The sequence below is a fragment of the Melospiza georgiana genome, chromosome 24 (assembly GCF_028018845.1).
Source record: "Melospiza georgiana isolate bMelGeo1 chromosome 24, bMelGeo1.pri, whole genome shotgun sequence".
In the NCBI taxonomy this organism is placed as follows: Eukaryota; Metazoa; Chordata; class Aves; order Passeriformes; family Passerellidae; genus Melospiza; species Melospiza georgiana.
In genome coordinates, this window is record NC_080453.1 from 3,367,761 (window position 1) to 3,439,448 (window position 71,688).

Here is a 71,688-nt window from a genome sequence, read left to right on the forward strand (position 1 = left end):
AACCCAGGGCAGGGGACAATCCTAGGGCAGGGGACAATCCCAGGGCAGGTGTCGAACTCAGGGCAGGTGACAAACTCAGGGCCTGCCTCTGGCTGGGTGTGAACAAAAGGTTCCATTAAAGAGCCGTCTGGGCCCCTCAGCTCACACAAACTCACACCTTGCCCTCAGTGGGGATGGAATCAATTGGATTCAGGTGTCCCCTGGCAATTCCTGGCTGCCCATGGGGATGGGGACAAAGCTGTGGCTTCTCCAGGTCCCCCCAGCCCCTGTGACCCCTCCTGGGATTGGGAGGACACAGCTGAGCCGGCAGGGAGCAGTAGAATTTGGTTTGTTCTGGCTGAGGAGCAGCAGAATTTGGTTTATCCTGTTTATCCTGGCTAAGGAGCAGCAGAATTTGGTTTATTCTGGCTGAGGGGCATTGGAATTTGGTTTATTCTGGCTGAGAAGCAGCAGAATTTGCTTTATTCTGGACCTGGTTAGCATGAGAGATTTGATAGACAAAATGCCCTGGCAAGAGCAAAGAGAACTTTGAGGATCAAATCAAGATTGGAAGAAGATTGCATCAGACTGGGACAGGGGAGAAGGCTGAATCAACTTCTGCAAGCAGGAGATGTTTAAAATGTGTGAGTTTATTTATGTGATGATGAACCCAATCATTGCAGTAAAACATTACCAGTCTTCCTAGAATTTGTATATAAGCAGTTGTATTTCACTGTCACAGATATATTTTATGAAAAATCCTTTCCTTAGGATTTTTTCTCCTGAGAAGCTGAAAGGCCTCAGGAACAAAATGTAAACATTGATTAACTGCTGCTGTGGAATGCAGCAGGTGCATCTGTGATTGATCTCATGTGCTTGTTTCTAGTTAATGGCCAATCACAGTCAGCTGGCTCGGACTCTCTGTCCAAGCCACAAACCCTTGTTATCATTCCTTCCTATTCTATTCTTAGCCAGTCTTCTGATGAAATCCTTTCTTCTATTCTTTTAGTATAGTTTTAATGTAATATATATCATAAAATAATAAATCAGCCTTCTGAAACATGGAGTCAGATCCTCATTTCTTCCCTCATCCTAAGACCCCTGGGAACACGGTCACACTTCACAATAAATTTAGATTCTTTGACCATCTCACCAAGTCCCTGGTGACTCTTTTCATGGCCAATAATTGGTGCCCTGATAACAGACACTAAAATCACATTAAACTGTGTGTGTGTGGTCCACAGAGCACATCCCCAACCCTGCAGAGCCCTCAGGGACCACAAGGAGCAGCATGTGGGAATGGCATCATTTTGTCACCATCAGCACTGGCTCTGGGCATGACTGAGCTCTGTCCTCACCCCCATGTCCCCTGGGATCTGTCCAGAGGGATGAAGGTTCCATCCTCAGGAGCCCACCCCTCCCAGGCAGCTCAGCTCAGGTGTTGGACTCTGGCTGGGTTTTATAGGACAGCCATAAAGGCCATAAAACAAAAGGTTAACATGGCCAAGTTCATAAATCCAGCAGTCTCAGGGATTAGAACATTCCTGTTCATCTTCTCTTTGTGGAAAATTTACATCCAGAGGTTGGGTTTGTCCTTGCAGGAGTCTCTGAGGTGGGAGGAGAAGGGTTGAGTCTTAGCAGTCAGGGTGGCTATAGAAAGCTGAGACAGGCTGGACTGTCAGGGCCTTGAGAACAATTCCTAATTTCTGTGTTACACAGCAGCCTGCAATGGCCCCTCCTGAACCCGGTGCCAGGGCTCTGTCCCCTCAGCAGGACAAAGACCCCTCACCTTACAATGCCACCTTTGAGCTGAGCCTGGGGCAGCAGAGCCCGGCCGGGGTCACCCGGAGCAATCGGGCAGGGTTCAGGTGATCTCAGGCTGTGCAGGAACCTGATCTGGGGCTAAACTGAGCCATTGTCCCCCCAGGCCAGGGCAGCACGCTTCTGCCTGCAGGATTCAGGATTTTGCTGCAGTTTTGGGGCCATTGCTGGTCGTTTGTGCTCCCTGTTCTCCTGACCAGTTCCAGCTGTTTGATAATCATCTTGGTTTGGAAAGCCAGGTGTCTGCTAAGGAAGGCAGGAGCCTCCCCTGAAATGGAAAATGAAACCTCCCTCCAAATTGCTATAAATTTTAAATTAAGGGGTTCTCAGGCAAAAAATATGGGAGCAGGAAATGACAGTTCTTTATTAGGGAAGAAAAGAAAAGGATAAAATAAACAATGCAGTGAACTAAACCAACACTGGCAGAGTCAGAACCCAGCCTGACACCCTGTGGGTCAGGCTGTTGGCAGCAGTGCCATTGGAATTGTGGCTCAGCCCTCCTGCAGTGTCAGGGCTGGTTCTGCTGGAGCAGGGATCCTGGAGAAAGGTGCAGTCTCTGCCTCTGAAGATCCAGGGCCAGAGGCAGCTGCTGTTCCTCTGGGCAATCCAGTGCAGAAGCCGTGCTGGTGTTGCAGAATCTCCAGATTCTATCCGGGTAGGAATGCTTGGCTCCTCCCTCTGGGCTCCCGTCTCCCAATGGGATGCTGTAGTTCTTATCAGCCATGCAGGGACATTCCATAGCTGTTACCAGCAGGAGGAGTGGGTGTGGGAGAGATAAGGCAAACTGCCCATGAACAGGAGACAACTGCCACACAGATGGCAGACAGATACAATTTGCTCAGCAATCCAGGACACTAATAAAATAGTTGTTTGTAGCTATTTTACCAGTTATTAGATCTTTTATTTTTATTAGTTATTAGTTTATCATTATTAACTTTTTTTATTTTATATCTATTTTATTTTTATTAGTAACTAATTAATTTTAATTAGTTATTAGCTATTTTATGAGTTATTTCATGCTATTCTCTCCAGAGCAGAATGCCTGAGTGGTCCCATAACAATGCAAAATTCCCAGCTGGGATTGCAGAACTTCCCTAAATTGAGAAGTTTCCATCCTGCAGGTCCCAGCTCCACATCCAGGACTCCTCCTGGTGCCCATTACGGACAAGGCACCCAAATTCTGAGGAGGAAAAGCTTTTTGACCCCTGGGCAGGTGCCAGCTGCCTCCCTTCCTGCCGTTCCAGGTGTCCCAGGTGTTATCCACCATGTGGGGCTAACCTCCCACCCCCACAACCCTTCAGAATTATGGCAGATTTACACTAAAAGGAAATGCCTATCAAAATTTATCAAGATTATTTGGGAAAAGAAATAATTTATCTCATTTTCCAGGCACGTTGGTGTTGCTCTGCCCTCTCTGCCCACTCCCATTGTTTTTATTTTCTGCCGTCACTGTAAATATTTTATCTGGAGCCCAGATTAGTTCAGTGCCATTTACTGCTGCCCTTCCCATCTCCAGGAGAACAAACCTGCTGGGTTTAATGCCACCTGCAGCCGGTGACGGATGGCTCTGTCCCCTGATCTTGGTGTTTGGTATTTTTATGGGGCTGCCTCCTCTGTTTTCTCTCCATTTACGGCCTCACTAATGCGGGGAAGGAACAGAGCAGGCATATATCACCTGCCAAGGGCAGAGCTGGGTGCAGAGCTGGCCTGGCAGGAGGGATGAGCTCCCAGAGGACATCAGGGACAGCACTGGCACTGCCAGGGGATGGCAGCTGCCCTGGACACCGTGTCGTGTGCCTGGCACTCGGTGGCACTTGGGGTCACTCCACGGGGTTTGACTGTCTCCCCGTGCCCAGATCTCTCCTGACAGCGCTGATGAAGTCAAGGAGGGGACCAAAGCCTGCTTCAAAGGTTTGTTTCAAAAAGTACTGGGCCCAAAGGGCAGCTCTGTCCCCTCAGCCAGGTCTCTGTCCCCTCAGCAGGACAAGGACTCCTCGCCTTACAATGCCACCTTTGAGCTGAGCCTGGGGCAGCAGAGCCCGGCTGGGTTACCCAGAGAAATCGGGCAGGGTTCAGGTGATCTCAGGCTGTGCAGGAACCTGATCTGGGGCTAAACTGAGCCATTGTCCCCCCAGGCCAGGGCAGCACGCTTCTGCCTGCAGGATTCAGGGTTTTGCTGCTCGTTTGTGCTCTCAGTGTGTCACACACGTGCACAGACTCTGTCACTGCTGCACATCGAGATCAGGAGTGATCTCAGCAGCACTGGGAAGGTGCAGAGCTCCTCTCTGAGCTCCTTTATCCTGCACAAGAGCAGAGGGTTTAAAGTCCTGCAGGCTCTCCTTGCCCATCATACCCAGAGTGGGTTTTATGTGAAGAAATCAAAGCTTCAGCTCACACAGTTCTTCTCGTGCTCCAAACAAAGCCAAACATTAACCTGGCTAAAATGGCAGCCAGGTGAGGCACAAAATAGCCTGAGGTGGTTCAGGATATCAGGAGCAGGATGGGCTGGGAGTGATGTCCTCAGGAGTCAGCCCTGAACCAGCAGAGCACAAAGACTTCTGGTTGGAAAGTTAAATGTTCCTGGGAAGGACTGATTTAGAATGAGTGAGGTGGCTGGGCAGATGGGTCAGTAATTTTAGAACTAAAATTGTGATTAAAAGCACTTTGGCACCCAAAGCTGGGAAGCAGCTCTGTGATGGTGATTAATTCACACCACGGGGCTCAGGGGAGTGCAGGGACTGAACTCCTGCTCAATTCTTATCAAGTGAAATGTATCCAGCGTAATCTGATAGGTCCTGAAAGGTTAATGTAAGCTAAATCAATGCTGTCTCCATCCCGATAAGGCGTGGGGAATTGTCCTTGAGTGTGAGTGTGCAGGAGGCTGGGGATGAGGGTAATAAAGGGCTTTCATCTCCTGCTGAGCCCTGCCAAGTCCATTGTGGTGCAGCAGGGGTTGATAAGGGCACTGATTTATCAGCCAGCAGACAGAGCACCGCGTCTGCTCCTGAAACATTCCATCTCCCTGCTTTAGTACTCTCTTAATAAACATTTTAAACACCCAAACACCTTTCAGACAGCCAAAGGAGGGGAATACAAAAGGCTGGAGTGGCACTGGCCTGGTCAAGTTCCCAGGTTTTGAGCTGGGGACTGCCTCAGGGCTGGGGCAGGATCTGGAAATCTCACCTGGTGAGATGCTGTTAAAAACCGGTTCTGCTGGAATAAGGAGCTGCATGGAAGCAGAGTTCTGGTGTGAGTTTAAACTTCCAGCACTTGGTTAAATCCCAGGGATCAAGGAGAGTTCCAAGCTCTCTCAAAGCCGTGGATCACAAGGGGCTGTTTAGCTTCCACTCATCTTTAAAAATACCTCTTGAAATTAATGGCTAAACTTAAAGCCTTGGCTTGATCACACTTCTGGTGAGCTGAGAGGGCTGAGAGCAGGAGAGACAGGGGAGTAAGTTCAAGTCTGCCCTGTCCCCAGTGCAAATAAATAATTGATGGCTCTAATTCACCCTGGTTGTGCACTGCCAGACATCCTCTGTAATATTCATGTCCTGCAACATGGAATATATCAGGATCAGGCTGGAAGCAGGCAGCAGGAGGGCTCAGGATCACACAGGCTCAAATCCCATCTCTGCCAGCCCTCAGGCACAGGATTTTCCTGTGCTGCCTTTCCCAGCCTTGTCCAGCTCCAGCTCCCTCCAGAGCCCAGCCCCAGCAGCTCACAGACACTTTGATGCCACCACGATCTGGTGAGAAGCACAAAACGTGCAGATTTGACAGTTTGTGGCCAATTCAGAGCCGTACAAAGCCCAGCGGGCGCTCAATGCCAGACCAGCCCTCTGCCAGCTTCTGAGGTGGATTTGCCTCCATCCAGGCAGGTGGGGCTTAGAGCTGCACTCAGCACTGACTCAGAGCATTATTGTAACAGTTGATTAATACCTGAGCACTCAGTAAAGAGATAAATTATGATTATGCACACACAGGCACTCTATCCACAGACAGCAGATCCATTTTCCTCCAACGAGCTGCCAATTACTGGGTATTTCTTCATTATGTTTACACAGCCTTTTATAATCAACACTCCAACCGCTTTAGGTATTAAGTGCTTCAAACTATTGATTTGATTAATTCAGCGTCTTCAGACAATCATCCTGCTCTGCTTTTCTTCCCTCCTGACGTGCAGCATCCTCCCTCCATCTGCTGGGACCTTCCCTTGTTTGAGCACACAGATCCAGGAGGGCTCCCAGGTGCCCCAGAGGAGCAGGACTCACCTCCTTCAAACGCTGCAGGAAAAGACCCCTAAAACAAGGAGGGCTGTGGGATCTCAGCACCTCAGGACTGATGTGCAGAGTGACCGAGACCACCCTTGGGGGGCTCGGGAGTCCTGGAATGTTGCCAGAAGTGTCTGGTGGCTGGACTTTGATCCTGCACAGGAGACGACACCTGTATGAGGATGGGAGGATTTCACTGGGGTAAATGGTGAAGGGATAAGTTAATTAGAGTGTGAAACACAGGGTTTAAGATTTCTGTACAGGGGGGTCTAAAGAAGTAAGATGGAGGAATTGGGGCGTGTCCTGTCCTTCTTCTTCTTCTTCTTGGCCTCCATCTTCTGTGGTGATGTTGGCACTTTGGGATTGGTTATTACTAAAGGTGTACTGGTCAATAGGGGTAAAAGGTATTGGGGAAAATTGATAAATATTGTATACGTAATTTTGAGTATAAAGATAGGTGACCGCCCCGGGGGCTCTCAGTGTGCTCATGGCTGGCTGCTGTGCAGACCTCTGTCGGGCCGAGAGAAAATCTTTTAGATAAACAATTAATAAACACCGAGACCGAGAAAACACCTGAAGCCTCTTCTCATCCTTTGAAGTGCGGGCTGTCCAAGGCCATTCCCGGGCCTTTCCAGGTCATTGAAACAGCCGAGAAACCGACAGAGGGCTGAGATGGATGGGATCTTGGGAATTGGGAATTGTTCCCTGGGAGGGTGGGGAGGGGCTGGGATGAAATTCCCAGAGCAGCTGTGGCTGCCCCAGTGCGGAGGTCTATGAGCCCATTGGGAAAGGGGCAGTGGCAATGCCCTGGAGGGATGCACCAGCATCCCCCAGAGTGTGGGAACCCAGAACATCCCTCTGGCTGTTCAGGATGGCCAAGACCCCTGCCAGGGGGCTCAGAGACCCTGGCACAGAGCCCAAAAGACCTGAGGGTTTGATTATGACCTGTGGAGCAAATTACCAACCTCTTATGAAGATCAGCAAGTCACAACAGTTTAAGTCAAATATTAGTGAAGTTATCATGGGGTGGAAAAGTAGATTTTAGGGTTTCTGGTATGGGGGTTCAGGAGGCAAGATGGAGGGATCTGGGTGTGTCCAGCCTTTCTCCCTCTTCTTCTTGGCCTCCATCTTCTGCTGTGATGGTGGCACTTTTGGATTGGTTTAGAGTAGAAGCTCAGTGTCTAACATAGGTGATAGGTATTGGGAAGTTATTGTAAATATTGTACAGGTAGTTTTTAGTATAAAGACATAACACCACCCTGGGGCAGGCAGAGTGCCTGGAACTGTCCTGCTGGATGGACCTCGGCAGGGCAGGAGAAAATTTTTTATAGATAAGGAACAATAAACAACCTTGAGACGGAGAACTGGAGAGCTCTGACTCCTTCTTCAAGTGCTGGGCTGGTAAAAGAGACTTTGGAACTTTTCTCGGGGTCACTCTGATAAGCTAGAGATCCCAACACCAGAGGTCAGGGGGAGACACAAAGCTTCCCCCATGGAGATCTGCAGCTGATTTACCCCAGTTCTGGGTTCCCCATTGGCCCGCTGGCCGTCCCGATCCCTTTTACCCCTATGCTCTTGTTCTAGAATGTTCCCCACTCTGTTTCCCCATTGGTCAATGTAACCCTGCCTGTCCACCCTGGCACTCCCTACTTGGCTCCTGCCCTTTGTACCACCCTGTCGGAAGCCAGGACATCCCTCTGGCTGTCCTGGATGGCTCCAGCCCCTGCCAGGGGGCTCAGAGACCCTGGCACACAGCCCAAGACACACTTGTGACAGTGATTTTGACCCATGGGGTAAATTACCACCTTTATATGAAGAATTAAAGTCAAGAGAGTCTAAGTAGAATAATTGTTTGTCACGGGGTGAAAAGTAGATTTTTGGGGGTTTTTAGAATGGGGGTCAAGACAAATTTGGGTGTACCCTGTCCTTCTTTCTTCTTCTTCCTCCTTCATCCCAGCCTCCATGTTCTGGGTGATGCTGGCACTTTTGGAATGGTTTAAGGTAGGAACTGACTGTCTAACACAGGTGATAGGTATTGGGAAGTTATTGTAAATAATGTACATGTAGTTTTTAGTATAAAAAGATAACACTGCCTCTGAGGGCAGCCGGTGTGCCTGTCTGACCTGCTGGACAGAGCTCAGCAGGCCAGAGAAAGAATGTTATAGATAAGAAATAATAAACAACCTTGAAAACTACACCTGAGGAATCCTGACTCCTTCTTCAACTGCTGGGCTGGGAAAAGAGACTTGTAGGGATCTCAGAGTCACTGTGAGCAGCAGAAATCCTGAGACTGCCCCTGTGCCCTCAGCTGATTTTCCCTGATGCTTTGCTCCACCCCTCTTTAGCATATTTATAGCCTGGACTCTTTACTGTCTGTTGTCTTCTGTCGTGGACCCCTTCAGCTTCAGACCCCAACAAACCCTCACTGGAACCCCACGCAGAAGATTCCCCCGTGTCCCCCCTGGCTGCTGGCTGTGCTGTGCTGAAGTGTGTGATTGTTGTGTTCCTGTCCAAACCTTCTCCCTCCAAGGACGCTGCAGGGAAGGCAGCAGCACTGCCCCCCTCACCTCGCCCCTACACCCCTGGAGCCCTGGCAGTGCCCCAGGCCAGGCTGGACATTGGGGCTGGGAGCACCTGGGACAGTGGGAGGTGTCCCTGGGGTGGAACTGGATGAGCTTTCGTGTCCCTTCTGTCCCAAACCGTTCCAGGATTCCCCGACTGCCTCCACCTCTCCAGGCTGTGCTAACTCGAGTCCTTCCCCAGCACAGGATGAGTTTTTTTATAAATCCATGAGATTCCCTCTGGCAGCTCCATGGAACCAAGGGGATCCGCTGACCTGGAGCCACCTGCAGATTTAACTGCTGGAATAATGTTTGATTATTCCCCCCTTTTTTTATGCCTTGTGGGGCAATGAGGAGCCCTGGGATTTACCCAGAGGAAATGTTGGGTGTTTGGTGCCTTTGGCTCTCCCCCCTGGCTCAGAAGCTGTGGGATTTTGTTGGCTTTAAATGCAAATTAACTGCTTTATTTCCCATCTCATTCCAAGGCCAGATCTCCAGAAATGGGGGCATTTCTGCCTCCAGTTCTCACCGTGCCCTACACAGCTCCCCAGGTGCTTCCCCTCTATCTCATTATTTGATAAATTAATTAACACCAATCTGCTTCTCCCAGCTCTGGCTGCCCCCATGTCAGGAACCCCAATTCCTGTACCCTGTGCTCTTCCCATAATTTCACAGCCCTGGGGTCTGGCTCGGGGACAAGAGGCAGAAGTCCCATCCCAGGTGCTCAGAGTGAGGGATGAAGGGCAGCCAGATCCCAGAGCGTTCTTTAGGACAGAACAGTAAATAACCAAGGCATTGCTCATGCAGGGTGATAGGTTTTTATCAGCACAGAGAGAGCAGCTGAAGGAACAGGGGCACAGGGAGCCAGGGAACAGCTCCCAAAGCCTGGTGACATCCAGTGTCTGCTGAAAAATGAGGCAGGGGAGGAGCAGGGACAGCCCTGGGAGAGATGGATGGTGCAGGTGCTGCTTTACTGCCCCAGCCCTGGGACAGGGATGATGAAAAATCATCCCAGCAAACGGGAGCTCAATTTTGCAGGAATAAATCAACAGCGTGGGGAAGTGCAGAGCAGTGGGAGAGGAGCCCTGCCCAGCTCCTTCCCACCCCCAGCCCCTGGATTTGGGGTGGGGGTACCAGGGGGCCGGGCTGGAACTCCCAGGTCTGATGGGGAGCACACGAGGCTCTGCAGCCCCAGACTTTCCTGTCCCTGAATTTTGGCACCATTTTCCCACCCCTGCCTGTGCCTCTGGTCCCACTCAGACATCCCACCTGTATCCCAAGGGGTTTCCCAACAGATTTTAAAGCACAATTTATCAGAAAGTAGGGGGGAAAGTGCTTTTATTTGCAAAAAGAGGAGGAACAGAAAAATCAGTGCTCTAGCCCTGTTGGACTAAGCTCTTTTCTGACCCAGAGATGGGGCAATTGAGAGGCATTTAAAAAACTTTTATTTTATTTTCAGTCTCATATAAAAAGCAAGACAATGGAAATGCTATAATTCACATCATTACTATTAAAAACTGTTTCTTAATTACAATACAATATATCTTTCATAATTCTATTTCTCTACAATATCTAATCTTTTTTACAAAACCACCTTTTAAAACTTATTTCTAATTCCATTTCTCTCTCAACAATATGTGTCCTATTCTGTAACATTTCTAAATCAACATTTCTTATCTCAAAATTTGCATACAGAAACACACTATATAAACCTTCTGTCAAACTTTAAAATTTTAATTTTCTATAAATGCATTTCCCACACAGCCACTTGGATGAACAATTCCCCCCAAAAATGTTTAAGGAAAAGCAGCCAAAGGAACACTGAGCTGGGGATGCTCCAAACCCTGATGGGAAAGGCCCATCCTGGTGCTCTGAGGAGTCTCTGCCTTATCAGACAGCACAGGGGCTGGGCAGGTGAATCCTGACAGGTACAGGAGAGGTTTCAGCTCCGAGGCTTCCTTTGATAAGAGCTCAGAAATTGTTTTTATCCTTGAGCAGTTTCTGCTGTTGCAGGGAGATAATTCAGCTGCAGCCTCCTCAGGAAGAGCTGCTGAGATGCAACTGAAAGCACCCAAATCCAGGCTACTCCAAAAGCACAGCCTGGAAAATCCAGGCTTAAACTGAGACAAAATCTTCTCCTTGGAAATCGCAGTCCCAGCTAAGCTGGAGCTTTGTGAGTGCTTCTCGTCTTTTACACTGAAAAAATACTGTAGGAAAAAAGGACAGGATGGAAACGCTTTCCAGGGAATGTGTAAAATCCCAGGGTGACAAAATGTGGGATGTGCATAGAGACATGTCGTTCTTCTATGGGTTCTGTAGTCAGACCATAAAAAACCACCAATATATGGTGTTATATAGAACATATTTATAATATTCCTCAAGAACTGTGGGCATAGAACAAGGAGTAATGTGTTCAAATTGAAAGAGGGGAATTTAGGGTGAGAAAAGTGGAAGGAATTGTTCTCTGGGAGGGTGGGCAGGGACTGGGCTGGAATTGCCAGAGCAGCTGTGGCTGCCCCTGGAGCCCTGGCAGTGCCCAAGGCCAGGCTGGACACTGGGGCTTGTGATATTTTATGAAAAATCCCTTTGCCAGGATTGCATCTCCTGGGAAGATGAGAAGCCTCAGCTTCTCCATGTTTTGCTGCTCTGGAATGTGATTTGGAGAATTGTTTACCCAGCATGTGAATTGTTTTTAGTTAATGACCAATACCAGTCCAGCTGTGTCAGACTCTCTGGTCAGTCATGGGTTTTTATTATTCATTCTTTTCTAGCTTTCTGATGTCTCCTTTCTCTTTCTTTAGTACAGTTTTAGTATATAATGTAATGTAATGTAATGTAATGTAATGTAATGTAATGTAATATAATAATAAATCAGCCTTCTGCAAACTTGGAGTCAGATTCCCTCACCTCGTCCTGGGGACCCTCACAACACTGCAAGTAGCTTGGAGCAGCCTGGGACAGTGGGAGGTATCCCTGCCATGGCAGGGGTGGCACTGGATCATTTTTAAGCTCCTCTCAGCCCAAACCACGCCATAATTCTATACTTTCTGCCCCAAAAATGGGAAAATTGAGGTGCAGGGCTGAAGGAATCTGGGATCTGTGCTGTCAGGAGCTGCCTCTCCCCAAAGCAGCACGGAAAACTTTGCAGAGCTCATCTCCAGAGCTCTCCAATGCCACCATCCGTGAATAATAATGGCACAGCATTAAAAAAGAGGCCGGGATTATTCTTTTGAAAGTGTTGCAGCCTCCTTGAAAAATGACTGTTATTTATTTGATCGTCCCCCAAAGATTCCTTTGTCACAGGCTATTGTGTAAATTTGTGTTCAGACAATCCTGAAAATGTTGAATTATTCACTTGATTGGCCTTAATGTCTCCTGCTGAAACACCTCAATATGCTGCGATTATTATCAATATATGGCGGGCTAATAAAAGTGTGGCAAAAATAACTGCAGCTGGAATTTCTGACGAAAAAGGATAATTTCCTAACTGCTCAAACATTAGTAGTTAAGAAAGTTAAGATAAGGGTAATAAAGCCTCGTGCTTCAGGGCTTTGCAAACGGGGTTAGGAAGTAATTATTTTAAATTCTTTTTTCAGTGTTATGTAATTTAACTCTCGTTAATAAAAGACCCAGTTCTGAAAGGCAGTGAAAGATGGAGCTTGGAAGCAGAGGAGATTTAAAATACAGAAACGAGTCCTCAACCTGCTTCAATGCTCTCCAAAAGCACCCTCCAGACACTTATTTGCATTTTCTAACTCTTATAATAAAATATTTTTTCTTCCCCAAATGCTGGTGTGTTGGAACTCTGGCATTTCCCTGCAGTGGAGGAGCATTCCCTCATTTTCCTGACATCCCAAATCCCTTGGCTGGAGGGGCTGAGTTGGATTTATTTGTGGGTTTTAAGCGTCCCTGGTGACTTGGGGCTGTTTGGGGGTTGGGATGAGGCGATGTTCTGTCACCCTGTTCTTCTAAGCCTTCTGATGTTTACATTTTTGCAGTGGAGTTTCTCATGCACTTTTCATGTCAATAATGATTGTTTTGCCTTCCTTTCTGGAGGAGGAGAGAATTGATGGACTGTTGGTTTGACCAGTGTGGTTGGAGAGGTGGCAATTTCATCCTTCAATCCACGGTCACTTTTGGAATTCTATAAATACCGAGGTCTGGAAATAAACTTCCCCTTTTCTGCCTTAGGCATCTCAGCGTGCAAGTGTCGTTCATTTCCTGTTGTATTGTGACAATGTTCAAGGTCCCCGTCCATGATTCCTGCGGCTCTTCCCTGCACCTTGCCAGGGGTTGGAAGCACAGGGAATCTCCCTGATGTGGGGAATTGTCGGTTTCTCAGCTGTTTAGGTGACCTGGGAAGGCCCGGGGTGGCCTTGGACAGCCCACACTTCAAAGGACAAGGAGAGACTTCAGATCTTTTCTCGGTCTCGGTGTTTATTAATTCTTTATCTAAAAGATTTTCTCTTGGCCCGACAGAGGTCTCCACAGCAGCCAGCCATGAGCACACTGAGAGCCCCCGGGGCGGTCACCTATCTTTATACCCGCAGTTAAGTATACAATATTTATCATTTTTCCCCAATACCTTCTACCCTTATTAACCGGTGCACTTCTAGTAATAACCAATCCCAAAGTGCCAACATCACCACAGAAGATGGAGGCCAAGAAGAAGGAGGACAGGACACGCCCCAATTCCTCCATCTTACTTCTTTAGACCCCCCTGTACAGAAATCTTAAACCCTGTGTTTCACACTAATTAACTTATCCCTTCACCATTCACCCCAGTGAAATCCTCCCATCCTCATACAGGTGTTGTCTCCCGTGTAGGATCAAAGTCCAGCCACCAGACACTGCTGGCAACATTCCAGGACCTCCGAGCCCCCCAAGGGTGGTCTCGGTCACTCTGCACATCAGTCCTGAGGTGCTGAGATCCCACAGGGAATGACCCTGAGGTTGTATCCCTGGGCTGGCTGGGCTGGAATCAGCAATGTTGGGGGGGGGTGGGTGGAATTCCTGCACATCCCACAGGGAGAGTCCCTCACTGGGACATCCTGGCACTGCCTGGGACAAAGGGCTGGACAAGCCCTGGGATTCCAGATCCTATTCCCAAAGGCGCTTTCTCCCAGTGCTCCACCAGCTGTGCAAAGCTCCATCATTCCCACACCATCATCCCGTTCCTTCTCCTTATTCCCAGTGCCTGAAGGGGCTCCAGGAGAGCTGCAGAGGGACTGGGGACAAGGATGGAGGGACAGGAGCCAGGGAATGGTTGCCAGTGCCAGAGGGCAGGGCTGGATGGGATCTTGGCAATTGGGAATTGTTCCCTGGCAGGGTGGGCAGGGGCTGGGCTGGAATTGCCAGAGCAGCTGTGGCTGCCCCTGGAGCCCTGGCAGTGCCCAAGGCCAGGCTGGGCATTGGGCTGGCAGCACCTGGCACAGTGGCATGTGTCCCTGCCATGGCAGGGGTGGAATGGAATGGGCTGGGCTGTAAGGTCCTTCCCACCCAAACCATTCTATATCTTCATGATTTTTATCTGCACTTTTGTTCTATCCATGTTTTTTTCCCTCTTTCCTATCCTGCTTTCTGCATCCTGTACCAACAGTCACACTCCAGGGAACAGGTTTACCTAAAACATTTCTCATCTCTCCCTGCCCCTGCCTAGCTGGTGATTCTGCAGATTTATTATCATTTCCGAATTCCCTCCATCCCCACTTTGTCCACAGTCCTTGTCTCCCTCTTAGACAGTTTGTCAGAGCCCTTTGGAACACCCTCACAATTGCAGGTTTCCACGGTCAGTCAGATCCACGTGGCACAGCTGGGAGAGATCCTTCTCTGGCTGCTCCTCCTCCCAGGGGGTGAGACCCAAAACTTCCGTCCCCTTCTCCTTCTCAGGAAAGTTGGGATAAAGATAAGCCAGAGCTTTGCTCTTTTCCCACAGTACAGGAGCATTTCCCTGGGATGTGCTCCCTTCTCAGAGTCACCGGGGTGTTTCTGATGGAAGAACCCTGTATCCTGAATAATTGAGGAATAGCCCAGAAGCTTTCCAGGAGCCGAGTGGAAGAACTGCCTGGGGAAGCCCTACCCCGAGTGATTGCAGGGCTGTAATGACCCCACAGTTGGAGCAGCCTGGCCAGGGTTTGGGGTGGAGCAGCAGCAGCAGGGGATGGAGCAGCTGCTACATCCTCTTCATCCTCTTCATCTCCCTCATCCCCTCATCCCGCTCCCCTTTCCCTGTCCTGCCTCTTGCAGCACCACGGCTCTGGTTAAAGCCACTTCGGTGCATTCCCAGGCAAAAACTCAGCTCAATCCACGTCTGTGAGGAGCCCCACGTGGGCAGGGAACAGGGAATGTGTGCAGGGAATGTGAACAAGGATCACAGAATGTGTGCCAGGAATGTGAGCAGGGAACAGGGAACGTGGGCAGGGAGCAGGGAATGTGAGCAGAGATTGGGGAATATGAGCAGGGAATGTGAGCAGAGAATGTGAGCAGGAAATGTGTGCAGGGATCGGAAGGTGTGCAGGGAACAGGGAATTTGAGCAGGGAATGTGAGTAGGGATCAGGGAATGTGAGCAGGGATCAGGGAATGTGAGTAGGGATCAGGGAATGTGAGCAGGGAATGCAGCAGGGATCAGGGAATGTGAGCAGGGAAGGTTAGCAGGGAATGTGAGCAGGGATCAGGGAATGTGAGCAGGAAATGTGAGTAGGGATCAGGGAATGTGAGTAGGGATCAGGGAATGTGAGCAGGGAAGGTGTGCAGGAAATGTGAGCAGGGATCAGGGAATGTGAGCAGGGATCAGGGAATGTGAGCAGGGAAGGTGTGCAGGGAATGTGAACAGGGATCAGGGATTGTGAGCAGGAAATGTGAGTAGGGATCAGGGAATGTGAGCAGGGAATGTGAGCAGGGATCAGGGAATGTGAGCAGGGAATGCTTGCAGGGAAGGAATGCAAGCAGGAGATCAGGAATTCTGTGCCATTCCTGCCCCTGCAGGTGTGGAACTCCTAACCTCGCTGAGTGTTCCAGCCTCAGCTCCCAGCCCAGGGAGGAGGCCCCAGGTGGAGCTGGATTATCCTGCAGGAGGGAATGTTCATCCCTGGGGTGTCTGCACCTCCTGGCTGGTCCTTCAGCTGGGAGTGTGCCCTGAGAGCCACGGAATTGCTGGGCTTGGAAAAGGCCTCCAGGATCCTCAAATCCAACCTCATCCCAGCCCCACCATGGTCACCACTGGTCCATGGCCCCAAGGACCATCCACAGGTTTTTGAGCACTTCCAGGCATGGGGACTCCCTCCAGCAAGGCCTGACCACCCTTCCAGGCAAGAAATTGTTCCTGAAATCCAATCTGAACTTCCCCTGGCCTGGCCCTACTGGGATTATCTTTTTGTCCAGAGATTGGGAATGAAATTTCCTGTTCCTGCTTCACTTCCCACCCTCAGAGACCTGCCAGGCAAACACCAGCAGCAGGGATCCACCTTTCTTGTGTTAATGAAGATTTTTGGGAGAAACAAAGAATTAAGAAGGTGTGAGGAGGGTGACCTTATTAATTCCTGACTGTTGAATCCATTAAGTTTTAGTATCACCTCTCAGAAGTCCAAGTTTTCTCCTGGGGTGGTGCTGTAGAAAACTGTCAGCAATTCAACAATTTTAAATTGAACAAAACCCAGAATGTGCAGTACTGACACCAAACCCAGCACAAACAGGGCCTGGACAGAGCAGCAAATTCCTGCAAGGATTTAAAACCATCTAGGTCAGTCCTAGTGCCATGAGAAGAGAAAATTCCTCACCTGTACAGGGTGTTCCAGTCAAAGAAATCATTAAGAGCAGAATAATTCTCCTCAGCCCACCCCACAGGGACAGTTATATTTGGTTCTGCCCTTCTTTGCCTGTTTTGCCTCAAATTACAGGAGATGGCTGGGGGGGGATTTCCTTTCCTTTGTTTCCCAGCTGTGCTGAGTTCAAAACCGCTGCACTTGCAAAGCTCACCCAGAAACTACAAAAGTGGGGTTTTCAGTCCTTGAAGAGAAAGTTTTTGAGCTTTTCTTCTATTGAAGAAATAACTCGCAATAACTAAGATATCAACCATTAACAAGGGTAAAAACTTCCCCAAATATCACCCAAAGCCCCAGTTCAGGAAATTCCAGCTGCCAGGGCTGGGCTTAAAGATCTCATTGCTGTGCTAAAGCCTCAGGAATCAGAATTTCCTGTGCTGTTTTGTGGGAGATGAATGAAGAAGAGCAGATGAGGGATTTCTGGGGGGGGTTTGCACTCAGAGTTCCCCAGAAAAAAAACCCAGACAGAAAAATCTACTTCTGGCTGTAAACAAAGCAGTGTTAACTGCAGGGCTGTGGGGAAAGAGAAGGAAATGACATTGTGGGGCTGGTTTAACAACCAGGGTTTGGTTGGAACAAGCTTGGGAAATCACAGGGAATATCAAATATCCACAGCAAGTGGGACTGACGGGAAATACTGGAGTCAGTAAGGGAATAATGTGCTCTGACTCCATGATTCAGAAGGCTGAACAATTGCTTTATTTAGCTAGGTTATATTACACTAATACTATATTATATTAAAGAGATACTACACTAAAAATTACTACACTAATAAAATACAACAGAAAAACCTGTGACAGGCTTTGACCCAACTGGCCAATCAATCCAAACAGCCATCAGCAGAATCCAATTAATAAATCACTCTTGGTAAACAATCTCCATAACACATTCCACGTGTGCCAAACAACAGAGCAGCAAGTGCAGATAAGAATTGTTTTCTCACTGCCTTCCCCAGGAGAAATGCTAGGAGAGAGAATCATGTCTCTCTCTGTTCAGACAATGTGAATACCACAAAGGGGGGTGTTAGCAGGACCCAAACTTTGGAGGTGTTTTAAGGAATAAAGGCTGGAATAAAGAGAGCACCAACATGGATGGGCCATCCCTGCAATTCCAGGTAGGCTTTCCTAATGAGGAATTCCACATTTACCCAACAGAGGCACTTTTCATCCTCCTGTGGGGAAGCAGCAGTTCAGCAGGTGCTCTGGGCACAGAGAGTGTGGAATCCTGGAACGGTTTGGGTTGGAAGGGACCTCAAACTCCTCCTATCCCACCCCTGCCATCTCCTGATGCCCAGAGAGGAAAGAAATGCCTCATTGTGGAGCAGAAAATCTGGGACAGCCACTGGAGTCACCTCATTCCATCAGCTCCAGTACTGGGTAGAAGAGGCAGCCCCAGGTGTGGCCATAGCTCTCTTCACAGAGACCAGCAGGCACAACTTCCCCAAGGATTTCTCCTAGGGAAAGGCAGTGAGAAACCTCAGAGAAGAAGAGAAAACAATTCTTATCTCTACTTGCTGTGCCTGTTGTTTGGCACATGTGGAATGTTATGGAGATTGTTTACCAAAGAAGGGATTTGTTAATTGGACTCAGCTGATGGTCGGTTGTTTGATTGACCAACTGGATCAAAGCTGTGTCGTGACTGTCTGGTAAGGGTCACGAGTTTTTCTTTAGTATCTCTTTAGTATAGTATTATACTAAAGAGATACTAAAGTATTAGTGTAATACTTAATTAATACTATAGTATTAGTGTAACATAGTACAGCTTAATAAAGCATTTGTTCAGCCTTCTGAAATCATGGAGTCACAGCACATTACTCTCTATGTTGAGGTCACACTGCATCGATACACAGGCACAAAAATTGGGTTTGAAAGGGACTCTCCACCTTCTTTTTTTCCCCTGCATAACGGAATCAAGATGTTTTTGTTCTGATTGCAATTATTATTTTTCAGCCAGGGTGCAAATGGTGACAACGTGTTGGATTATATTTTTTCCTGACTTAGAGTAAGAGTGTAGCCACTTAGAGATGGCTTACAGTGTATTGTAATTAGGAAACAGTTGACTTCTGATTGTGATAATGTGAATTTTAACATCTGTATTGTTTCACCCTTCTCAGGAGACTGAAAATGGAATAAAAGTTTTTTAAATGCCTCTCGGTTGCTCCATCTCTGGATCAGAAAAGGGCTTAATCTGACAACAGAGCTCCTGCAAAAATAAAATCTCTGTGTTTGAGTGTCAGAACAAACCAGCCCTGAGTGCAAACTGAGCCTCCTCAGCTTCTCCCGGGGAAAAACCTGGCTCAGGTAAAAGCTTTCCTCCCATTTGCCATCCTCACACCCCAGTGGAGAGGGCATTTCCCTCCCTGGAGGTGGCAGGAGGTGACAATCCTGGCTCCTGAGCCCTCTGCCTGCTCCTCCCAGCTCCGGGCTGATCCCATCTGGCCGGGCAGGAATCACAGGAGATCCTAAAGCTGCATCCATCCCCGTGGCATGGCTTCCCGTGCTCCTGGGATGGGTGAGAAAGGGCTGGGATGGGGGATGGCAGAGCTTACACCGAGCCACGGCTGGGAGGTTATTGGAAAAAGGCTCCCAATATTCCCAGTTAGATTGTGCCTGGACCAGTCTGACCCTCGCTGCTGGGCCAAAGGCAGCAACTGCGGTGTATCACCCCAGAGATACCTTGGCTTGCTGGAGATTGCAGCTGGGCACTGAACAAGTCCAGGCTTGTAAGGAACCCCGTTTACCTCAGGAGGAATGGCTTCAGGTGATGGTGAAGAGAAAAAGGAGAGGATTCTGCTGGAGGGTTTAATGTCCAGAGGTTTATTCCATGGTTACAGAGGTCTGAACGTGAGCAACTGCTCCAACAGAACTCAGCTGCATGGTCTGATCACCTTTTAAGCTCAGGGACAGGGGGAGGGGAGGTACAGGTGAGCACCAACCAGGTGAGAGGGGCAGGGTCTCAGGGGAAGATGACACCCAGACAGGCCAATGACCTCTGGGCATAGGGGCATCCTTTGAACTTGACCAACCACACGACGCCTTGCTGGAATGTTCAGCCTGATTGACAGGACTCACTCAGCATGGGGGCAAGGGGGAAGGGAGAGAGGCACAGGCATACCTGGGGGAATGACCTGGAAGGCCAAAATGGGACATTACAGCACACCACAACAGGAGGTGACACTTCTGTCACCCCTCTGTGCCCCCGCAGCTCTGCCCTGAGCTCTTCACCCAGAGCCAACACCTGGGGCTGCCCAGGCTTGGACACCTGGGAGAAGTTTGGGGACACCCTGGAGCTGTTTGGGACACTCTGGAGGTGTTTAGGGACTCTGAAGTTGTTATGTACACTCTGGAGGTGTCTGGGATACTCAGGATGTATTTAGGGACACTCTGGAAGTGTTTGGGGACACCCTGGACATACTTAGGGACACTGCAGGTGTTTGGGACACTCTGAAGTTGTTAGGAACACTTTGGAGGTGTTTGCGGACACCCTGAAGTAGCTATGGACAATTTGGAGATGTTTGGGAGACTCTGGAGGTGTTGGGGAAACCCTGGAGGTGTTTGGGACACTCGGGAGGTATTTGGGGACACTCTGCAGGTGTTTGGGACACTCTGAAGTTGTCAGGGACACTGAAGCATTGTTTCTCCCCTCCAGCCAAGCAGCTGGAACAATTCTACTCCTTCCAAGGGGGATTCAGATAAATTCCCAAGTCACTCATGATGGAATCCTGAATCCTCCTGACCCCGTGCTGGAGTTCCCCAGCTCCCACTGTCTTCTTGCGTTGCCAAGGCCATTTCCCATTGTTAGCTGCAGAAAATCCCATTTCAGCATTGGGCTGTTCCTGGAGGATTGTGAGGAGCATTTGCTGCTTCGCCTTAGGGTTAAAGCCCCTCTTTGCTTCCATCAATCCATAATTACTGCTCTTAGAGGAGCAGCAGGGATTGAGCAGTGCTGCCTCAGAGAGTTTATCTGCAGATAAAACCCCAGCAGTGCTTTTAGGAGAAGGGGCCAGACAGGATCTCTGTCACATTGAATTTAATGTGAAAAAATCCCTTTTTTTTGGGTAACACCTTGTTTTCCTCAAAGCCTTTGGGGTGTAGCTTCTGCAGCTTTTTTTCTTTCCTTCCTTTTCCTTTTCCTTTTCCTTTTCCTTTTCCTTTTCCTTTTCCTTTTCCTTTTCCTTTTCCTTTTCCTTTTCCTTTTCCTTTTCCTTTTCCTTTTCCTTTTCCTTTTCCTTTTCCTTTTCCTTTTCCTTTTCCTTTTCCTTTTCCTTTCCTTGTTCCTTTCCTTTTTTTTTCATCCTGGCACCCAAATCACTCCCTTTGGAATTCCCAATCCCCTGACTGGAATTGTGACTGTAGCTAAAGGGCTGGCAGGGCAGCTTTGGGGTGAAACCATTGGGTTCCAGGTCTTCTGCCAGTTTTTAACCATTCCGTGTCCTGTTTCTCCATTATCAGGCAAGGATGAGCTCGGCTTTGCAGATTTTTGGCAAAGTTGTGGGTGATGTGTTCTCCTTGTCCCACACCCAGGTCCAGCCCATTTTCCATGGACAGCTCCAGCACTGCTCATCCTGCTGGGAATTACGAGGCCATGGAGCTTCAGTCCCTCACTCCAGGATTTACTCCCAGCAGGGCAGAGGGGCCAGTCCCTCCCTGGGAGCCCTCTTGGGGGTGTCCCTCTGTCACTCTGTCCTTCCTCAGTGGAAAAGGGGCACAGGGAGGGAGAGGCTCCTCTCGAGAGGCCGAGTGTGAGGAGCAGACACTGCCCAGCTCCAAGCTGCACTCCCATGGTTTATTCAGGATCCAGGCTCTGGCCAGGCTGGGGATGGAGAGAAGGAGTTCAGCAACTGCAGGGAATGTTCATCCAGGGCTAAGCAGATGCTGTGCAAACGAGGCTGCTGCTAACGAGCCAGCGAGAGATGCCAGATCCTCAAAGGCAGAACAGCAGCGAGAACAGGGAGAGGCTTTAGTGCCAACCTGAGTCTGGAAAACATCTCACACCCTCCGTCCCTGAGGGTGGAAAGCCTCTCCCAACCTCCTTTCCTGGGCATGCAAAACCTCTCTGTCTTGGTTTGAACAGACAGGTGTCTGCTGAGGAAGGCAGGAGCCTCCCTTGAAATGGAGAATACAAACCCCCTCCCTCTGAGTTATCATAATTTTGAAATTAAGGGGCTCTCAGGAAAAGATATGGGAGTAGGAGTAACAGCTCTTTATTAGGGAAGAAAATAAAAATAAAATAAAAATACTGCCAGAGTGAGAGCAGGCCCTGGCACGCTGTGGCTCAGGCTGGTGGCACAGCCCCATCCCATGGGGGCTCAGCCCTCCTGCAGTGCCAGCTGTGGCTCTGCTGCAGCAGGGATCCTGCACAAGGGGGGAGTTTTCCTCTGCAGCTCCAGGGCTGCTGCAGATGGGCCTGGGCTCCCTCTGGCCATGCAGGGCAGCAGAAAGCTGCTCCTCTGGCAATGCAGGGGGCAAAGGCTGCTGTGCTGTGCCAGGCTCAGATTGCATCCAGGCAGGAATGCTTGGCTCCTGCCCTGGGCACAGCATCTGCCCATGGGATGCTGGAATTGGATCAGCCCTGCAGGGACACTCAGTGGCCATGGACAGCAGAGATCTCCTGGAGGGAGGATTGGCTGTGGGAGAGATGAAGAAAACTGCCCCAAGAACAGCAGAGAACTGCCCCAGCTCTGACAGGTGGGGACAGAACACACACCCAGACACATCTTACAAGCCAGGACATTCTCCCAACCTCCTCTCCTGCTGTCACATGGGTTTCCAAGGGGACCTCAGGATCCCCCTCCCTGCCCTGGGTCTGTCCTGACAAACCAGGCAGCTCCAAGGATGTGCTCTTGCCTTGTGGGATCAGAGCAGGGCCCACAGGAATTTCTGCCCAGCTGAGGAGCCAAATCTTCCTGTTTTGTTAAAGTCAAATCTCTCCCATCCACCATTTCTGAGGAATATTACGAGACCTCCTATTTTTTTTCCCCTGTTTCTCAAATGTCAAGTAGATCTTTTACAGCAGCTCTTAAGAAGATAAAGGGGATTAAAGGATCATTTTATCCTATTTAAAGTTAGCTCTGAGACGATAGGAGTAAACAGGAACATTTTAAAGGATGTTAATCTCGGCTCTTTTTTATCCCCCCTCTCCTTTTCTTTTTCTTCTTCGCCAGCAAAATTTCACTTTGCTGGATGTGTTCCCTTTTGAGGGTGAAATGATTGCAAAGAGGCAAATGCTGCCACCCTTTCTCCTCACTTCAAAAAGCAAACACAAAATATCACTCCTGATTGCAATATTAAACATTAAGTTTAAATTAGGCTGTCAATCATGGGCTTAGAGTTTATGGAAAGAGATGGAGGGGATCAGAGGGGAACAAAAAGGTTTTGGGCAAGGGAGGGAGCCTGTCCCTGCTTGTGGCACCCCAGAAAGTGAGGCCACAGCTTGTTAGCAGCAGAATAATGAAGATAACATTGTTTGAAAAAACTCAAGCAGCATAAATTTGAGCTTTAGAAGGTGCAGGGGGATTTCAGGATAAGCTGTCAGGAGGCAGAGCCACACGTGGTAACATCTGATGGTTCTCTCACACCTCACTCACAAAGTCAGCTCCTCTGTTGGTGTTTGTAACCCAGCACAGCCCACAAGGACATCGGTCCATCAGAGCAACCAGCCCCTCCCATATCAGACCCTGGCAGCTTTGATAAACCCAGGTTCAGGGGCTGCCTCAGCTGCTCCAGAGCCTGGCTGTGAGCTCAGGCTGCCCTTGGGGCTGGCAGGGAGGGCACCCCCTGCCCAGAGCAGCCCTCGCACTGCTCCTGCCCCTTCCAGGCTCCAGCAGATCCAGCAGACAATTGCTGGCTTCCAAAAACCCCCAAGCATCAGCTCCTCTAAGGCAACTCTCGTTTTCCTGGAGATTTTATAGACTCCAGTGGATCCAGGGCATTTGGGAACAGACAAGGGGTGGTGCAAAAGGTAAAGTGTGCTCGGGGTTTGCTGAGATGTCTCCCCAAGCAGGGCCTTGCTGTGGCTTCCAGAACGACCCCCTGGTTTTGGGACCCATCTGGGGATGTGGGATCCAGCCCCTGGTTTTGGGACACATCTGGGGATGTGGGATCCAGCCCCATGGTGAGGGGGGCAGCAGGAGGTGCTCACAGCAAAGGAGCCCTGGGGGGAGTCTCAGCAGGCTCTGAATATTCAGGAGGAGCAAAGTCACCTCCGGGGTTTCATTTTTGGCTGGCTGTGAAGGCAGCAGAGCTGTTGCTGTGGCAGCTTCTGGCTTAGGTACCGATCAGAGCTTCCCCTCTCAGAGTGTTGAAGATTTGTTCATCCTTTGTTTATTTCCCTTAATCTAAAATAAAAGTCACAGAGCCTTCAAGTGCATGTTTTACTCTTTGTTTGAGCAACATAACAAAGAAAAACAATTGCAAAGGCAGGCAATGCATTCCACTTCCAGGCTTTCAAGGGATTATTACCAATGGCAGGAGAGAAGGGAATTACAGCTTTGGAAACTCAGGGGGAAATACTGGGACAGCAGCTGCATTAAAAAGCTTCCCTCATTTTTAAGCTGCACTAATTATGTTCATTTAATACCAGACAGGAAAATATTGACAAACAACGCAGGAATTAAATGGAATTTCCAGCCATGGTGCAGCTGAACCTCTGCTGGAGTCTCTGGAGAGGGGCTGAGCACTGGGGCTGGCTGGGATGTCCTGCACCAAAGGCAAGGACCTGCAAGGCAAAGGGCAGTTATTCCATGGATGGATCTGCCATGGAAAGGGCAGTTATCCCATGGATGGAATGCCAGGGAAAGGACAGTTATTCCATGGATGGATCTGCCATGGATGGGGCAGTTATTCCATGGATGGATCTGCCATGGATGGGGCAGTTATTCCATGGATGGAATGCCAGGGAAGGGACAGTTATTCCATGGATGGATCTGCCAGGGAAAGGGCAGTTATTCCATGGATGGATCTGCCAGGGAAAGGGCAGTTATTCTATGGATGGAATGCCAGGAAAAGGGCAGTTATTCCATGGATGGAGTGGCATGGAAAGAGCAGTTATTCCATGGATGGAATGGCATGGATGGGGCAGTTATCCCATGGATGGATCTGCCATGGATGGGGCAGTTATTCCATGGATGGATCTGCCAGGGATGGGGCAGTTACTCCATGGATGGAATGGCATGGATGGGGCAGTTACTCCATGGATGGATGTGCCATGGATGGGGCAGTTATTCCATGGATGGATCTGCCATGGAAAGGGCAGTTATTCCATGGATGGATTTGCCATGGAAAGGACAGTTATTCCATGGATGGAATGGCATGGATGGGGCAGTTATTCCATGGATGGATTTGCCATGGAAAGGACAGTTATTCCATGGATGGAATGGCATGGATGGGGCAGTTACTCCATGGATGGATCTGCCATGGATGGGGCAGTTATTCCATGGATGGAATGCCAGGGAAAGGGCATTTATTCCATGGATGGAATGCCAGGGAAAGGGCAGTTATTCCATGGATGGATCTGCCATGGATGGGGCAGTTATTCCAGTTGTGGATATGCCAGGGAAAAGGGTCTGGGCTGAGGCAGAGGGTGCCCTGTGGGCCTGGCATGGCTCCACCAGAGCCCCTTGTCCTGAAATGAGAGCCCTCTCTCCCTCTCTCCCTCCCTCCCAGCACAGCCCAGCTCCCTCTCTCCTCCCTGTGTGGCTGTCACAGGGATCCATGTGCTCCATCCAGGAGTTTTAGGGATGTCAGGGTAAGCCTCTCCTCCCCTCTCCTCTCCTCTTGGAGCCCCATCAGTCCCCACCTGGCTCAAGGCACCCCAGTCCAGGAGAACCCAACACTGTGATTCTCCTGTGCCAGAGGAAGATTAATCAAATCCATCCTCACTAATTGGTTCCCTGAAAAAGGACAGCCTGGATTGGTACCAGGTGCGGGGTCATTAATAGGGATCATCAGCTGGATGAGAGAGACCCTCTGTTAATAAGAAAATATCCTGGTTTTATGAGGGAGTCCAAGCTTTGATGGCCAGGAAAGCGACACAGGATGTTCTGGAGAGCTGTCAGAGCAGAACCTGGCTCATCAGGGCCTGTCACCAGCCAAGGCCAGCCCAGCCTCTCCCTGAGAATGGAAAACGAGCGAGCTCCCGGCAGCACATCGATCCCACAGCCTGGGCCTGCCAGATAAACACTTCAGGAAAAGCTTCCAAAGAAATAATTTGGACATCCATTATCTCAGGCAGCCCAGCAGAGCTGCATTCCTGCGTTCCCATGGCGCTTCCAGAGGGGTTTGGGCCCAAGTGGCAGCGCTGCAAAGCCCAGATATGGGATTGGGGAGGGATGAAACAATGGGGCAGGGAGAGGAGGCAGCCTGTGGCTGCAGAGGGTTGGCTTTGAGGCTGAGGCACTATCAGAGTGGTTCTCCCCTTTTTTTCTGCTCTGAGTTGTGTTTATCAGCCCTGTGGAGATCCGAGCTCTCCTCTGGCTCCTCTGCACAGACACGGTGGTTTTATCTTTTTTACAGAAAATAAACTCCAGCATAAGCCAGGGGATAATTCCTGGCAGTGCCAGTGCTCCTCCTGGTGTGCCCATGGCCAGGTTGGTCCCTCAGGCTGCGGAGGCAGCTCTGGTCCCTCCCTGGAGACTCAATCCCAGCCCCTGTCCTCAGCTCTGGGGACGCAGGTCCCTTTCTCCCAGAATTTCCCCCAGGGAGGGGCCAAAGGCTGCTCAGAAATCTCACCCTGATGAGGTTTTGCTGCCCTCTAAGATGGGGTGGGGTTGTTGGTCACTGCTGCGTGAAAGGGGGCAGACAGAGGGACAAACCAGTGACAGGGGGATCGAGGGAAGGAAGTTGGGGATTTTGGAGGGATTCTGCTGTTCCTGTTTCCTGGGGGTGAGCAGCACAACTGGGGGGCACCAAGGGCAGCCCCAGCAGCTGTTCCAGCTGTGCTGAAACTGCTCTGGCCCTCCCAGGTCTGTGGTGGAGGAGCAGAACAGAAGGATTAAGAGGGATGGAAGCACCAGGCATGAGGGGCCATGGAAATCATAAATCCCACCCCTGCCATGGACAGGGACACCTTCCACTGTCCCAGGTGGCTCCAAGCCCCATGCAGTCTGTCCCTTCCAGGGCTCCAGGGGCAGCCACAGCTGCTCTGGGAGAGCACCCAGAGATGCCTGGGGGCCATGTCCCAGCCTGGCTGAGCAGGGAGCAGCAGCACAGCCTGGGTGCAGCCGTGCCCAGAAAGCTGCAACTCAGAAAGAAACAACTAGAAATGGCACTAGGAGCCACTTCTGGAGAACTTTGGTGTCCCCTCACTGCCCCAGCCCTCAGCATAGCTCTGCAGGCTCTGTGTCTGAGCCGTGTCTCAGGCACAGGAGCGAATGTTGCAGTGCTCTGATGAACCAGAATTAAACTGAACTCAATTGAATCAAGCCCATTTTCACTGGGAATGAGCTGCTAATGTGGTTTAACCATCCTCTGGAGAAGTAATTTGGATTAATTTCCCTGAAAACTCCTGAGCAGGGGAGTCCTGCATCACCAGAGGCCTGGGCAGTGTTGGCACAGTGCCCTCTCCATTACCGAGTGCCACCATGTCCTGCGCTCTCCTACTCCAGCAGTTTTCCCATTCTGTGGGACAGCAAAACACCATGAGTGTCACAGACATGTTTTCTGAAAAAATCCTTTGCTAGGATTTTTCCCCTGAGAAGCTGAGAGGCCTCAGAAACGAAATGTAAACAATAATTATCTGATTGCTTGGAATGTTGCAGTGCGTCTTTGATTGGTCTCATGTGAATTGCTTTTACTCGATGACCAATCCCAGTCCAGCTGTGTCAGACTCTGGTCAGTGACAAGATTTTATTTACATTCCTTTGCTAGCTTTCTGATGTCTCCTTTCTCTTTCTTTAGGATAGTTTTAGTATATAATTATAGCATGATATGATATGATATGATATATCTGCCTTCTGAAACATGGAGTCAAAATTCTCATCTCTTCCCTCGTCCTTGGGACCCTCAAACACCACCACACATGAGCATTAAACAGCCCTGCTCTATCTATGTAGATGGTTTTGAATCACCACACCAGGATAAAGAGCTCTGTGCAACAGGTACCTTGCCCATAATGGGAAATTCCTTTAATTCTCCATTGACTGATTTATTTATTGCCCTCTGATGAGGGGTAACACAAATCCACCATCGAGCCCAGAGGCCGGGACTGGGCCCAGCGCTTTGTGCCTGCTGAGAGGGGTTGGATTCCCCAATTGAATTACAGTGATTGTTCTGCTTGTGGCACTTGTCACGTCTCCTGGTGACAGATGGCTCTGCGAATGACAGCACATTTGTGTTTCATTAGGACACTCAGCCCGCAGATCGATCCTGCTGCAGTCACCCCTCAGAGCGCGCCTGGCTGCCGGGCTCGGCGGGATGTGAGGGCTCCCTGGCACACAGGTGTTGTGTTTGGAATAAAGCCCCACTGATTCCCACACAGCCCTGCTGGACACCGAGCAGCTCTGACTGGCACCTCCTCTGCTGGTGGCATTTCTGGGTCCTGTCAGGGCAGAGCACCGAGGCCTCTCCTGCTTCCCTCATGGCCCGGGCATGGCCCTGGCTCCATTCTCCATTGCCCTCTTGTGGTTCTGGAGCAACAGCTCAGCTGAAAACCTCCCCAGACCCCGACAATTCTCTGAAATCACAGCCTAACACACTGAAGGAGACTGTCGGTCTTGGAAACTCAAATCATTTCCAAAAGGCTTTGTTTTGTTTAACCCCCTCCTCCTCCCTCTCATTGTTCCATCCTTCCCCTGCTCCACTGGCGTCATTGATTCCATCCAGGAGTTTCTCTGGAGTTCAGGCTCTATTGATGAGTTGGGTGCTAATGAGTCCTTCCAGTGTAGGCAGCAATGCATAAAAAATGCGTTTTAAACCTCCTCCTTATGGAGCATTGATTGGGTGTGATTAAAAGTGGGTAGGAGGCTTTAGTTACTAACTGCTGAGTGCTCAGACATCACCACAGGAACTGCTGGGAATGAAGTTCTGAAAGGGCTGGTTGTGCTTGGAGGGTGCAGATAAGCACAGCGTTGGTGTCAGGCTCTGGGTTCACTGAGGGGAAGATTCCTGCAGCAGATACTGGGGGAAAATCCTCCCCTGGAAGGGTGGGGAGGCCCTGGCACAGGCCCCCAGAACAGCTGTGTCTGCCTCTGGATCCCTGGAAGTGTCCAAGGCCAGGCTGGAATACTCTGGGACAGTGGAAGGTGTCCCTGCCCATGGCAGGAGTGGGATGAAATGATCTTCCAAATCCTTTCCAACCCAGCCTCTGTGATTCCGTGGATCCAGCCACTGAGATTCCATGAGCCCAACCACTGAGATTCCATGGACCCAACCACTGAGATTCCATGGGCCCAACCAGTGAGATTCCATGGACCCAACCACTGAGATTCCATGAACCCAACCATTGTGATTCCATGAACCCAACCACTGAGATTCCATGGACCCAACCACTGCGATTCCATGGACCCAACCACTGAGATTCCATGAACTCAACCACTGAGATTCCATGAGCCCAACCACTGCGATTCCATGAACCCAACCACTGAGATTCCATGAACCCAACCACTGAGATTCCATGAACCCAACCACTGCGATTCCATGAACCCAACCACTGAGATTCCATGAACCCAACCATTGTGATTCCATGAGCCCAGCCACTGAGATTCCATAAAGCAACCATTGTGATTCCATAAACCCAACCATTGTGATTCCATAAAATCAACCACTGAGATTCCATGAACTCAACAACTGAGATTCCACGGTCTCTGGGGAGGCAGGGTGGGAGTCCCAGGAAGGAGTTCCTGACCTGCTGGAGGTGCTCCCCAGGGTATGGAGAATCCCTTTTGAGGTGGAATTTGTACCCAGCCCAGCCAGTCTGTCTCAGCTGCCACTCAGGACACCCTCAGACAGGGGCCTTCACCCCAGTGCCCCTGTCACCCACCTTAACCCCTCCCTGAGCTCACTGCTGTCACTCCTGACTCACACAGGGCCACTGGGGCCAGTCCCAGGCCTCCCCTGCTCTGTGCATGCTCAGCTTCAGGAGCCTCTGGCCCTTACAGAGGGGGAAAATCTTATAAACCCTGTCTGATATTGAGCAGCAGCTTCATGAATTGCAAAACTGCTTTAAAATCTGGGCATTACAGGAAGATCTGTTCTGGTTCTGTGCCTCTGTCACTAAAGCTCCCCACGTGCCCCTTGCCAAGGCAATTAAAGAGTGAGAACCTGAAATCATCAGGTCTGGGCCAGTCCCCCCTGGGGACCCCTCTGACTGAATATTTCATCTTCCAGTGCCATTTGGGAAGTTGGAGGGAGGGTCAGGAGTGAGGGGAGTGTTTGTCAGGAGGAAAGCCAGAAGAAGCCCAAGGAGCCTCTCCTTTAAGATATAAATCTCCTCAGTTTCATTTCCTCTGCTCAGAGCGTGGAGTGGAAGGAAAAACAGCAGCAAAGCCTGGAGGGCAGAGAACTCCTGACCCATCCCTGCTCACCATCATAAAGTCTCCTGGCCCCAGAGTCCCCAGTAGGGGCTGGACTTGGAAGAGCAATAAAGAATGTCAGGCTGACAAATCTATGCCATCAGCAGAGATCTCCTCTGCAGTGGCCAGGATGATTGCCCAGCTTTATTGCCCCTCTCTGGGCCTGCAGCTGGGATTTCTCTGCTCCAGCTCAGAGACAGGAACCAGCAGCTCCACAGCAGCTCTGTGCCCAGCTCAGCTGTCACTCCAGGATTACAAATTTGGTTGGATAAATCTTCAAAGGTCAATGACTGACAAAATCAAAGCAGATTGCTAAGAAGGGAGGAAAATATAAATGATGGCATTGACTCAGGGTAATAGAGACACAAATGGATATCAAATCCTGGATGTCAGACTTCAGATTCTGCCACAAACCTATTTCAGGGTGGGGAAATGCACAGCAGCTGCTCCAAACACATCCTGGACTGTGCCAAGGAAACATCTCAGCCAGGAAAAGGACATGCATTTATTTCTGTGTATTTCTGTGTATATATTTTTTTCTGTATTGTATTTGTATGATCACTCTGAATTTCTGGTGCATCTGGAAATGCAGAATTCTGCAGGAAAAGTCCCATTCTACCTCATGGTGAGAATGATGGGATCATTACCACTCCAGCTTGTTCATGAAGTCCCCAAACAATAACCAGGACAATGCAATACACAGGGTTCCTTTCTTCCTCCTGGTCCTTAGCTCCCATAAACCTGGTGTGCATTAATGTGGGGTGAGAAATCAGATGGATGTGATAAGGGGCGTCCTTCTGGCTCCCCACAACACCCTGACTGTTGGATTAAACCCTTTTCTTACCCAGAGATGGGGAACTGAGAGTTGTTTTAAAAACCTTTATTCTATTTTTAGTCTCATGTGAAGAGTGAGACAATACAGATGTTAAAATTTATGTCATTACAATCAGAAGCCACCTATTTCCTAATTACAATACTGTGGTGGTGTTCACAGGGGTCCCAGGATGAGGGAAGAGATGAGAATGTTGAATCCATGTTTCAGAAGGCTTGATATACTATTTTATTCTATATAATATATTAAAACTATACTAAAAGAATAGAAGAAAGGATTTCATCAGAAGGCTGGCTAAGAATAGAAAAAGAATGATAACAAAATCTTGTGACTGACTGAGACAGTCCAGACAGCCAGACTGTGATTGGCCATTAATTAGAAACATCCAACATGAGACCAATCACAGATCCACCTGCTGCATTCCACAGCAGCAGATAATTATTGTTTACATTTTGTTCCTGAGGCCTTTCAGCTTCTCAGGAGAAAAAATCCTAAGGAAAGGATTTTTCAGAAAATATCATGGCGACACAATACATTATAAGCATTTCTTTAAAATGCTTTTCTTTAAAACCATCCTTTAAATTCCATTTTTCTCTCAACATCTGTCTTATTCCATAACATTTCTGAATCAGCATTTCTTATCTCAAAGTTTATGTACAAATACATACTATGTAAACCTTCTGTCAAGCTTTAAACATTTTCTACAAATCCATTTCCCACACCTGACAGAAGCCTTGGTGAGGTGAAGGTGGGGCTCTGCTCCCAGGGAACGGGGCCAGGAGGAGAGGGAACGGCCTCAGGCTGGGCCAGGCTCAGTGTGGGTTGGATATTGGGAACATTTCTCCACATAGAAGGTTGTCCAGGCCTGGCACAGATGCCAGGGCCAGTGGTGGAGTCTCCATCTCTCCAGGGATTTGAAGCTCTGTGGATGTGGCACTGGGGACACGGTCTGTTGGGATGGAAAGTTTGGCAAGAAAGTCTCACAGATGTGTGTGCTTGGCAGAAAGATCTCTGCATGTAGAACCTGAGAATGGAATAGAGATGGAAGCAAGTTTTGATGCAGAAGAAAGGAATTGCTGAGCCAGTCTCACTGGATAACCAAGGAGGCAAAGGGTGTGTTAGTTAGAAGGGGTTTTATGGCTTAGAGCAAAGGATAAACCCACCTCAAACAAGAAGATGTTTTTACCAAGAAGAAAGATTTCACAGGCAAACAAGGCTGCCGATGTGGTGAGTAGAAAAAAGGTCTCAGAATTTTCCACTGCAAGGAAACTGAAAAACAACTTCTAGCTTAAACTGTAATGTACTGACTTTTAGTGATTGGAGAACAGTAACATGAATATGGTAATTATAGCAGTTATGATAGGCTATAGATAAAAGTTAAGGTATAGATTGGTTCTGCTGTATTATGATGCTCAGCAAAGAAAAGTATAGAATGCATTGTAACCAAAACCAAAGGGTCTCCAGGCCTGGCTGTAGGCACAGCTCTGTCACCCACGACCCTGGACTGCTGTGACACCTTGGATACAATAAGCTGCATTTTGGAGAGCTGCCTGGAGCCCCACATCCCTCATTCAGGCTCTTACTACAGTCAGTTTGGGGATGGTTGGACTCCATGATTCCAGAGGGCTTTCCCAACCCAGCTCACTCCAGGGCAGGATTCTTGCTGGGTGTCCTGTTGTCTTGATTTTTAAGTTTGTCTAAGCCTTCTGATGTTTACCTTATTGTAACAAACTTTCTCATACACTTTATGTAAATAACTTATTGTTTTGCAGTCTCTTATGGAGGAGGAGAAATTTGAGGGACTGTTGGTTTGTCCAGTGTCATTGGAGAGGTAGCACTATCACCCTCCAATCCACTGTCACTTTTGGAAATCTAGAAATGTTAGAGTCTGTAAGAGCCTGAATGAGAGATGTGGGGCTCCAGGCAGCTCTCCAAAATGCAGTTTATTGTATCCAAGAGGTTACAGGAGTCCAGGGTCGAGGGTGACAGAGCTGTGCCCACAGCTGTCAGCTCCAGCTGCAGGCAGGCCTGGAGACCCTTTGGTTTTGGTTACATTGCATTTTATACTTTTCTTTGCTGAGCATCTTAATACAGTACAACCAATCTATACCTTAACTATTATCTATAGCCTAACATAATTACTATAATTACCATATTCATGTTACTGTTCTCCAATCACTAAAAGTCAGTACATTACAGTTTAAGCTAGAAGATGTTTTTCAGTTTTCTTGCAGTGGAAAATTCTGAGACCTTTTTTTCTACTCACCACATTGGCAGGCTTGTTTGCCTGTGGAATCTTTCTGCTTGGTAAAAACATCTTCTTGTTTGGGGTGGGTTTATCCTTTGCTCTAAGCCATAAAACCCCTTCTAACTAACACACCCTTTGCCTCCCTGGTTATCCAGTAAGACTGGCTCAGCAATTCCTTTCTTCTGTATCAAAACTTGCTTCCATCTCTATTCTTTCATCAGACTCTACATTCAAAAATCTTTCTGCCAAGCACCCATATCTGTGAGACTTTGTTGTGAAACTTTCATCCTTCCCAACAAGAGTGAAAAAATAAAAGTGCTCTTTTTACCTTGGAAGAGCTGCGTGTGCACGTCGTGTTATTTCATGTCCTGCAGTGACAGCGTCCCTGCAGCTGGGACAGCCCTGCCCTGAAGGAATCCTGTGCTCTCCTCATACCTGTGGGGAAATGGCCTCAAAATGTGAATAAAATGCCTGGAAATGCCCAGGACTTGTGTTTGCCTTGGTGCTTCCAGTTGTGCCCACACCTGGAGCTGCTTCTGCAAACCCTAAGAAGGGCACAGAAAGTGCCTGGGATGCGCTCAAAGAGCCCAAGCCAGGCTGGGCAGTGCCAGGGCTCGAGGCTAGCTCCATGAGCCCAACCACTGAGATTCCATAAACCCACCACTGAGATTCCATGAACCCAACCACTGAGATTCCATGAACCCAACCACTGAGATTCCATGTACCCAGCCCTGAGATTCCATGAACCCAACCACTGAGATTCCACGAGCCCAACCACTGAGATTCCATGAACCCAACCACTGGGATTCCATGAACCCAACCATTGAGATTCCATGAACCCAACCACTGTGATTCCATGAACCTCCAGCAGCACCTTTGGGATCTGCATCAGGAGCCCTTCCCTCTCCCCAAGTCCTCTCCACAGCATCCCAGCCCTGCTCTGCCCTGCTGTGAAGGTCTGCCCGAAATAAACGGGTGACGAATGATTTTTGGGTGCAAAACAACCAACAAGAGGCACAGGGGTTTTGCAGTAGCAAATCAACAAGGTGCAATTTTATTGATTATAACCACAGCTAAATATGCGTTTGGTTAAGGGATCCGGGGAAGAGAAGGGTAAGACAAGGAAAAAAAGGGAGGAAAGGAGGTCAGGGAATGGGGTATAGCTACCAAAACGTGATGTCTTCGGGGTCCCGCCGCCGAAACTCGCTGGTACACGTCTTGGGGAGATCTCAAAGGACAATTGGGCCGAACCCCAATATATATACTGCTCTTGGTTGGGGGAAGGGTGGCTGAAATTAGGTTTCCATGGAGGGGAGAAGTCCATTGTTTTCATGGCCGAATGCTCACATGTACGTTAAGTTTTTCCCCTCCCTGAGTTGGGAGGGAGTACAGTCCCAGTCTCTGGAAGGAGGTTGCCATGGGGGTGCCATGGGGGTGTCAATAGGGTGCCAGAGGGGTTCTGGGTTCCTTGACAAGGGGATTCGCATCTCTGTTGGTCCGTCACGGTGGTTGAAGACAGGCAAGAGGGGTCTTCTCATGGAGCGGAGGGGAACCACCCCAGAGCTCAGTCCAGCCAGCTCAGGAGTTTGGAAGAAAGTCCAGTTCAATTGTCCAGAAAAGGGCAGCATGCCCCCTTTGAGTACAGCATGGCGTGTTCTGCAAACATCACTTGTGAACACAGCAGATAAGCAGGAGACTTTCTTTCCCAACCGGCTCAGCAGCTTTAACCCTTCGGTAGTCTTTTCTCATGACAATTGTAAGGCAAAAAAATGAAGGATTTTCGGATGGACTTCTACACCTGCCAGGCTTGTTTCTGTGGAGGTTTTTGTGTTTGTGCAGGCTCAGAGCCCACAGCAGCCCCTCAATATTCCTTACTCACTTTTCCCACTGCAATTCCAAGCAGCCATTGCTGCATCCCAAGGACATTGACAGATTTGTCCCCAAATTTCCCCATTTCTGCCCCACAGCTGGGCCTGGCCATGCTGGGGACTCCCCTTGTGGTTCACATCTAATATATTTATATCATAAATTATGGTCTAGGTATATTTTTTAGGTATTACACTTCATAAATATGGATGTACTACAAATCCAGGCCTTGTGGAGAGCCTGAAAAGCATTTTTGGGCCATTCTGAGGAATATTTAAGCAGAAACAGCTCTGCACTGACTACCAGGAGAGAAGAGCTTCCAGAAAAATCAGACTGGCAAGAATTTGGTGGAAAAGGCTGGATTTTGGGGCCTGTTCCCCATGAGAGCCCAGCCCACGGCTGAGGGAGAGGAGAGGCCCAATTAGGTGAGTTAAGTACAATAATAGTGAAACGCTGCACACATTCCACTGCAATAAAAATGATAATGATTCTACTGAAAAATATCATTACTTCACACTCATTTAATTCTGGAAATCTAAATTCACAAAGGAAACAAGAAGCCCTTTAATCTCAGGGTAGATAAATAGCCCAATTTTATTCCTACTATTATTTTTTATCCGTTTCCAAGACATTTTATAAGACTCCAGAACACGAGAGCTTGGTTTAATTAACATTATCACATTAAAAAGCACAGCCAAAAATTTCATGGCATTTTAATTGAAATATAATACTGTCTCACTTCATTTTTATTCTTTTTTTCTGCATTGAGCAGAAGATGAAAAACAGAGTCTGCACTGATTGCTGGCCTGGATGTGGTGGATTAGCAGCGAGGGGTTATAAAAGTGGCCATTTGCTCGGCCTGAGCAGGAAGGAATTTTCCCATTTCCTTTGTTCCCACCCCAAAACAAGGCTCTGCCTCCACAGGTGATGCCAATTCCATGCTCATATTTTTTAGATGGAGGTTTGTGCACCTGCTGCCCAGGATAAAGAGGCAGCTCTGTGCTCCAGCAACCCCTTCCAGCAGAGCACCTTGGAACCTGTCACACCCTGGCCTTTGGCAGCAGGGATCCAGCTGGGAGCCTCTGATGGAGAATGCCAAAATTCCCCTTTTTCAGAGCTCTGGGAATGTTGCTGGCACCTCCCAGGGAAGGAGGGCAGGGAAAACATGGAGTGGGGCCTGTCCCAGCTGGGATGGGGCAGGAGGAGGTTTGGCACAGGATTTGGGATGGGGCAGGAGAACACAGGATTTGGGATGTGGCAGGAGGGTGTTTGGCACAGGATTTGGGATGGGGCAGGAGAACACAGGATTTGGGATGGGGCAGGAGGAGGTTTGGCACAGGATTTGGGATGGGGCAGGAGGGTGTTTGGCACAGGATCTGGGATGGGGCAGGAGGTGTTTGGCACAGGATTTGGGATGGGGCAGGAGGTGTTTGGCACAGGATTTGGGATGTGGCAGGAGGGTGTTTGGCACAGGATCTGGGAGGTGGCAGGAGGGTGTTTGGCACAGGATTTGGGATGGGACAGGAGGTGTTTGGCACAGGATTTGGGATGTGGCAGGAGGTGTTTGGCACAGGATTTGGGATGGCACAGGAGGGTGTTTGGCACAGGATCTGGGATGTGGCAGGAGGGTGTTTGGCACAGGATCTGGGATGGGACAGGAGGTGTTTGGCACAGGATCTGGGATGGGACAGGAGGTGTTTGGCACAGGATCTGGGATGGGGCAGGAGGTGTTTGGCACAGGATCTCTGATGGGACAGGAGGTGTTTGGCACAGGAAGGAGCAGAGCTGAGAGGGTCCCTGGCAGTCCCTGCACCCAGAGCTTCCCTCTCCTGTGCCAGCGCTGGGAATCAGAGCAGCCACTGCCATTCCCACAGACCAGGGAATCACTGGGATGAGAATTTTTGTGGGGTTTGGCACCACAATCCTCTCAGGCTGAGCAGGAGGTGTTTGTCCCTCTCCCTCAGCAGGAAAAACCAGAGTTACCCTTCAGGGTTTGCTCAGGTCCTACCTGAGGGACCTCCCCAGGACAGGGAATGGAGCTGGGAAGGGGCTGGAGCCCCAGGAGAGGCTGAGGAAGTTGGGAAGGGGCTCAGCTTGGAGCAAAGGAGGCTCAGGGGTGTCCTTTGGCTCTGCACAACTCCCTGGCAGGAGGGACAGTTCTTTTCCCAGCTTTAGTTTTGTACTCAATCTTGGGAAGCAGAATTCCAAACAGAATTTCACTCCCAGGTTTACCAGCTGGCAGAATTCCTCCATTGGATTTCCCTGAGGCTGTGGACAGCATCTGGAATTTGCAGCATCTGGAATTTGCAGTGGGATCCCTGATGTCCAGAACGTTTCTGCCCCTGCCACCAAAAGCTGCTGTGCTGCTGCAGCCAGCTTCTCCCAGGGAATCACACTGGCCTTGAGGATGGGGGTTTTCGGTGGCTGTAGAGGGAGAAAGTGCTGGACAGAGAGAGAGAGATGGCAGGAAAAAAACCCCCAGATTTTCAAAATTATATGTCAGGAAAATATCCTGGGTTTGTTCTTCAATGGGAGAAAAGAGAGTTTGAAACTTCTGTGGAACAAAGCCAGGGTTCATTTCTTAACTCTGGACAGAACCTGGAGAGTTCCACTGAGGGCAGTTCCCCACCTGATGCTTTAATCCATCCTTACCCTTGACACAATTTCTCTTCCCAGCCATCCATAACAGAAATCTTTCAGCAAATAATAACATTTTCCATACTGGATCAATACATTGGCTTGTGCTCATTGATCTGAATAAATGAACTGCCTTGCAGGAGCGTGGGGACTTTGATTGGAATCTAATCATAAGAGTTTCATGTGTATATATAAATTAAAAGCCCATATTTTTCTGTATTAGTGGGTGGCCACACAATTCCTGAGGAATTTGGGAGCCTGTGCTGCTCTCCAGGTCTGCTCATGGACAGGGTGACCTTACCCATGTCTGGCTGGCACAGGGATGGCTGTGTCCTTTCCTTGGGATACAAAAAGCATCTTTAATGAATTGCTTGGGAGCGTTCTGCTCCGTGCATTAGCCACACCACCCTGATAACTGCACTCAGAAATTTATATTTCTCCCTCAGAGCTCTCAAGCTCTTGGCAAGCACAAGAAAGGACAGATCTGAAGGCCCAGCTTCAACTCTCCTTTTTGTTCCTGTCTGTCCTAAATCAATAGAGATATAAAAGTTGGAGATGAAAACAAATCATGGCCATGCTGCAGCTTTCAGGGGGAAGCACCAGCTACAAGCAAACAAATCAATAAAACTTCGTATTCTTGGACCTGGGCTTGGGTTTGGTCAATAAATGCTCAGTGCTCTGCAGTATTTCACAGCAGCCTGCAGGTCTGTGCTGGGGCCTGGGCTGGGAATTTGGGCAGGGGATGAAATGGGAGCTCCACTTTTAACTGTATTTCTCAAATTCAATGTGCTTTGCTTGTGAGTGGAGAGTTTTTGCCTCCCCAGCAGGTGGGAGCAGCCAGAGCCCAATTCCAGCACAGCCTCCTGCAGCTTTCTTTGTGCAGTTTGTTCCTCTAAAACAGAAGGACTTCCCTGTTAAGTGGTTCCTGCACAGTTTCAGCTGGGAAGGGCATTGATTTCAGCAGGCACACAGAAAACCAAGCAGGTTTGAAGGCACAAAAGCGAGCAGGTAGATTTGGTTCAATCCCATTGAATCCTGCCCTTAATGCTCAGACCCCAGTGAAGAAAAACAAATCTTTGTAAATGCCCAGCAAAACCTCACCTCAGCATCCAGCCCCAGGATGGAGAGGCTGCTCTGGTCTCTGTGAGGAGGAGGCAGAGCTGGTTGGAAGCCAGACGTGATTCAGATGGAATTTCCTTAAGGAATAATAATGGAAATAGCACAGGAGGGGCTGCAGGAGGTGTTAAAGGTCAGTGTGCCCTGATGATGAAAAAATTCATATAAAGAGGAGAAAAAGGTGTTTTTCCAGGGTTTCCCTGTGGTGCTGGTCCAGCTCCTGGAGGGTCAGGGGGAGGCTGGGCTGTGCTCATCAAGGCAAGGCCAGCTCAGGTCGCTCATTAACCCAGCCCCACCTGGGCTATTCCGGGCATGGACAGGCAATCAGGGCTTAATGAGCAGTGAGTTCAATCAGTGGATGTCACTGGGCTCTCATGGCCTGAGTGGGAATTCCCTCCCTCAGCAGGACAGAGCAGCGGGAATTCAGCTGCGTTTATCAGCTCCTGCCACTGCCACCATCACCACAATTCCAGGGACCTGGAGCCCTGGAGCCCCCTGGGCTGGGCCAGAACCGAGGGGTGCTGCAGACCCCCCTCCCTCCCTTGGGTGCCTCCCCAAAACCACTGCCCTCGTGAAACCGGTCCCAGTTTCTCCCAGTAAAAATCTTCATTGTGCTGGCCCCAGCAGCACGAGGAGCTCATCTGTCACACCGGGCAGGAACCTCCCTGCCCCACAAACTGCTCACAGAGCTCTCTGCTCCAGGGATTTCCCTTCTGTAGGAGCACCGGGGGTAGGATGGTGGGGAAGGACAGAGACCAGAGATCTCTGCAGCCAGGGCTGGGAACTTGTGGGTTATTGCAAAGGGCCTGGGTGCAGGGCCCTGCTGGGAGCTGCCAGCCACAGCTCAGAGCAGGCTGAGAGAAGAGAGGGGGAGAGAGGGTGAGAGGGTGAGAGATTAAAAGGGTAAGAGAGTAAAAGGGATAAGAGAATAAATGGGGTAAAAGGCAAGAGCTAAGAGGGGCAAGAAGGGGAAGAGAGCCAAGTTCCCATTACAATACCATAAATCTTCTGTGCTGAACATTCTCATTCTCACTAACCAATCTCACACAAGATACAAATCCTACAGCATTTCCATACAGCCTATAAGAATCATTACATTCCCACACTGGGTTACATTTTAAACCCTAAAAACTCCTCTTTGGGCCCCTTCTGCCAAGCTGGCAGGGTCTGCTCTGAGCCTTGGGCCTGTCTGCAAGCAGAGGGGATTGTTTGATCCAAAGGGGATCACCTTCAGCTGGCCATGCCACTGTTTTCCAGTTGTTCAGTAACTGAGGGATCTCAAAGCTTGCTTTCATTTCAATCTCACTTATAGTTTCCATACTCTCAAAATCTTTTGCCAGACAATCATATTTATAAGGCTTTCCTGTTTCATCTTCCCCAACAACTTCCAGTGAAATATTAACACCTGGCCTGGAGGGCAGAGGCAGAGATAATCTCAGAGTTAATAACGGGACACATGGACACAATCTGTCCAGCTGTCCTCTGCTGCTCCTGGGTGTCCTGATGGGCCAGTGAGTGATTCCATGGAGAGAGGAGTGGCAGGAGGGGATTCCCTCACTCCAAATTTCCCTGCCAGGTTTGTTCTGGGGCTTTGCTAAGCTCCAGGGATGCCTTAAAGCTGTGCCACAGAGGGTGGGAGAACACCTGAGCTCAGCTCAGCTGGTATTGGGGTCACTTGAGTGCTGAGGCTGCACATGATCCCTGGGAGAGCTGGGGGTGCTGCCCTGGAGAGGAGAAGGCTCCAGGGAGAGCTCAGAGCCCTTGCAGGGCCTGAAGGGGCTCCAGGAGAGCTGCAAAGGGACTGGGGACAAGGATGGAGGGACAGGAGGCAGGGAATGGCTGCCAGTGCCAGAGGAATGGCAGGGCTGGATGGGATCTTGGCAATTGGGAATTGTTCCCTGGCAGGGTGGGCAGGGGCTGGGCTGGAATTGCCAGAGCAGCTGTGGCTGCCCCTGGAGCCCTGGCAGTGCCCAAGGCCAGGCTGGGCATTGGGGCTGGCAGCACCTGGCACAGTGGCAGGTGTCTCTGCCATGGCAGGGCTGGCACAAACACAAATCTGGGCCAGTCCTGCTGCTCCTCAGCTGCCCCGGGTCCTGTGACCCCTCCTGTCTGCATCACCCACCAGCCCCAGCACAAATCCTGGTGGTTTGGGGTCTTCCCAGCCAGAGAGAGGCAGAACAGACAGCAAGGAGTGGCTGGGCAAATCTGAAAGGATGTGCTCCTTCCTAAGCTCCCTGCCACCTCTTGTGTGCCTCTGAGACCCCAGATAACTCCAGAGGAGCCTTTGTCCCTGTCACTGCCCCCTCAGCCACATGCATCAAGCTCAGTGCTTGTTCCTGCAGTTGTTTATGGTTTTATGATCTGCAAATTTGCAGCTCATCACTCAAACTGCCCAAATCCCCTCAGTCAGACAAACACTTAGGATTTATTGTGCTGCACATTTTCAAATGATTATTTGATTCATATTTCCCCTAATGTTTTCCAAGCTTCATTTTTATTTTTCAAATTAATGAGAGCCGACAAGAATCACCCACCCTGTGCTGTACCCACGGTGATTGATGGGTTTGTTGAAGGCACAGCCCTTCCATGGCCCTTGGAAAATTCCAGAGTCTGTGCAGACACAGTTGAATTTTCTTGTCAAGGGTTACTGCTGAGAAGCCTGAATATGTGACTCCACTGAAACATGAGGAATATCTGGTTCCCAGGGAGCAAGGCAAGGCACACAGCATCTCTCTGAGTGTTCTTTTCTCTTTATTAATTGGGAAGATGTAGGAGGCAGCTGGGAGCTCCTTCAAGACCAGGAATTGATCCCTGTCCCACCTTGGGCAGCTGCAGAGCTCCCTGGGAGGGTTTTTGTTCTCCCTGACAAACACTGGTAGAACATTCAAAGGAAGTCCAACAGAGCATTCAGAAGATAAAGTGAATGGATCTCCTTTCATTTTAGGGGATGAGCAGCTCCATCTGCCAGAGACTCCTCTGCAGCCACAGAACACTGTAGGGTAGAAAAGACCTCCAGGATCATCGAGCCCAAGCTTTGACCCATCCCACCTTGTCCAGCACTCAGTGGCTGTTGGGAAGGATGAAAGTTTGACAAAAAAGTCTCACAGATATGGGTGCTTGGCAGAAAGATTTTTGCATGTAGAGCCTGAGAATGGAATAGAGATGGAAGCAAGTTTTGATACAGAAGAAAAGAATTACTGAGCCAGTCTCACTGGATAACCAAGGAGGCAAAGGATGTGTTAGTTAGAAGGGGTTTTTATGGCTTAGAGCAAAGGATAAACCCACCTCAAACAAGAAGATGTTTTTACCAAGCAGAAAGACAGCACAGGCAAACAAGGCAGCAAAGTTGTAAGTATAAAAAAGGTCTCAGAATTTTCCACTGCAAGAAAACTGAAAAACAACTTCTAGTTTAAACTGTAATGTACTGACTTTTAGTGATTGGAGAACAGTAACATGAATATGGTAATTATAGCAGTTATGATAGGCTAGAGATAATAGTTAAGGTATAGATTGGTTCTGCTGTATTAAGATGCTCAGCAAAGAAAAGTATACAATGCAATGCAGCCTAAAGAAAAGTCTATAATGCATTGTAATCAAAACCAAAGGGTCTCCAGGCCTGCCTGCAGCTGGAGCTGACAGCTGTGGGCACAGCTCTGTCACTCACAACCCTGGACTGCTATGACACCTTGGATACAATAAAGTGCATCTGGAGAGCTGCCTGGAGCCCCACATCCCTCATTTCAGCTCTTACAAGTGGGCCCTTCCAAAGGAGGTGATTCTGCCCCAGCTGAGCTTGGCTGAGATGGCAGCAGCTCCTGCTGGGGGAGCTCATTCCTCCCTTCTGGCTTCACAAAGATTTGGTGGTGGTGTTCTCATGTTTGCTCAGCTAAAATGAATCCATGCCTTATTGCAGAGGAGCCCCCTCAGAGTGTTTGATACACCCTGGCAGATTGAGCTGTGCTTTGTGCAGGAGCAGGGCACTCATCAGCTGATGGGAACGTGGAAGGAGGGGAATGTGACAGTCCCCGTGCTCCTGGATAGCCCCTCCTGCACATTCCTGCTGCCCTGGGGCTTCCCAGAGGCATCCCTTCCCTCCTGGAACACCAGGAAAACAAAACCTGGAGCTTTCCTCTCCCTGGAGCTCCTGCTGCTCCTGGCTCCAGCCCTGCACCAGGGATGGGCAGGGTGAGTGGGGAAAAGAGCTGCAGGTGTGGTGGGAGGGAGGAGAAGGAGGAGGCTGCTGCAGAACTCTGCTCATTCCCTGCCTGATCCCAGCGCTGGACAGGCCCTGTGCAGCCAGGGTGACTGAGCAGGGTCCTGGAGGATGGCTCTGTGATTTATGTGCAGGGAGATGGATCAGAGGGGATAAATCACTTTGGAGCAGTGATTTCCATCATCGCCCCAGCACTGAGAGCCCATGCTGCTGATTTGTGGCAATATTATCCTGCCATGATTCATCTGCACTTCCTGGCCCTTCCACCGCCCTCCCAGCACTGGAGCAGGGCCTGGGCAGGGTTTTGGCTGCTGGCTTTGGACACCCCAAATCCTGGGGGGTTTTCCTGGGCCCTGTTCTGCTCTCTCATCTCACCTCTCCTGTGTGTCCTCTGTGGCTGTCACCATCATATTTTCTGAAAAAATCTCTGCCCAGGATTTTCTCCTGGGAAGTGGAGAAGCCTCAGATAAAAATGAAAACAATAATTATCTGATTTGCTTCTCTGTTCCAGTGTGATTTCAGAGTTTACCTCAGAAGCCCGGGTTCCCCCCCTGAAGATTCCCTCCCAGGTGTGTCAGTCCCCTCTCCTTTCTCCTCCCAGCACTGTCTGTCACTCCTGGCATTCCAGAAGGGCATTGAGTGATTGGCAGATCCAAAGGATGCCCTCTACCCCTGGGGGCACTGGGCCATCCAGGTGTCCTTTGTCCCTTTGTCCCTCCCCTCCTGTCCCTGCTTGGTGGCTCCCTGCCCCTTCCCTGCCCCTCTCCCCGGGTTCAAAGGAGCAGCACCCACGGGCTCAGGGAGTTCTGCTGGAGCTGGTGCTGCATTCAGAGGCCTGTGGGCCAGAATGAAGCTCTGCATCCAAACCCTCCATCAGAACCGACTCCTTTCCTTCACCAGCGCCTTAAAGCTTCTCTGCCAGAGGGAAACCTGAGGAGCAGCCCCTGTTATGGGGGGAAGCTCCATCCCAGCACCACCAGAGCTCCTGCAGGCCTGCACTTGTCCCCACGGGCCCAGCTGCAGCACCCAGGCAGCCCAAAGTGTCTGTGGGGTGAAACACCACACACCCAGCCAGGCCAAAGTGTCTGTGGGTGAAACACCACACACCCAGGCAGCCCAAAGTGTCTGTGGGGTGAAACACCACACACCCAGGCAGCCCAAAGTGTCTGTGGGGTGAAACACCACACACCCAGCCGGCCCAAAGTGTCTGTGGGGTGAAACACCACACACCCAGCCGGCCCAAAGTGTCTGTGGGGTGAAACACCACAGTGCTGCTGTTTGGTTCAGCAGCAGGGCCAGACAAGCCAAGGCACGTCCCGTCAGCAATATTGGTGATACCAATACTTCTGTGTTTTGCTGCTTTGAAATGTGTTTGGACATTGTTTACCCACAGGTAATTGTTTCATTGGTTTCTGCTGTGAGTTGTTTTGACATAGTGGCCAAACAGGGCCAAGCTGTGTTGGACTCTGGGGAGAGAGTCACGAGTTTCTCATTGGTATCTTTCCAGCCTTCTGTCTGTATCCTTTCTGTATACTTTAGTATAGTATAGTTTCATATTCTTTAAAATAATATAGATCCTTAAATAATAAATGAGCCTTCTGAGAACATGGAGTCAGATTCATAATTTCCTTCCTCCAAGGACAGGGGTCTCAGAAAACACAGCACATGGCAAGCGCAGGGATCAGGAACAGCCAAATGTCCCTTCCCTGGGCTCCAGGAAGCCTCTGTGCCCATTCCCAGCCTGTTTTGGGCCCTCTGAAAGGCACCACAACCTTCTGCTCCCTCAGTTCCTCCCAGTTCATCTTCACAGACCCAAAGCTTTTCAAGAGCTGCCCCCAGACATTGAGAATGTGACAAATGGGAGGAGAAATGAGTTCACTTCAATGGAAATCACTCAGTGGCAGTTCCAGAACTGGGAATGGAGTCCATAGCCCCAATGGATATTGGGTCATACAGGCTGGACTGGTTTTCTGGGACAAAATGAGTGTGCACTGTCCTGGTGTTAACGCAGAATTACAGAATGGTTTGGACTGGAAAAGCTTAAATCCCACCCAGTGCCACCCCTGCCATGGCAGGGACACTTCCCACTGTGCCAGGTGCTCCAGCCTGGCCCTGGGCACTGCCAGGGCTCCAGGGGCAGCCACAGCTGCTCTGGGCACCCTGGCACAGCCCAAACCTCTCTAACCAGGCCTTGCCAGACTACAAACCCCCTGTGGGAAATGGCACTAGGGGCACCTGGAACCAGCCAGGAAATCATTCTTTCCTTTCCTTTCTCCATTTGCTGCAATGGGTTTTGGTGCTGGTTTCCATCCTTGGTTCAGGAATGTGAATGCCAGAGTGGTTTGGGTGGGAAGGGATCTTCAATGGCAGCTGATTGCAGCCCAGGGACACCTGCCACTGTGCCAGGTGCTGCCAGCCCCAATGTCCAGCCTGGCCTTGGGCACTGCCAGGGCTCCAGGGGCAGCCACAGCTGCTCTGGCAATTCCAGCCCAGCCCCTGCCCACCCTCAATGGGAACAATTCCCAATTGCCAAGATCCCATCCAGCCCTGCCATTCCTCTGGCGCTGGCAGCCATTCCCTGCATCCTGTCCCTTCATCCTTTGGAAATTGTCTCTCTCCATCTTCCCTGTCAGCTCCCTCAGGTCCTGGAAGGCCACAGTCAATCACCCTGTTCTGTTTTCCAGGTGAACAATCCCAGCTCTCCCAGACTTTCCTCCCTCAGAGCTGTTCCATCCCTCTGATCATCCTAGAGCCTCCTCCGGCCTGGCTCCAGCAGCTCCAGCTCCTCCTGATGTTGGAATCCCCAGGGCTGTGTGGCAGCAGCTCTCTGGCCACAGGGAACAGCACAAACTTTCCCAGGCATCACCTGAGAAAGGCTGTGAGAAAAGATCATCCAAGAAAAGAATGAGAAACAATTCTTATCTTCACTTGCTGCACCTATTGTTGTGCACATGTGGAATGTGTTATGGAGATTTGTTTACCAAAGGGTGGTGTCTTAATTAGCCAGTGGTGAAGGGTTTTAATTGGAGGACCAATCAAGTCCAGCTGTATTGTAACTGTCTATAAAAACAATAAGTTTCTTAATGATAATATAAAAAAGAGATTGATCAGCCTTCTGTGAGTCCTGGCATCAATGCTAATTATTACCTGGCCAGGGGCCCATTGCAACATCAGAACCCCAATCCCTTTCCTGCTGCCCACTGGGATCAGCTCAGGGCAGGGGGAGGTTATTTCTTCTCTGTTTTATTTTTTAAATTATTTTAAAAAAATTATTATTTCTTGTCTTTATTTTTTTAATTATTATTTCTTGTCTGTTTTATTCTCAGCCCAGCTCCTCCAGGACAGCCAGGAGCTCCATGCAATGGGACAACACTCCCAGCATCCCAAACACCACAAGTCCCCATGAGATGCTGGGATTTCACTGAAATAATGCATTTTTAAACTTTGCTCTTATGGGAAGATGTAATTTCTAATGAAAGATTTCAGTCCTTCCCCAGATAATGTCAGAGCCAAGACCTTCATTTTCAGGAAATTTTGGAAATTGGGGATGAAATTACTCCATTTCAAAATTATTTATATTTCTTAAATTCTCTCTTCCATCTTGCTAACTAAATCAATTTTTTAAAAATCAAATGACACAGCTCAGGAAAATGACAGCAAATTAACTCTCAGGAAGTTTCTGCTCAAGTTACTTTCCATCTTGTTTAGGGACCACGGAAAAATGCACACTGACATTTTAAATCTCAGCTAATCGAAAATTGGCACTTGGGTTTGAAATATTGACTGGAATGTTTCCCCTGAGCCTGAATTACCCTGTGGCTTTTGCTGCTCTCAGAACAGCCCTGACCCCACGCTGGGCACAAGAAAGGGAAGCACAGAACCCTCACACAAAGTGCTGAGCTTGCAGAGCTGACAGGAATCACACCTGGAGCTGCCAGCCCAGATCTCCCCTGGATCCCCTGGGTTTGTTTCTGGGATTTCCCCTCCCTCTGGAGCCTCCCCTGCACAGGAATTGCCGGGTGCAGGTGGAACCTGAGATATTCCATGGCTCTGTGGTGGATGCCATGATTACTCAGGTGTCCCCCTGTTGTTCTAAGTTCTTGTAAGCTTTCTGATGCTTACATTCTTGTAATGAAGTTTCTTACACACTTTTCTATAAATAATTGTTGTGTTACATTCTTTTCTAGAGGAGGAAAAATTTGATGGACTGTTGGTTTGTCTAGTGTCATTGGAGAGGTGGCACTGTCATCCTCCAATCCACTGTCACTTTTGAAAGTCTATAAATGTTGGAGTCTGAAAATAAACTTCCCTCCTTCTTACCTTAGAGGTTCCAACATGCATGTCATTTTATTTTGTGTCCTATAGCAACATCTCAGGTTTAGCTTTTCTATTTTTCAGGTTCTATGCTACTTCAGTGTGTGGGTCTGGGCTTCACATTAAGTGTTGGTAAGCTCTCTTCACAGAGTAGGGAGACAAAACAATTCCTGCTCCAGCTGGGCACCAAGGACAAATGATCCAAATCTCAGGCCCAAGAGCACAAACACCGTGGGCTGGAGAGAGAAAAACAAGCAGGATGGGACTGCATGGGCTAAAGCTGGAATGGGACAATTAATTCCAATATGCAAATGGAGCAGAATTTATAAAAATGTGAATTCTTGTGACCAAGGTCTCTTTTGCTTCCATCTTGGGGCCATCTGGGCAGAGCTCTGACTGTGGCTCTGGTACTGCTGGGGTGTGGCCTTTGAAGGCTCTGCGATAAATATTCACTTTATTCCCCTTAACTCCATCTGGCCTCTGTTCCAGCTCTGAGGGCATCAGGCAGAGGAACCCCTGATGCTCCAGGGTTTTCTGTGGTCTTGTTGGTGTTCCTGACCATGTGTAAGGGACAGTGGGGTGACACCAGGCTGGCACTGGGCACACCTGGGGTCCCACAGGGCATCATCCTTGGCCTGGTTACCTGGTTTGAACAGACAGGTGTCTGCTGAGGAGGGCAGGAGCCTCCCTTGAAATGGAAAATGTAAACCTCCTCCCTCTAAATTGTTATAATTTTGAAATTAAGGGGCTCTCAGGAAAAGATATGGGAGCAGGAAAAACAGCTCTTTATTAGGGAACAAAATAAAAATAGAATAAAAGCAGTCATACAAAACAAGGCCCTGCCAGAGTGAGAGCAGGCCCTGGCATGCTGTGGCTCAGGCTGGTGGCACAGCCCCATCCCATGGGGGCTCAGCCCTCCTGCAGTGCCAGCTGTGGCTCTGCTGCAGCAGGGATCCTGCACAAGGGGGGAGTTTTCCTCTGCAGCTCCAGGGCTGCTGCAGATGGGCCTGGGCTCCCTCTGGCCATGCAGGGCAGCAGAAAGCTGCTCCTCTGGCAATGCAGGGGGCAAAGGCTGCTGTGCTGTGCCAGGCTCAGATTGCATCCAGGCAGGAATGCTTGGCTCCTGCCCTGGGCGCAGCATCTGCCCATGGGATGCTGGAATTGGATCAGCCCTGCAGGGACACTCAGTGGCCATGGACAGCAGAGATCTCCTGGAGGGAGGATTGGCTGTGGGAGAGATGAAGAAAACTGCCCCGAGAACAGCAGAGAACTGCCCCAGCTCTGACAGATTGCAAACAGAACACACACTTATCTTACAACCCAGGACACCTGTGCTCCTCAACATCCCGTAAATAAACTGGACATGGGATGAGAGGACACTGAGCAAATTGGCAAATCTGGGAGCTGTTGGCTCCTTCAGGGCCAGGGAGACCTCAACAAACCAGAGCTGGGAAATCTCCCATTGTCTGGAACAAAGTGGGAAAAGTTCTGGGTTCTGCACCTGGGTTGGGACATCCTGGAAGTGCAGACAGGGTGGGGAATGAGGGGTGGGAGAGCAGCACCTGGAAATAAATCTTGGTTGATGGCGACCCCGAAGGATCCCAGATGATGCCAGATCCTGCAGGGAATCAGTGAATCCCAGGAAAGTTTAAACTGGAAGGGACCTCAAAACCCCTCCAGTGCCAGCCCTACCATGGCAGGGACACCTCACCTTGTGCCAGGTGCTGCCAGCCCCAATGTCCAGCCTGGCCTTGGGCACTGCCAGGGCTCCAGGGGCAGCCACAGCTGCTCTGGCAATTCCAGCCCAGCCCCTGCCCACCCTGCCAGGGAACAATTCCCAATTGCCAAGATCCCATCCAGCCCTGCCCTCTGGCACTGGCAGCCATTCCCTGGCTCCTGTCCCTCCATCCTTGTCCCCAGTCCCTCTGCAGCTCTCCTGGAGCCCCTTCAGGCCCTGCAAGGGCTCTGAGCTCTGCCTGGAGCCTTCTCCTCTCCAGGCTGAGCATTCCCAGCTCTCCCAGCCTGGCTCCAGAGGGGCTCCAGCCCTGCAGCAGCTCTGTGGGTTCATCTGGGGTGTCTTCAGCAGCTCCAGGTGCCGCTGATGTTGGAATTCCCAGACCTGGTGCAGCTCTGCAGGTGGGAATACATTCAAATATCCAGATGCTCAACCTGTGTTGCTACCAGGACATCTCCTGCTTTCTCTCTGGTCTTATTCAGTGGAGTGAAGGAATTTTGGATGGTAGAAATCCCTGTCTATTCAGGAAACAATAATTTCCTCTGTAATTATCTCTCCCCCAAGGATTCTGAAGCACCCAGGTGACTCTGGAGCAGATTTTTCATTTCCCTCCCCAGCACAGGCCCTGTGCTCACAAGCCCCAAGCACAGCAGTTTTGCACTTAAAAACTCCTGTAAAAAATCTCCATATAAATCTGTGAAATAAATATATAAATTTCCAGTCATGCAAAAACACATTCCCTAATTCCTACATAAAAAGCAGTGCATTGTAACAGTTTTATTATAATGGGATCTTGAGGATGCTTCTTGTTTATGGGCTGCAATAACCACATCATAGACAAAATAAATCCTAAAAGGCAGAGCTGGGGTGTTCAGCACTGGGGTTTATCTGCTGGGGATGGAGTTATTTCAAGTCAGCCACAAACACACTCATCATCCAGTGTTATGACTATGATGATGCTTTTAATTAAAATGTTAAAGGAGAAATTGGAAAAGCTGTGGAAAAACACGTGGGGGAAGGTGCAGGAAGAAAGGCACAATTTTGGTCCTTCCTTCCTCCCTCCCTCCAAGGAATGAATCCATGACTGAGAGGCACCAGTGCTGCTCCCCAGGAAGTGAAACAGCTGCAATTGAAGCTGAAGGGAGCAGGGATGGATGGGAACTGGGAATTGTTCCCATTGAGGGTGGGCAGGGGCTGGGCTGGAATTGCCAGAGCAGCTGTGGCTGCCCCTGGAGCCCTGGCAGTGCCCAAGGCCAGGCTGGGCATTGGGGCTGGCAGCACCTGGCACAGTGGCAGGTGGTCCTGGGCTGCAATCAGCTGCCATTGAAGATCCCTTCCCACCCAAACCACTCTGGCATTCACATTCCTGAACCAAGGATGGAAACCAGCACCAAAACCCATTGCAGCAAATGGAGAAAGGAAAGGAAAGAATGATTTCCTGGCTGGTTCCAGGTGCCCCCAGTGCCATTTGCCACAGGGGGTTTGTAGCCTGGCAAGGCCTGGTTAGAGAGGTTTGGGCTGTGCCAGGGTGCCCAGAGCAGCTGTGGCTGCCCCTGGAGCCCTGGCAGTGCCCAAGGCCAGGCTGGGGCACCTGGCACAGTGGGAGGTGTCCCTGCCATGGCAGGGGTGGCACTGGAGGGGATTTAAGGTCCCTTCTATCCCAGTCCAGTCTGCTCATCAGCCCTGAGCAGTGTGGACTGTGTTTGCAATCTCTGTGCCAAGAACTGACAAGTGAAAGACAGCAAACTGTTTTGAGAAGGAATCCTTACTGACTGCTGGGGCAGGATCTGTAGTTGGGCATTTTCTCCTGTTTGTCTCCTTCTAAAGCTACCTTGGCTTTTTCTGAAAGCAGTACGATGAAAGCAGTAAGTTTTGCCATGTCACATCCATAACTCTCTTTTCTAGCCCGAGACTCCTCTTTGATTCTTTCTTTGTACAACAGTTTTTCTTTCATTGGTTTTTCCCTGTATAAGTTGAATTTATCTTGTTCCAGTGACTGGGAATTTCTATGTCTCAGACCTTACCCTTATCCTTTAAGGCCTTTCCTCTCTGCCTGTCCCCCACACCAAGGTCCCTGTTCTCTAACAGAGCTGATGAGTTCCAGTGACAAAACTGTGAGGGACACATCTGGGTGCTTGTTGGAAAAGACATTTCCCTCTGGCTTCACATCCTCCTCTCCACAAACAGCAGAGCTCCTGAGACAGGCCCAGGCTCAGCTGTATTTCCCCAGAGCTGAAGGGGCAGAAGAGCAGAGCAAGTCCCTGGCAGTGCTCAGGGTGCCACCAGGGGCTGCAGAACACCAAGAGCCCAGCCCAGGATTGTCAGAACCCAGCACATCCCTCTGGCTGTCCTGGATGGCTCCAGCCCCTGCCAGGGGGTTCAGAGACCTTGGCACACAGCCCAAGACCCACCTGTGACTTTGATTATGACCCATGGAGCAAATTACCACCTTTACATGAAGAATTACAAGTCAAGAGAGTCTAAGTAGCATAATAGTTACTTTGTCACAGAGTGACAAGTAGATTTTTTGGGGTTTTTAGAAGGGGAGCTCGGGGTCCCAACATGAAGGAATTTGGGTGTGCTCTGTCATTCTTCTTTCTTCTTCCCAGCCTCCATGGTCTGTGTGATGCTGGCATTTTTGGATTGGTTTAAGGTAGGAACTGACTGTCTAATACAGGTGATAGGTATTGAGAAGTTATTGTAAATAATGTACATGTAGTTTTTAGTATAAAAAGATAACACTGCCTCTGAGGGCAGTCAGTGTGCCTCTGTCTGACCTGCTGGACAGACCTCAGCAGGCCAGGGAAAGAATGTTACAGATAAGAAATAACAAACAACCTTGAGAACCAGAGTCGAGAAATCCTGACTCCTTCTTCAACTGCTGGGTTGGGAAAAGAGACTTGTATGGATCTCAGAGTCACTGTGAGCAGCAGAGATTCTGAGACAGGATGAAATGGGAGCTGCAGGAGGGCCTGGGATCCTCCAGGATTTGGGCTCAGGACATGGGGATGTCATTGGCTGCACCAGGGCAGGGTTAGGCTGGAGGTTGGGAAGAATTCCTTCCCAGAAATGGTGGTTGGGCATCCTGCCCAGGGAGGTTTGGAGGTGTTTAAGGAAGGCCTGGATCTGGCACTCAGTGCCCTGGGCTGGGACCAGGGGGTGTCAGGTCACAGCTTGGACCCAGTGATCCCAAAGGTCCTTTCCAACCCCAATAATTTTGGGATTCTGTGTCACTCACCTTTCCAGGGGGCCATTCTGTGGTGCCTGGGGTGCCATCCATTCTCTGGGATGTTCCAGGCTCTGCTCACAAGGATCTGAGGCTTGGAGAGAACATTCATTTATTTGAATTGCAGGAGAATTGGCCCCTTTGCTCCTCCCCTGGACTCCTGCTCCTTCAGCACAATAACCTGATCCTGCTTTGCACGGAGCTGCCTCAGAATTTGTCAGCTCTGTTCCAGCTCAGGAATTTTCCTGCCAAAGGAGCTGTTACTGACACCTCGCTCATGTCCTGCTTCACAGCAGCGGGAATTGCACCAGGGCTGTCTCCAGCCAGGCAAATAATTCCCACCCCGCTCCTGAGGAGATGGTCCAAGCCCCAGCTGGGGGAGAGCTGCAGCTCCAGGGGTTTAACCCATTTCCAGCCAGTGAGTGCCCTGGTTTGGCAGCACTCCTTTCTAAGCTGAACGTGTTGGATTTGCTTTGCCTTTTGTAAGATCTTTCCTGATAATAAATAATAAAGTAATAAACACACTAAACAGAGAAGTTTAGGCTGGGTATTTTTCTCTGGCAGGGTGGTGAGGCCATGGAATGAAATTCCCAGAGCAGCTGTGGCTGCCCCTGGAGCCCTGGCAGTGCCCAAGGCCAGGCTGGAGCACCTGGCACAGTGGGAGGTGTCCCTGCCATGGCAGGGGTGGCACTGGGTGGGATTTATGGTCACTTCCAGTCCAAACCATTCCAGGATTCCCTGATTATCAATTAGGATTTTAATTAGAATTTTTTAGAATTTTTGCTGCTTTCTTGTCCAGGATCACACATTCTTTAACCCTGTGGAGGTGAAATTAATGAAAAGGAGCTGAGGCAGAGAATGGGATGGAACAGAGCAATCCCAAATCCAGAAAATGCCACATAAAGTAGGTTCAGTCCAACATAAAACACATTTAAAGCCATGTTAAAAATACATTTTTAAGAATTGCTCATCCAGGACAGGCTGCAGCAGCAGTAGATAAACCATTCATTCCTACATTTCAACAATCTTTAACTTCTCTGCTGAGCCCACAGCGATGTTTTGGGAGGAGGAGAAGGTTGCAGGGAAAACAAAGATGATTCAGAAGCGGGGAGGCCTGGAGGGCTCAGTCCTGTGTCAGCACTGAGCAGCAGAGAGGGGAATGTTTACAAGGGGGATGATGGGTCACTGGCTTTGGCTTCAGAGATTTGAGCAGCAGCAACAACAACGGTAACAAAAAAATACCCCGAGGTTCTGGCCCTTGTGAAACAGAGAAATCAGCTGTGCCTCAGCCAGGCTGGGCTTTGTGTCTGTCCTGCAGCTGGGATTTAATAAAACATCGGCTGGAGCACAGACCCAGCACACACCTGAGCACTGGCACAGGGATCTGTGAGACTGTGTTTATAGGGGTCTGAGGATGAGGGAAGAGATGAGGATCTGACTCCATGTTTCAGAAGGCTGATTTATTATTTTATGATATATATTATATTAAAACTATACTGAAAGAATAGAAGAAAGGATTTCATCAGAAGGCTGGCTAAGAATAGGAAAAGAAAGAATGATAACAAAGGCTTGTGTCTGGGACAGAGTCCAAGCCAGCTGACTGTGATTGGCCATTAATTAGAAACAACCACATGAGACCAATCCCAGATGCACCTGTTGCATTCCATAGCAGCAGATAATCAATGTTTACATTTTGTTCTTGAAGCTTCTCAGCTCCTCAAAATGAAAAATCTCATAATTTTTCATAAAAGATATCTGTGACAGATCTGTTTGTTGTCCAGGTCTGGGCAGGACCTGGAGCTCCACAGGCTGAGCTCAGTTTGTGTCCCTCAGCTGAGGGTCAGCAGCAGGAGCTCATCCCAGTGCTCCTCTTGGCTTGGAAATCAAATCAAACCAAAGCACTCTGCTGCAGCAGGCAGAGAGAGCCTCACCCTAGTGCTGTGCCACGTGCACGTGGAACTGGGAGCCAACATCAAATGTGTCATCTCCTGGCTGGAAAAATATCCCTGTTCTTATTTCTGAGTCAGTGGCTCCAATGCAATTGTTGCTGTTATTTATCTTGTAAACATCTTCTCCAATCCACCACTGTCAGCTCCCATGATTCTCCTACAAGCCTGCTGATAATGATCCATATCATCATCCCCCACTCCTCCTCATGTCTCTGTGTCCAGGGAAGTCACAGCTTTCCTTTGCAAAGCATCAGCTCCTCACAGCCCTCCCAGAGCAGCAGAAGAAATTATACAGGTGACCACACAGCAGAAGGTGAAGAAAAAAAATATGAAATGCCAGAGAAAAATCCAATAAAAGAAAAAGTAAACTCATAATTTACTGTGAGGGTGGGGAGAGCTGGAACTGTGCCCAGAGCAGCTGTGGCTGCCCCTGGATCCCTGGCAGTGCCCCAGGCCAGGCTGGACAGGGCTTGGAGCAGCCTGGGACAGTGGGAGGTGCCCCTGCCATGGCAGGGGTGGAAAGAGTCTGGCTTTAAAGTCCCCTCCAATCCAAACCATCCTGTGATTATATGATTTGTTGAAGGAAATTTGGGGATGCATTTTGAATGCATTCAGGAGCTGGAGCTGCCCCTCCAGAATTCATCCCAAAATTCGTCCTTACACCTCTTTCCCCTTGGGGCTGGGGAGGCCACTGGGCTGGAGGTGTTTCTCTCATGGTGCTGCTCAAGTTGGGCTTCAAACAGGGTGGGCCTGCAGGTCCCTGCTGTGGGGTGATGAATCAGCATCCAAAATCCACCCAAAATCCATCCAAAATCCATCCAAAACACAGCACTGGCAGAGCAGGCTGATGAACAGCCCGCCAGGGCTCTTTTCTCAGTGCTTTTGGACATGACACCCTGCTGCTGAACAACTGTCGGAGTTTTTAACACCATTTCACCCAAGCCAGGGAGCTTTTGGTGCAGAGCAGTCCAAAACGAGAGCTGTTAATTAAACAAACCAGCGGTGAAGGCAGCAGTGTTGCCAACATTCCTCCTGATCCCCATGGATAGGGCTGGAAAAATCACCCAGAGCAGGGGCAGAAGGTCTGAAGGGTCAGAAGCAACTGCTCAGCTCTCCTTTCATCACCTCAACCCATCTCGGGGAGGAGAACAGAGGAGCAGCAGGAAGTTCCTGTGCTAATTCCTGGGGTGAGAGGCAGTAGGAGGGGATTTGGCACTCACAGAGCACCAAATGGGAGGGAAAGAAGGGAGGGAGGGAGGAAGGGAGGGAGGGAGGAAGGGAGGAAGGGAGGAAGGGAGGAAGGAAGGAAGGAAGGAAGGAAGGAAGGAAGGAAGGAAGGAAGGAAGGAAGGAAGGAAGGAAGGAAGGAAGGAAGGAAGGAAGGAAGGAAGGAAGGAAGGAAGGAAGGAAGGAAGGAAGGAAGGAAGGATTTTCAGCTTGTCCAGGGCTCAGCACAGAGCAGGAGACAGAGCAGCAAAGCTGTTTGTTGTTAATCCTGAGCTCAGCTCCTGAGCCACAGGCACAGCCAGCGTGGCACTGCCACTTGGCTGCCCACCAAAGGGATCGGCATTAAACAGGAGTTCTTTTCCTGATGGATGCATTCCTGAGAGTGGAGAGTCATAAAAGAGAAAAATAGACTGGTTGTGCTCGGGTAGCAACAACCTGTGCAGTCATTATCATCAGCTGCCCCTGTGGATCAGGATTCTGTGTCTGTGAGAGGCACTTTCCATGGTAATTTATCAGCACGTGGATTTATGGACTCCACAAACGCTGTCTGGGGCGTTGTTTTCCCCTCCAGTTCCCCAGAAATGTTTCTATTTAGGTTTTGGCAGATTGCTGCTCCTCTGTGGCACTGGTGGCTGCCCAGGGCAGGGCAATGCTGAGCCCAGGGTGGCAGTGGCTCTCAGGGGCTCCTGCTGCTGGCCTTGCCTCTGAGGGGGCCCAAAGGATCCCCTCCCATCTCTTCTCATTTCCGAGGCTGGGAAGTTCTTGCAGGCAAACACCTCCCAGCTCCAGCTGTGGATTCCCTGGTACCTCCACAGCTCCATTTTTAAATCACAGAATCCCAGAGTGGGTTGGGTTGGGGAGGACCTGAAAGCCCACCCAGTGCCAGCCCTGCCATGGCAGGAACACCTGCCACTGTGCCAGGTGCTGCCAGCCCCAATGCCCAGCCTGGCCCTGGGCACTGCCAGGGCTCCAGGGGCAGCCACAGCTGCTCTGGCAATTCCAGCCCAGCCCCTGCCCACCCTGCCAGGGAACAATTCCCAATTGCCAAGATCCCATCCAGCCCTGCCCTCTGGCACTGGCAGCCATTCCCTGGCTCCTGTCCCTCCATCCTTGTCCCCAGTCCCTCTGCAGCTCTCCTGGAGCCCCTTCAGGCCCTGCAAGGGCTCTGAGCTCTGCCTGGAGCCTTCTCCTCTCCAGGGCAGCACCCCCAGCTCTCCCAGCCTTTCCTCCCAGCAGAGCTGCTCCATCCCTCTGATGATCCTGGAGCCTCCCCTGGACTGACTCCAGCAGCTCCAGCTCCTCCTGGTGTTGGAATCCCCAGGGCTGGGGCAGCTCTGCAGGTGGGGTCTCACCTGAGCACAGGGGCAGAGCCCCAGTCCCTCTCCTGCTGCCCGTGCTGTTGGACCAGCCCAGAGCTGGAATATTTTCAGCCTGGAGTGTGGTCAGCACTGAAGCACCTCCCAGAGGACCCATTGCTGGCTCCTTCTGAAACAAGGACAGCTCTGCAGAGTCCCTGGGTCATTCTGTGATCCTGCAGTGGGCACAGAGTGCCCAGGCCAGGCACAGTCGGGCTCAGCAATCGTGCAAAGCCAGGCAGAAGCACAGGAAACAGAAGGGAGATGAAAAGCAGTGTTTGTGCAACAGAAATGCACAGAAACAATGGGAAGTGAACATTGTTTTGATGCTTTGACAAGAATGTTCTCCAGAAAGGCATTATTTTTCCTAGATATTGAAGGGAAGGAGCTGAAATCACTGGGAATAATCCAGCTCCCCGAAGCGTGTGAATAAAAATCCCATATGTACAATGTGTGCTTTGTACAGATGGCAGTGTGAGGAGAGATGAGAGATTGAGGAACAAAAATATCAGCCCCACATCACCTGATTCTGGGTGCTTTCCCCAGCTCCATGTCCCTTTCAGCCCTTTTTGCTCCCATGGGATGGTTTTTACTGCTGAACCCCAGTGGGTGTGACAGGGCACAGGTTTCTTGTCCCCTCTGTGCATCCACAGACTTGTGTAGGCAGGTGAAATGAATTTCTTCCTTTGCTATTCTCAGAGAATTCTTCATCCCCAAGTCAATTCTGAGTGCATTTGGAATCAAGGCTGCAGGTAGACTGGGTAAAAAATTCAACTTAAGCTCTGCAGAACGGACATTTACATGCAGCAGTGGTAAAAGTGGGCAGATCTATTTTAAAAATTAATTGTATCATAAATTAATAAGTTAATTAATGACCACACTTAGCATTCTGCTTTCAACACGTGTGATGATGGTGCATTTTTTACGAGAAACTCAAAAACCCTTCAGCCATTTGAGAGGTTGTGCTGAGGGACAAAGAGCTCAGGGTGGGGAACCAAATGTGGGGAAATCTCATAGGCTGCAAATCTTAAACTCCTCAAATCTTAAACTCTGTTTATCAAACAACTGCTGTTTTTCCACACATAGAGAAAAAAGATTTGTTCTACAAATACATTGTGGTCAAATGATCAGTGCAGTGTAACAAGGCTGGTTGCAGACAGGGGCTCGTGCTGCATCCCTAAATCTCAGCCCTTCTGTGCCATTTCCTTGCATTCCAGCCTTCTCAACAATTCCTCATGAAATTTTCATCCCCCCTTGCTGCAGGTGAATAATTGATGGCAGCCAGAGGCACCCACCGGCCCATGGCCCTGCAGGGGAGGGGTGTCAGAGCAGGGCAGGCTCAGGTGATGGAAATCAGCAGTGCTGAACCACTGCCAGGTGCTCTCCTGGACTGAAATCCCCGTTTTCCATTATGTGATCTCCCCAGGAACCTCTGGGGATCCACAGGTGGGGTTTGGAGCCAAAGCTGACCTGAGCTTTCCCCTCAGGAAAGATTTCCCTTTATCAGGTATAGCTCCTGCAGAACTTTACGCTAATATTTACACAAAAAAATTTGGGGAAATATAGCTCCTCTAGAATTTTACACTAATATTTCTACATGAATAGAATAGAATAGAATAGAATAGAATAGAATAGAATAGAATAGAATAGAATAGAATAATAACTATTTTATAATAATATTTATACACTATTTACACTATATTTATACACTAAAATGTTTTTAAAGCAAACCAAATCATATTAAATTGGATCCCTTACCTTCCTGAAACACCACTGGTGGAACCTCAAGAGCTAGAATTCCTGGGTTCTGTGATACTGGATTTTTGTGTTAATTTTAATTACATGGGAAGGAATCAGTCTAAAAATATTTCTCCCTATTACCCTGTGTATAAAAATCAAAACTTTTGGTAGAATTACACTTCTGGCAGCCTTTTTAAATCCAGTAATGCAGCTGCCATTAGGGATGTTTTGAGTTTATAAGGATCAAGCCTGAGCCTTTTGGTGGCTGGAGTTTTTAACTAAAAGATTCTTTTTAGGAAAGGTATGTATGTGGTAATTTTGATAACAATTGTATTCATCATGATAACTTTCGATGTGTGCAGAGATTAATTAATAAGGCCATTAAAAGAGTATTTTTGGTTGAAAGGAAAGGGGGAGATGTTGGAATGTTGGGGGGATACAAGAGAGATGATGGACTTTGGACCTGACTGACACAAGAGATTCGATAACAGGATGCCTTGGCAAAAGCAAACGGAACTTTGAAAATTAGACCTGAATTGCAAGATGATTCAATCAGATGGATTTACCAGAAAAAGAAAATCCCATTAAACTCTGCAAGCAAGAGATGTTGTTACATGCATAAGTTTGTGTGTGTGATTTTAACCTGATCACTGCAGTACACATTGCCAGTCTCCCCAAAATGGTACCTAAGTGTTTGCATCCCACAATAAAATCAGATTCTGATCACTGAATCAGTCTCCCTGGCTCTCCCCATCGCCGACAATCAGGGACCTGCCCATGCTGGGGCTGTGACAAGAGGCAGCCAAACTCCATCTCATTTATCTCTGCCCTGAGCTCCTGATTCCAGCCCCTATCCTGGCAGGAATCAGCTGAGATCTTCCCAGGAGATATCTCTGCCTCCCACCTGTTCATTTCAAGGCATGATTCCCGATTTTCTCCAAACAAGCAGTGACTCAGAGTTTGTTTTGGGAAAAGCTCTTTGATCCGTGTTCCTTCCAGCGTGGATTTTCATTTTGCCCTAAAAATCAGTGCACAGAAAGCCAATCCATGGCCTCAAACCACACAGTCCTATCAAAGGCTCATGATTTGAAAAAGAGGGGAAAAAAAGGAAAAGAGGGATAACAGGGAATAGAAGAGCTTTTGCTGTTCACCCCATGGAGCAACTGTTCCCAAATCAATCCTCTCTCATTTCAATTCAGGTACTCTGGGCACAAAGCAGAAGCCATCTGGATAAAGCTGAGCAAAAATTGGGATTCCTCCTCTGTGGCAAATCCCTGTGGCTCAATCCTTTATTTTCATTGAAATTGGGGTGGGAAGGGAATGTTTGTTACTGAACTCAAGCTCCAGAAGTTTCCACGAGACATTTTTGAAGTGAAGGGAGCAGATTGACACATTTTGAGCTGAAAGATTTCTCTGCTTTTTGCTGAGCTGCTCTCAAACATTCCCTCAATTCTGGGCTGGATTTTCCCCTTTGTGGTGTAATGTCACATCACAGCTGAAGATTTGCCACCAGTTCTGGAAGAATCCCGCAAAAAGTGAGAGGAGTTACTGAATGAGGAAATAGTCCATGGTTCCTCATTCACAGAAGTAACTTTTAAAGGAAAAAAAGCTGAATTTTTCCCCATTTTAATGGAAAGTTGCCCGTTCAACACAAGACTGAGCTCTTCCTTGTCACTGCTGTTTGAGTTAGATGATGTTCCATGGAATTGTTCAGGTTGGAAAAGCCCTCTGAGATAATTGAATCCAACCTTTAACCCAGCACTGCCAAGGCCACCTCCACAGGTTTTATAATCCCTCCAGGGGCATGGGGACTCAGCCACTATCCTGGAGAGCTGTGCCAGGGCTGGATAATTCTTTCCATGAAGGAATTTTCCCAATATCCAACCCGACCCTCCCTTGGCACAACCTGAGGCTCTTTCCTCTTGCCCTGTCCCTTGTACTTAGCGCTTGACCAGAGAAAACTCCAAGAAATCCCAACTGATCCCAAAAGCCAGGTCCCTGCTCTGCAGTTGGAAGGGATTTGCAATTTTGATGAGGAGAACTGACCAAGGTGCAAAGGAGTTAAGCCCAGCTCTGTAGAACACGCTCAGAGCAGAGCTTGGGCTTACAGAGACCAGACCTAGGCCCGGGTGACTTTCCCAAGGTCAGAACAGGAGCCAGAACTGACAGATCCCTTTGTGCCCTTGTTTAATCAAAGTTATTAAATTTAAGTGTGAATTCTACCACCCCTTTAATCCTTGTTCACAATAAGAAGCCCTATTAAATTCTTCATGTGCCTGCTTTAATTACAGCCTATCAAAGCTGGGATCAATTCTGGGCGGTAAACACGGAGCATGGGGTGCTGGGGCAGGATGAGATCACACCTCTTAAAATGCAAATGGAGGCTGAGGCATTAAACCGGTAATAAAGCTCAATTAATCTTTCCCCCTTAAAACACACACAAAATATTTAATCTCAGTCTAAACTTGGGGGCTGTTTGAATCAGAGCCAGCAAAGGCAGGTTTGGTCATAGGGAGCTGGGATGTTTTATCCTTTAATTCCCACAAATTTAGGTTGGATGTGTGGGGAGGGGCTTGGGGAGCACATCCATTAAAGTTTGGAATGAAAGTGATGGTTTTGGGAGGATTATCTCTATTAAAATATCCCATTATCTCACCAAGCTTTTAAAATCCCTACCTGAAGAGGCATCCAGAGAGAAATGAGAGTTACCTGAGGGAGGACACAACAGCCATCCCTGTCTCTGGCTGGGAGGGGGGAATCCTCGGATTTAGGTGATTTACAGCTCTTTTCTGCCTGCCAGGGCTGAGAGGGAGCAGAGCAGTAAATCAGAGGCATGAATTATAGCAGAGATGCTCTTGTAGTCTCACAGTGCAGGAAGAGCAGAGGATGCTCCGTGTCCTGTGCCTTTGCCACCTCCCAGAGCACTCAAGATGGTTTTCAAGGATCCTGTGCTGGGTATTGCAAGCCCTCCCCTCCTCCTGGAGCACCAGGTTGTTCCGAGGCAGCACCCCCAGCGCGTTCCTCCTGCAGCAGGGGATAAAAACATCGAGTTGACATTAACATGATAAAAACATTCAGTGCCTGTGTTCACACTCAGCTCTGTTTGCTCCTTCCCAGGGCGGGCAGCACTCGTGGATTCCATTAGCAGAGTTTGTGTTTGCTGCTCCTGAGCAGTGCAGAGGGAAGAACAGAAATGCCAGGGCTGGGAGTGCTCATAAACAGGCATTTGGGGATAATGAAGATATTTCATTTGATGAATGAGAAATGTTTCAGGCTGGTTGTGTATTTTTAAAGGAATATTTATGCTGGGAAATAAAGATACTTCTAAACAAAAAGTCACTCAGAAAACAAACACAAATGTTCTGCTTTGGCAATGTGGGAACAGGATCCTGATGTATTATTGAAGCAGCCTGGCTCTTTCTTTTCCCTGCCTGAAATATGAATACACAAAATCCAGCACGCTCATGTGGAACATTGTGCTGTAAAAAACTGCCTGGGTTTGGCTGGAAAAATGTTCAATGGGAAGATCAGAGAGTGAGTCCATGTGAACAGAGTGTGGAGGGGGATTAAACCCGCCCCGAGGTTTGGACACTGCTCAGGTGCCTGTGTTGACACTGGATGCTCTGCAGGGCAGAGATATGGGTTTATTATCAGTGTTACTCAGCTCTGATAACAGGCTGGGCCCTGCAGGGAATATCAATGGAGCTGCACAGCTGGGCAAATAACGACAATATTTGTCTTCATGTCATTTTTGATGAGAAACCTTGGCCAAAAGCCCAATGAAATTTAGTTGTAATGAATTACTGGATAATTCAACAAATGAAGTCAGAACAGGCGGAAAACAGACGGAGGACAAGGCTGCAGCACCTCCCAGGCTGCTGGAGCAGCAGAAAACATGGGTGGGAAATGACAGTGGGACAGCTGGAAAGACCTTGATGACTCCCAGCAGCTCCAGGGGCATTAATGGGAGTGCTGAGATGGAATTCTGTAATATGGGATGTTAAATTCATGGAATGGGTCACTGGTGCCACTCTCTGCTCCAGCAGGGCCATCTCAGGGCACAGGGCACAGGGCACAGGATTGTGTCCATGTGGCCCTGGAATGTCCCAGGGAGGAGACTCCAGCCCCCTCTGGGAACCATCCACACACGAGGAACATTTGTTCTGTTCCTAAAAACCTGTTCCTTTTTGCTTGGTTTTGGCTGGAAAGCCCAAACTGCCTGAAATGCCCCCGAAATGCACGAGGCTGGTACAAAGTATTTTGCACTGATTCCAAGGGCAGCCGATTATCTCTGCCAGCAGAATCACCTGGGGGAAGGCATGGGAGGTGCAACGTGAGCTCCCACGAGGGCCAGCGATGAAAACAGACTTGTGTCACCTCCAGGCTGTCGTTTCTCTCCAAGCAAGCCTGAACAGATTGATTTCCAGGTCTCCTTCAGCGGAACTTAATCAATTTGGAGTGGATTTAGCCGAGCATATGGATGATCATGTGGCTGGCACTGCTCCCTCCCCTCAGACGGTGACAGGAGTTTCAATCACAGCCACCGGTGGCTCCCAGCTTGGAACACAAAAGCCTTTAATGCATTTAGAGCAGTAATTCCTCCTGTCTGGCGCCTGGGATGGGATGGGAACAGGGGCTGTGCTTCCAGAGGGTGCCTCAGAACCTCTGTGTCCCCTTGGGCTGTTCTAAATTCCTCCAGAGGTAAATGCTCCAGGTTTATCCAGGAGGAAATTCCTCAGGTGGGCATCCAAAAAGGTTCGTTTGAGTCTAGAAGATCACTGAGAGAGGCTGCTTGAAGGGCGAATGTGTGTTCCAATTCCCAAGAGATTCCTGCTTGGAGAAGCACCAGGGAATGGAGAAAAGAGGGATGGATTCACTTCCATCAATTCAGGATGCAGCCCTGGCTGAGGAGCTGCCCTGAACACTGCAGGGAGAGGCCTGAGGCTTCTGGGAGCCACAGCGCCAGGATGTGCTGGAATTGTCACTGTGGGGAAACTCCTCCTGTTTTAGGAACCTGAATGGAGACCCCAGGAGCAGCCTAAACCTGAGCTGATTCCTCCCAGAGCCTGGAGTGGGAGCAGCAGAGGTGCCTTGGTTTGAACAGCCAGGTGTCTGCTGAGGAAGGCAGGAGCCTCCTTAAAATGAAGAATGTAAAAAACCCCCTCCCTCTGAACTATTATAATTTTGAAATTAAGGGGCTCTCAGGCAAAGATGTGGGAATAGGAATAACAGCCTTTATATTAGGAAAGAAAATAAAAAAATAAAATTAAAAAATGCAGTAATACAAAACAAAGCAGTGCCAGAGTGGGAGCAGGCCCTGGCACGCTGTGGCTCAGGCTGGTGGCACAGCCCCATCCCATGGGGGCTCAGCCCTCCTGCAGTGCCAGCTGTGGCTCTGCTGCAGCAGGGATCCTGCACAAGGGGGGAGTTTTCCTCTGCAGCTCCAGGGCTGCTGCAGATGGGCCTGGGCTCCCTCTGGCCATGCAGGGCAGCAGAAAGCTGCTCCTCTGGCAGTGCAGGGGGCAAAGGCTGCTGTGCTGTGCCAGGCTCAGATTGCATCCAGGCAGGAATGCTTGGCTCCTGCCCTGGGCGCAGCATCTGCCCATGGGATGCTGGAATTGGATCAGCCCTGCAGGGACACTCAGTGGCCATGGACAGCAGAGATCTCCTGGAGGGAGGATTGGCTGTGGGAGAGATGAAGAAAACTGCCCCAAGAACAGCAGAGAACTGCCCCAGCTCTGACAGGTGGGCACAGAACACACAGCCCCATTTCCAGCCTCAGACACGAGGGAAGGACAAGCCCAGGGTGAGAGATTCCATCCCTGGAGGCGCTGCTGGAGAAAAAAACTTGGTTTATAGGGAGGTGCAGAATTGACAGCACAGGTAGTGGAAAAAAAAAACCCTTTGGGAATGAAATCCCAGCTTTTCCTGGCCCGTTGGGAGCTGGGAGCAAGGGGATGGGATTTCCTGCCCTCCCATTTCCAATCCTCCCTCACTCCCCTGGGTGTACCTGAGGGAGGGATGGCTCTGTCTGGAGTTCCAGGGACCTCAGTTAACCCTGCAGCTTTCCAAAGCCTTTGGGATTCTTTCCTGATTAACTGAAGGCTCTTTGAAGCTCTGCCCTGGCAAAAATTGCTGCAAAATGAGATAATCAGAGGCTCAAGGAGTAGTTGTGCTTATTGATTTTTTTTTAACAAGTAGTGGCTCTTTTCCCAAAAATATGAGGAAAATATAGATTTTTTAAATGGTTGTTAAATTTCTTTTTTTGTTTTTTTTTTTTTGAGTTATTATTTAGTATCCTATTGACACTTTCTGTTTACTTATAACAAAGTCTTCATTAAATGTAAAATCTTCAATGATTATTTTGGTATCTTCATACAATTATCAATGAAAATGTTCACAGACACTTCAAAAGCAGTGAAAAAATGCCCTCATTTTAAAAGATGCCAAATAGGAAAAGCTCAGAACTATTTGTTCAATTATTTGCTGTCTCTCTCTCGGGCAAAAAAACCCACTTACAATAACAACAACAGAAAAATCCAGCTTGTGAGTAATGCTGGAGTCAGCAAACGGGGTTTCAAAAGCATCTCAGAATTTCCCAGATTTATTCATTTATCGCTACAATGGAGAGGGAGATGGGAGTGAGGGAGAAATCCACCATGGAGCTGCAAGTACAGCATTGGTGTGGGGAGCAGCTGGGCATAAATTCCTGCTGCAGAACAGGAATGGGAAATGGAGAATTTCAGAGCAAAAATCCACCCTGCAGTGGGGAGGCTGCAGCAGGGCAATCCTGGGATAACACCACCCTGACCCCACTGTCCCTGGTGGGGATGGCCAGGGAGCAGCACAGCCCCACCAGTTCCCCTCTGTCTCTCTCTCCCTCCTCCAAAATTGTTTTTTTTTCCAGTGTTTCCCTGAATCCTGGATGGATTTGGGCTGTTCCTGGTGTCACAGCTCCACTACAGGTAGAGTTTGCAATGTCTGCTGCTGTCACAGCCCTTGCAAGCCCTGAGAGGGACCAGCCTGGTCCCTGCGCTTTGCAGTTCAGGATCAATCCAGGCACAGTTTCCTTCCAGGACCTCTGGAGCACTCCCCAGATCCCAGGGCTGAGCAATCAATTCCAGCTCTGGCTGGAATGGCCGTGGCTGACACCATCAATGAGAAATATTCCAGTTTTTGCCACAGAATTGCACTCTGTGATGTCATTCTCAGCTCTTCCCAGCCCTGTGGGCTGAAAACTGAAAATGAGATGGAGCTGCTCTCCATTGGCACCAGGAAATGAAAACAAGAATGGAACGGGAAAGCAAAGCTCCTCTGCCTGTCTGGGGACAGACTTTCAGTCCCGCCCTGTTCCCTCTCCTGCACTGTTAATTAAAACATGAACCCCACTCCAGACCTGTGAATCCCATCTCCATTCTGGTGAGTTCTCATCACACAGTTCAGGAAGGGAGAGTGGATTCATTCCGGAGCAGCCGAGGGTGTTGATGGCTGCGGTGCCAGCCTCGGACATGTCCCTGCCCTGTCCCCTGCCAGCACCTGGGGCAGGACTCTGCCTGTGACACCCACGGGCTCAGGGGCTCTGTGCTGGGCTGGCCCCTCGTGGCAGCTGGGACAAGGGGCTCAGGGGGAGCCTGTGCTGCTCCTTTCCACCTCCTGGGCAGAAAGGTGGGAGCTGAAATCCCCTGGAGAGCTGAGAAATCCCAGGAGAGCTGTGGGCACCAACCTTTCCACGCTGCAGGGCTGCACCAGAGTCCCAGTGCAGCAGCAGCCAGGCCTGGCTGTGGGGGGCCCATCAGCCTCCAGAAACTGTGCAGGGCTCAGTCTCTGCTCCCACAATGGCTGGATTGTGGCTGTTTGGGAATTTCAGTTTCCTTTCCCAGAATCTAGACTGGATTGTGGCTGTTTGGGAATTTCAGTTTCCTTTCCCAGAATCTGGATTGGATTGTGGCTTTTTGGGAGCTTCAGTCTCCACTCCCAGAATGGCTGGATTAGATTGTGGCCATTTGGGAATTTCAGTCTCTACTCCCACAATGGCTGGATTGGATTGTGGCCATTTGGCAATTTCAGTTTCCTTTCCCAGAATCTGGACTGGATTGTGGCTGTTTGGAAATTTCAGCCTCTGCTCCCATAATGGCTGGCTTGGCTGGTGACTGGGAATTTCAGTCTCTGCTCCCATAATGGCTGGCTTGGCTGGTGACTGGGAATTTCAGTCTCTGCTCCCAGAATCTGGACTGGATTGTGGCTGTTTGGGAATTTCAGTCTCCTCTCCCATAATGGCTGGCTTGGCTGGTGACTGTTTGGGAATTTCAGTGCTGCCATCAGGCATGAGCCAAATTACAGAGAGCCTGGTGCAAAGAGCTCTGAGTCAGCCTCAGCATCTCCAGGGTCTCATTCACTGTCAGCTCCAGCCTCTCCGGGCAGAGCTGCGACAAACCTGACGTGGGCACTGGGCTGGAGTTCTCACAGTGACATTCATTAACAATATCATGGTGACAGATCTTCAAGAGTCCGTAAGTGCTGGTAAACATCTTTCTCCCCAGTTCAGAGCTGCACTCCCACCCCGAGGACTAGCCCAAGGTCATGCATCATGAAATTGAGAGAGAACAAACAAAAAGCACTCCTCAAGTCTGCCAGACAAATTCCTTCTTGTCGGGACCATCTGCAGCAGCTGTGCCAAAAGAGATTGTTTGGAATGGCCTGGATATGTCCAAGTGCTGAAGTGCTGAGTGCCTCTGGCCACGTTTCCCTGCTGCCCTGAGGCGTCTGTCAGCAGTGCTGTTAATCACAGCCTGGATAATGGCTCACAGCTCCCTGAGCTACCCTGAGCTCCCTGCTATTTACTGTGTGTGAGAGCAGAGACAGGGCGGCCGCTCCTCGGCTCTGGAGATCTCTTCTGATTTCCCCAATGCACAATTTCCCTGCCCAGCAGCCCCATCCCGTCCCATCCCATCCCATCCCATCCCATCCCATCCCATCCCATCCCATCCCATGGATCCATCCCATCCCATCCCATCCAACCCCATCTCATGGATCTATCCCATCCCGTCCCGTCCCATCCCATCCCATCCCATCCCATCCCATCCCATCCCATCCCATCCCATCCCATCCCATCCCATCCCATGGCTTTTCCTTGGAGCACAGGTATTCACACACTGGGAATATGCCAGGCTGCTCTGCAAAACTCCCCACTCCTGTGGGAGTGACCCAAAGGCTCCTGTGTGGAAAGGCTCCACCAGCAATCCCGGGAAATTGGGACACGGTCTCTTATCCCAGCAGTAAAGCTCTTGGGAATTACACTTGTGTAAATGACATTTGTGTGAATTACACTCATGCAAATTGCAATTGTGTAAATTACACTTGTGGAACCCCAAGCATGTGACACATTCATGTTCCATGTGGTGAATCCTGGAGTCTGTCATGTTCCAGTTGCAGTGGTTGGAATTCCATCAGTCCCTACCTTGTGCTGCCATCTGGGAGCACTGGGATTTTCCCCTCCATTTAAGCTGCCTCAGAGCTCTCCTGGCTCTGCCTGGTCCCTTTCTGCTTCTCAGTTCTGAGGCACAGGCTGGCACAGGACCAGGGAGAGTGCAGCAAACACCCAAAGAGGCTCTGTCACCTCCTAGGGGGAGAAAAGCCACAAACTCCAAGTGATGAACCCCACTGATGGCCTTGTCATTTATAGGACAGGGGAAAATGGCTTCAAACTTCCAGAGGGCAGGGCTGGATGGGATCTTGGCAATTGGGAATTGTTCCCTGGCAGGGTGGGCTGAGGCTGGGCTGGAATTGCCAGAGCAGCTGTGGCTGCCCCTGGAGCCCTGGCAGTGCCCAGGGCCAGGCTGGACATTGGGGCTGGCAGCACCTGGCACAGGGGGAGTTCCCATGGTAGTGGTGGCACTGGATGGGCTTTAGGGTCCCTTCCCACCCAAACCATTCCATGATTTTGTGACTTCTATGGAGCCTTCTAAAGCCCAGTAACAACATTTGCTCCACATGAGACCAAAAGCCAGGCCTGTCCTGCAGTCTATTGGCAAATCCACTCTCAGATTTTCTGCAGCACTGGAAAAGAACAATATGACAAAAGGCAAAACAAAAACAAAGCTGCAAAATATCCATGAGTCACCAAAAAGAAAATCCCCAAACAAACAAGGGAAGCTTTAATTTTTATAGCAGCATGTTTAATTAGTTTCATTTATCTGGGAATTTGGTTTGTTTGTTTTAGGAATAATAAGCACTGTGGGCTGTTGTTAATTCAAGATCTACAGCCTGTCCCCATCAGTGTTGGGATGGGCTCTCTTGTGCTCTATGTTTCCTCCTGGAGAGCAAACCTGGCTAATTCCTGATTTGGGCTTTTGGAAAGCTCAGCATGGTGAAACCTTTCACCTCTGCAGTTCTGCTCTGGATAGTGAGAATAAAAATCAAATTAAAAGCACCAGGAAAGGCAGGATGTGCAGGTGAGCCCCCCAGGGACACCGGGCTGAGGTGGGATCCAGCCCTGTTTTTGGAGAAGGTTTTGCAGCCCTGTCCTGGCTGGACTTTGCCAGCTCTGAGTCATTATCCTGCCAAATTCTCAGTCCCTGCTTGCTCCCAGGAGCTGCTGATGCGACCTGACGGGACTCAACAGCTCCATTACAAAGGATAAAGGATTGTCTTTAGCAGGAGAGAGAGACAGGAAGAGACAGGAACGAGAGTCTTTAACCAGAACCCTGAGTTAACCTTCCCAGAAGGGAATCCATGTGGACTGTGGCTTTTATTTATAAACCTCCTCCTTCCTCCAGGCCTTCTCTACTCACAAGGAGAAGCAAAGCCATGGAGAAAGGCAGGATTTTGAGGATATCTTGGCTGAGGGGATCTGCTGGGCTGTACCAGAGAGCCCAAATAATGAGAATTAATTAAACCCTGAAGCACAAATCTGCAAATGCAGCTCCTGTCCCGCGAAACACAGGAGAAATCTCATCAACATCTGTAGAAGGTGCCCCTGCTGAGCTCCAAGCAGCCTGAACTCTTTTCTCAGGACTTTTGCAAATAGAGGGATTATTTCCCTTTTATTGTATTAGAAGGAGGGTGGAAGGGTGAGCAATTGAGAAACTTCATTATGCACTGAAAGAGGAAATGATTCCAAGAAAAATTTATTTCTCCATATGGGAAAAGCAGAGCTATTTGAGACTCACACTGTGTCCTTCTTCCCCTGCCACTTGCAAAGGCTTTTCATTCCACTTGTACTTCATGTTTCAAGTGGATTATTTCCTTCCATTGATAAGGGGATAATTCAGTTAGGCCTTGCAGATAGTTATTTCTTTGCTCAGAAGGTTATTTTGCATGCAAGGATCAAATTTTTCTTTTTCTTTTTTTTTTTTTAAACACCACCTAGAGCCTGTGGAAATGAGATATATTAGCAAGGGCTGAGTGGCTGATCATAGGGAGAGCGAGGGGCAAATTAAACCGTGCTGGGAGGAAAGCAGCACTCTGCCCAGCCACGAGGACTTGGGGAAGTCAGTGTGTGATAAAGTCATGTTGTGCCACTTCAGGCAGCTCCTCGGGTCCCTCAATCCTCTCTGCTGCTCAGGCAATGCTGCTTTGAAACCAAGGAAACAGTGCAGGACAGACTGCCCAAAAATCCCTCTCCAAAAAACTTCTCTGGTATTTGCTGGGTCCCCAGGATGAAGGAGGAATTGAGAACCTGACTTCATGTTCTGAGAATAATTTATTATTACATAATCTATATTATATTATATAAAATATAATATATAAAATATATCTTATAATTAATATATATAATTTTATATATTATGTTATATGTTATGTTATGTTATGTTATGTTATGTTATGTTATGTTATGTTATATTGTATTGTATTATATTATATTATATTATATTATATTATATTATATTATATTATATTATATTATATTATATTATATTATATTATATTATATTATATTATATTATATTATATTATATTATATTATATTATATTATATTATATTATGCTGTACTAAAACTGTACTAAAGAATAGAGAAAGGATACAGACAGGTTACAAAGAATGATAATGAAAACTTGTGACTTCTTCCAGAGTCCCGCCACAGCTGGGTGGTGACTGGTCATTAAGTCAAAACAATTCACATGAAACCAATCAAACATTCACCTGTTGGATAAACAACCTCCAGACCACATTCTGAAGGAGCACAACACAGGAGAAGCAATCAGATAATTATTGTTTTCATTCTTCTCTGAGGCTTCTCAGCTTCCCAGGAGAAGAAATCCTGGAGAAGGGATTTTGCAGAAAATATGACAGCGACACACTTCCCTTCTCCCGAGGTTTTGGCTGCTGGACTGGCTGCCTTGTGCCAGGGGAGATGCCAAAGTGGGGTGGAACAAATGTTGTCACCCAGCACTGAGGCTAGAAATGCTCCTGTCACCCAGTGAACATTCCATGGGGACTGCCACAGGAGCAGGGCCTGGTTCTTCTGGTTTAGATCCCTGGGAAAGTTGGCAAAGTGCTGGCATCAGGTGGCACTTGAGCACAGCCAGGGGGTGCCAGGTGTGGGTCTGGCCCCTCGATCTGCACCAGGGGATGAGACCCCAGGGCAGGGCTGGGCTCAGGCCCTTTTCCCAGGCTCAGCTTTGGAGCCTCTTGAACCCCCTGGCATTTCCAGTCAAGGCCAGAGCTCGGCCTGGGCCCTCAGGGTGATGGGCACAGGCAGTGGCAGCTCCCTGGGCACATCTGGGGCCCTGGGTGGGTTTGTGTGAGAGCTAAAGCACAGATTTGACAATGCGGTTGATAAAGTGTTCCCATGGCCACTGTCCCCAGAGCCCGAGTCCCGCGGCCTTCTTCAAACCCTCCAGGGATGGTCCAGAGGGAAAATCCCAGAGGAGTCAGCCAGGCCTGGTCCTGGTGCTGCTCAGGATGGATGTGAAAGAGCCAGCAGAAGTTTGTCCCTGATTTGTCCTGCTCAGGGATTGAGGTGACAGAGCCAGCAGCAGTTTGCCCCTGACTCGGGCCAGGCGTCCCAGCTCCATGGTTCAGTGCAGCGTGAGGCACGAGGGGAACAGGAGGGGTGGCCCTGTGACACCAGGCACTGTGGCACTGCCACCACCCCATTACCCAGGGTTTCCTGGAGTGCCAACCAGGCCTCCCAGCTTGTTCAGCCACGTAGATCTGTGGATTGGTGGTTTTGGGAGAGCAGAGCTCGTTCATGGCTCTGTGGATTGGTGTTTTTGGGAGAGCAGAGCTCGTTCATGGCTCTGTGGATTGGTGTTTTTGGGAGAGCAGG